The sequence below is a fragment of the Amborella trichopoda genome, chromosome 4 (assembly GCF_054954075.1).
Source record: "Amborella trichopoda isolate Santa Cruz 75 chromosome 4, AtrichopodaSantaCruz75HAP2 v2.0, whole genome shotgun sequence".
Lineage (NCBI taxonomy): Eukaryota > Viridiplantae > Streptophyta > Magnoliopsida > Amborellales > Amborellaceae > Amborella > Amborella trichopoda.
The window spans coordinates 10,474,955-10,547,043 of record NC_142339.1 but is presented as its reverse complement, the minus strand read 5'-3'; the positions used below and the strand labels follow the sequence as shown (position 1 = coordinate 10,547,043).

At 33.8% G+C, this 72,089-nt stretch overlaps 2 protein-coding genes and 2 pseudogenes across 2 annotated transcripts in view; all 4 read left to right on the top strand.

Annotated features, from left to right (window-relative positions):
* Window positions 1–13,126: 13,126 nt before the first annotated feature.
* On the top strand, window positions 13,127–19,261 carry LOC18442973 (7-deoxyloganetin glucosyltransferase pseudogene; annotated as a pseudogene).
* Window positions 19,262–31,175: 11,914 nt separating this feature from the next.
* LOC148782262 (UDP-glycosyltransferase 85A8-like) lies at window positions 31,176–45,245 on the top strand. The gene is made up of 5 exons (XM_088863806.1): window positions 31,176–31,421; window positions 31,633–31,699; window positions 36,817–36,953; window positions 37,230–37,674; window positions 45,142–45,245. The coding sequence occupies exons 1-5, from the start codon at window positions 31,176–31,178 to the stop codon at window positions 45,243–45,245; spliced, it is 999 nt and encodes a 332-aa protein (XP_088719932.1).
* An 8,581-nt stretch (window positions 45,246–53,826) lies between these two features.
* On the top strand, window positions 53,827–60,753 carry LOC148782261 (7-deoxyloganetin glucosyltransferase pseudogene; annotated as a pseudogene).
* Window positions 60,754–68,151: 7,398 nt separating this feature from the next.
* The window catches only part of LOC18442968 (7-deoxyloganetin glucosyltransferase), a 10,948-nt gene continuing 7,010 nt past the window's right edge, over window positions 68,152–72,089 (top strand). The window contains exon 1 of the mRNA XM_088863637.1: window positions 68,152–68,666. Within this exon, the coding sequence (XP_088719763.1) occupies window positions 68,168–68,666 (499 nt within the window). The 5' untranslated portion in view covers window positions 68,152–68,167. The remainder of the gene's footprint in view (window positions 68,667–72,089) is intronic.

Sequence of the window (72,089 nt, the reverse complement as noted above, 5' to 3'; positions counted from 1 at the left end):
TTGGGTCTAGTTCCATGACATGGCAGTTAAGTTTGGAGCCTAAAATTATGGACCTGAGTCAGGTCTAGCCAGAACCTAATCAAGTCAGGATTAAACTTGACCAGACCTAAACATTATTTTTAATCTATAAATGTGTATTAGATATTATAAAATATTTTTTCAGCTGACCAATCAAGCTGAAGCACGATTCCTTTACGCAAGTAACTAACAATGCAATTTGAACACTTCATCGAGAGTGACCAATCACAGTCACATGAAGTAGTTAGCAAAAAATTAAGAAAGTCAACTGGCATTAAAAATATTATTTATGAGAATATATTAATTAGTGATTAGTTGATCCGCTTGTTTTGAAGGGTATATAGTTTACATTATTTCCAACAACTTAATTGGTGAAGGCACGAGGGATATATTTTAGGGGAAGTAATTATAAAGATCAACGGAATGGGGATGGCGCTTGGCCTAAGGCTGGGTTGTTGTGGGGCGCACGAACCACGCCACCCAGCATTATTGATCTTCACTTGTGATAAATAAATAAATAAATAAAAATAAAATAAAAATCAAGCTCCATTCATGTTGACTTATAAAATCTAAAAAAAATAAAGAGATCATTTACTTTTCGTACAAAGATATCACAATTATTTTTGTCTATCAAATTTCAAATCGGATAGTCCTAAGTGTACTTGGGACTAAATACAAAGCCCAAAAACGATGGGCAAGCTTTCTATGCTTCCCCTACAGCATGAAACTTATATACTTCCCTTTGTCCAACCATCCATTTCGAATGGAAGGCTAAGATTGCCCCAATCACAATGTCACGTTTCTACACTATTTATTTTTAATATTTTTTCTATAAACTATTTTGACACTAAATTTTGCATGTCCAATCCTCTATTAAACTCACACTAGTGAAAAATATAAAAAAATATTTTCAATGAAATAAAATGTCCAAAATACTTCTGAAAGCTTCAACGGGTATTTTGGTCATTATTTTTTATCAAAAAATTATTTTAAATATTTTTTATAGATGTGCCCCAATGAGAAGATGGCACATGCCAAATTTCATATTCATACAATTTATATAAAAAAAGTAAAAATAAAATACTTAGAGACGTTGGATCTAAGATCAAACTGTGAGTGGCTCTCTTGATCACAATTGGACAGCTGGATGGTAGGGGGAGGATAGTTCCTCTATGTTGTAGGGGAAGTGTAGAAACCTTTCCCAAAAAATATTATCGAGAACTTCTCAATACACCCTAAACTATCCGATCAGACATTTAGGACTAGTTGTGAGCCTTGTACTAAAGATATATGGCCTCGTAGTTTATAATCACAAAATAAAAATAAAAATCATAACATCCCATCCTCTAATCCTATTGACTTCGACAATTAGTACAAAACTCTATGTCTACGATTGTCTCTTCATATTTCTTTGCTATGGGTTTGTCTGGTATGAATTCTCAAATATCCCGTAGTGTGAATGCCCTTTGGTTTATTGACTTCGATGCCTCTAATCATATAATTGGAGTGCACGCAAGTTCGTCATCCACTAAACCATACCATGGTAATAATTAGATTCTCATAGCTAATGGGGAGAAGCTGAATATTATTGGTATTGATAATCTCTCACTATGTGTTTCCCAGGTGCACCTTTTTATGACTTAATAATCTCCTGGTTCCTAAATTAGCTGCTAATCTATTCTCTTTGGGCCAACTTGTTGATAATGGTTACAATATTCAAGTTTCTCATGATGGTTATGTAATACAGGACCTACGCACTGGGACAATGAAAGGGAATGAGTGTAGAATTAGTCGTCTATATTTATCTTGGAGTTTGAGAAACCAAATATTGATATTTCTTTCTTTTCTCCACCGGATTCTGATTTTTCTACTTGTAATAAACAATGGCATATGTGGCATCACTTGGTCATCCGAATGCAAATAAATTAGGTGTTTTGTTCGTTTTGGTTCATTGGCCAATAGAGCATTGGATTTAAAATATGTCAATAAATATTACATTACTTGTTCTTTGAATAAAATCACTTGTTTGCCTTTTCCTACTAGAGCAGATAAAGCAATTGCACATTTTCATCTTATTCATAGTGACGTATGAAGTAATGCTCCAATTTTATCTAGAATGAGATATAAGTATTTTGTTTAGTTCATCAATGACTATACACGCTATACTTGGATATACATTATGTGCCATAAATCTGAAGTGTTTTCCCATTTTAAATTTTTTTTATCAATGGCTGCAACCCAATTTGGTATAAAAGTAAAAATCTTATAGTCAAACTGTAGGGGGGAATACTTATCACACTATTTTCAAGAATTTTTGAAAACTAAGGATATTCAATCAGATAAAACTTGTCCCTATACTCCACAATAGAATGTCATTGCTGAAACTATCGTACCCTAGAAGTTGTCAGGACCCTTATGCATGACTCGTGTATACCTCATAGTTTTTTAGTTGAAGCTGCATCGACAGCTGTTTATCTCATAAATTACCTCCCCTCCTTAGTTCTGCATAGAGAATCTCTATATTATTCATCATTTCATGTTCATCTTAATTATTCTCTCTTACATGTTTTTGGATGTATGTTTTTTGTTCATCTCCCTGTACATGAAAGAACAAAAAATTTTGTTCAAGCGACCGCTAGTGTTTTTATAGGTTACTATTCGGACCAAAAGGGATTTCTATGTTATAATCCAATAACTCGTCGTGTGTGTGTTTCTGGTAATGTCATCTTTATGAAAAGTCTCCTTTATTACTCTTCAATTTCCAAATCAATAGGGTCCTCTGCTCCTTTCTTACCAGATTTCTTAGTTGCCAACACCATTGATAACACAACGCAGCTTTTAGGGCATCAACAACATGGCAAACAATACCAATCCATGCCTCCTCCATCTGACCAACCAGAGTGAGGTCAAACTTCCGCCCCACCTGTAAGTTGTTATCTTCCCTCCTCCTTTTCTCCTAATCCTGTTTCTTTTGATAACTAAACCTAGTGATTATGTTCGTCACGTGTAACTCAACCACCTGACCGATATGGCTTTTCCCAATATGATTTTGACTTTTCACTACAACCGAGGGCTTTATTTACTTCTCTTGATGCTATTGAGATTCCTACAAAAAACCTAGATCTTTGTTTACTTCCTAGATCATTATTTACCTCATTAGATTCAGTTGATATTCCCTCCAGCTAATAGCAAGCCTTGACTATGCCATGTTGGAAAGAAGTCATGAATGCAGAGATAAGTGCTTTGTTGGAAAACGACACTTGGGATATTGTACTGAGCCCTCCTATCACATCTATTATTGGAAGTTAATTGTTTTTTCTAAGATTCTTAAATCTGATAGAGGGATTGAGCGAAATAAAGCACGACTAGTTGCTCAAGGTTACAAAAAAGAGTATGACATAGACCATGACGAAACATTAGCTCCAGCTGCTAAAATAACCATTGTACATATAATATTTTCCTCTCAGCTATTCATCAGTGGACTATCTCTCAGATGGATGTAAAGAATACATTTCTTCATGGATATTTGAAAAAGATGATATATATGCGACCTCCTCCCGGGTATTGCCATGACGAGTTTATGGTCTGTCATTTGAAAAAATCTTTGTATGGTTTAAAACAAGCTCCAAGAGCTTGGTTTGAACGGTTTCGATAGTTCGTTTTGAATGTTGGGTTAAAATAAGGTGCTTATGACTATTTGCTATTTATCCACCATTGCTCTTCAGGGACAACAATCATTCTTCTGTATGTTGACGATATTCTCATTACAAGAGACAACCTTGACAATATACAACACTTGAAAGACTTTCTTAGTCACTCATTCAAAATGTAATATTTGGGTCTGTTGACTTATTTTCTTGGCCTACAGATTCATTATTCCCCTAATGGATATATACTTAACCAAAAGAAGTACACCAAAGATTTGATCAAACTGACCAACTTATCCAATGATAAACCGGTGGATACACCAATGGAGGTGAATGTAAAATATAGAAAGGATGATGGGGACAAACTTCCAGATCCTACTCTTTATAGACAACTAGTTGACAGTCTATTTTACCTCACTATGCCTCGTCTTAATTTATCCCATGCAGTATAGGTCGTTCGTCAATTTGTCGCAAATTTCTGTTGTATCCACGTCTCGGCTATTCATCATGTCATTCATTATCTGCGGGGTACATGCCATAGAGGCCTATTCTTTGCCTCTAACTCTTCTCTCCAGTTACGAGCCAATGCTGATGCAGATTGGACAGGATGCCTAGATACTCGACGCTCAACCATTGGGTAGTGTATATTTCTTGGATATTCTCTCATATCATGAAAATATAAGAAACATCAAACTGTGTCGAAATCTTTTGTAGAAGTCGAATACCGAGCAATGTCCTTAGCTTGTAGTGTAATTACCTGGTTGAGAGGTCTTTTACATGACCTCAATATTCTTCATCACACTCTTATACCATTGTATGCTGATAATATGAGCGCCGTATGCATTCCATCAAATCCAATGTTCCATGATTGCACAAAGCATATAGAAGTTGATTGTCATTTAATTAGTGAAATTCCTGGCCGGAGAAGTTACACTTCCACATATTGCCTAACAGCTGCAACTTAGATATATTTTTACTAAGGTAAGGACTCGTGCTCGCCATGACTATCTCATTGACAAACTGATATTGTTTAACGAACCTCAGTTTGAGGGGGAGTGTAGAGATAGTTGAAGAATTTGTATTTGTTTTATATTATATCATGTATAGAAAGTTACTTATTGTAAATTATCTTGTTGTGCAAGTTACTTCTGGTTGTATCATATATACATGTTGGTAATAGTCAATAGAAACATATTTTTCCTCTGCCTTTTAATGTGTTTGACAATCAACACAAGAGCTTCAATCACATAAATTTAATACAGAAACTTGGTCACAACTACAAATATTACTTTATTCTTAATACACAGCATAAGATAAAATGATATTAAGAACATTAAATATCTAATTGTTCTCATAATTATTAAGAAGGACTTCCTTCACTAAAGCATCAAGATTCTCATAAGAGGAGGCTCCTGGTTTGATAGCCTTCTTTGCTATCTATTTCCACTTCATTATTTTGGTCCTCATCTCCTTTCCCTTTATCCTTTCCATCAACTCCCTCACTTTGTCTTCCACCTCATCCCTCTTGACAATGTAGTCTATTCCCATGCCAAAACCTCATTCAACACAAGCGTACCTACAATTGGTTTGTTATACAGGCGTACCTACAATTGGTTTGTTCCTTTCCGAAAAATGCCCAACATATGATAGGAACTCCATTGCAGATGACCTCAAACATGGAGTTCCATCTGCTATGCGTCAAAAAGCCACCCACTGAAGCGTGCGAGAGCACGTTTCCTTGGTCGTCAGCCCCTACCCTTAATTTCATCCATAAACTCTTGGCTCAAAACAGTAGCTTCACCCATCACGAGATCTCTTTGAATGATCCATATGAAGGGCTTATGGTTAATTACAAGGCCTCAAGCAAACTCATTGAGTTGATTGGGAGTTAGCACCGTGACGCTACCAAAATTCATGTATAAAACAGACTTAAGCTATTGTTTATAGAGCCAAGCCAAGCACTCATTCTTTTCTTTCCAAAAACTCGTCGGAATGGACTTATCCCTTTCTTTGGATCCATGTTTGCGAAAGGTTAGAAGAAGACCAATTGTGTAAAGTGGGCAAGCAATTCGAGATCTCATAGCTTCAATAACATCATTCTCTGATTCATAAAAAGTGTTAAGATGAGGGCCAAAGTCCTCAGTGCCATTTGAGATTTTGTTTTGCCATAGTTGAGGAAGTTATCTAAATTAGTGGTTCTAACAAAAGATATCATGTCCTTGAGACAAACATTGGGTATTCCTGGAACCCAGTCTAGAGTGGTTTCCAAAGACCCTTTCAAGAAGGATGCTTGAATCTGCACTCACACACAATAAAAAATTCAAACTAAAACAACCATTAAACATATTCCAATGTACAGATGATTAAGATCCGATTTGCTAACTAAAGTGCCTTATTTTTTAAACTTGATTTTTGAAAGTTCAACTCATGAAAAATAATTTCACTAAATACAATACAGTACAGGTCCATTTGATGTGAATTTTCTAACGCATTCCACTCTCTCAAGCACTCTTCACTCTAATACAGAATGGTAATGCATGCCCTTCAATTTATGAATAAGATAGTTTAGCATTAGAAAAAAAGAACTTATTGATAAGCAAACATGCTTCATTACATTTTTTGTGTTAGTTTGCAGTGCATCTCAAGAGAATGGAATGCATTTCTATAAAATACAAATTTGTTTATGTCAACAGGAAATATTTGCCCCTTGATCCATTTACTAGTATTAGCATAACAATGTGAATATACAAGATATTGATAAGGTGGCAGAAATTCATAATAGATAAGTGTTCCATAACTACTAAAAAATAAAAAGATTTAGAAATTTAGGAGATAGAGAGAGAGCGAGGGAGAGAGAGAGAGACAAACATTGTGATATGAGCAATCCTAGACGTCTATTCAGATCGAATGGCTGAGAAGTGAGATCACGTATAATTTATACATGGGTAGGATCACTTGGAAAGTATTCCCTTAAACATATTCCTTAGCCTTCATTTCAAACGTGATATTTCCTTTCCCTAGAATGAAAGAGCTGATGTCCATGCATTGGCTCACCTAAAGAAAAAAATTTTTTATTCCTTTCCCATATCTTCTTTTAAAATCTTCATTCGCCAGACCAAGATCTTGTGGCTACCAAATTTGGGGCGAAACAAATGCCATCATACCCCTAAAATGGAAGAGGAACAAAAACTATTTTGGTCCAAACTTGGGTAAACCAAATGTCCTTCTCTAATTTTTTACTTCTTTGTTAGAAACAAATTTGGACCATATGTATGTTGGATTTGATGCTATCCAAAATCACCAATATAAGAAAATCTTATATTTTATGGGATTGAAATGTTTTCATATTTTGTGGGATTGAGATTTATATTGATAAGTTTTCTAATAGAAATCTAAAAGATTAGGACTCTTGGATTTATCTTGTGGTTTTGAGATATATGTAGCATCAATAGGAATTGCAGAGATTTATATATGGGATGAAAGTGCAGAGAATTTGTGTGCCCTATTTGGGTCACCATATGGAAATAATGGTTCCTCTAAAGAGAGAGGCAGCTAGAGCTTCCTAATGAGAGAAACATTATGATGATGCCTCTTTTGGACTCACGAAAATTGAGAGGCTTGCTTCTTATAGGAAATGTTTCCCATGGAGATTTTGGGTGGTTGCTCTTTCAGTAAGAGAGAAAGTCAGTTTCTTGTTGCTCTCACGTCTTTATATTATGTTGTCAATATCTCTAAAAGTAAAGAGAAGGAATAGAGAGTTGTTTAAAAGGTTTTGCTTGACATGGTTTTTTGTCGAAGTTTGTTCCAAAATCTTTGATGTAACTTTCATTGGAGTAGTGGATTTCAGTTTGTCATACCTATGGATGAAGCCCTTTTGGAGTGAACTGTGTAAATCTTTGTATTCATGTGTTATGTGTTTCATGTTTTATTTCTCATACTTTATTTGCCAAAATATTAACCTATCGGGTTTAGAGCTTTCGTACACAACATGTGGTATCAGAGCACTAGTTTTGGGGTTTTCGGTGAGGCAATAAAGGTTTCGAATGCAAGGTTCGAGGTGGAAAATTTTGATTGAAACACTAATTTTCAGCAAGAATAATGAATAAAATTATTTGGCAAAAGATAAAGAATCCATGAAGTTATCCAATAGATATTGGCATGGGGAGCAGGTGATTTTGATATCAAGCTAGATATTGTTGGATTTAGTGCTATCCAAAATCACCAACATATGAAAATCCCATATTTTATGGGAATGAGATATTTCCATATTTTGTGAGATTGAGATTTATATTGATAAGTTTCCTAAAGGAAATAGAAATCCAAAAAGATTAGGACTTTTGGATTTATCTCATGGTTTTGAGATATATGTAGCATCAATAGGAAGTTTCCTATATACTATGGACTCCTAATCATATATATATGGGATGAAAGTACAGAGAATTTGTGTACCCTATTTGGGTCAACATATGGGAATGGTGGATCCTCTAGAGAGAGAGAGAGCTAGAGCCTCATGTGCATAAGATGCAATTTTCTCTTAGAGAAAAGAGAGCTCCTATGGAGAGATACATTGTGATGGTGCCTCTTTTGGACTCCCGAAAATTGGGAGGCTTGTTTCTTGTACAGAAGTGTTTCCTATTAAGATTTTGGGTGGTTTCCTTTTTAGTAAGAGAGAAAGTCAATTTCTCGTTGCTCTCGCATTCTATCTGGTAGTGTCGATATCTCTAAAAGTAAAGAGAAGAAATGAAGAGTTGTTGAAAACGGTTTTGCTCGACTTGGGTTTTTTGTAGAGGTTTGTTCCAAAATCTTTTATTTAACTTTCATTGGAGTAATGGATTTCAGTTTGTCGTGTTTGTCGATGTAGCCCTTTTGAGGTAAACCATGTAAATCTTTGTATTCTTGTGTTATATGTTTCATGCTTTATTTCTCATACTTTATTTACCAAATTATTAACCTATCAGGTTTAGAGCTTCCGCGCACAACAGTGTAGGCATGTGCACTTCATGTTTATTTCACATTGACTGCAATCTCATGATGGAGACAGAGAACGAAAAAAGTGCATTTATTCAAAGATAGTATCTTTAGTTGTCTACTATAAAGGATATATAACTTATGAAAAAATATACATAGACCACTTACCTTTGGTACAAGGTAGTCACAATTAATCTTGACCATTATTTTAAGGAAAGTTTATATCATTATTTTAAGGAAAGTTTATATAAGGTTGCAACCTTAAAATGTAGAACTACAAATGCACCTCAAAAATCCATCGAAAATATTATTTTAATGTTTATAAACCCTATAATTGAGCATCTCGACATCGAAATATATGATTATGAAAGAAAAAATGATTTTGAGTCTCAGAAATAGTGCATCTTACAACACATTATCTAGATCATCTATTTTTAAAATTTTCATATGTTTATAGATCTTCTTGATTTTAACCATTTTTGGGGCTTAAAATTTTATAATTAGATATGAAAATAGATTTTGAGATAATCCGAAGAATATTTTATATTAAAATTATATGTTATGATCAAATTTGAAGGTGCACCTTAATTGGATTGATTAAGGTTGCAACCTTATAGAAACCACACCTTTATTTTAAACTTCTACTAAACTAGACCTGATATGGATTGATGGTATTGGTCACATAACAACTCTTTCTCCACTGTCGCCTGAATAAACATCTAGAGGCGACTACAATTCAAATTTGTAAATGTAATTGATGTGAAGAGAAGCCGACAAAAATGACTCCACCATAAGAGCTACTAGATGATACTATTAAAATAAATAATTTTAAAGTTTGAGTTTTGTTTTAGATCTAGCTCTTCAGATAATGGGGCTAGGGCGATGGTGGTAGTGCCCCCTGTGACCCAGTTAAAGGCTTGCCTCCATTCTCACTAACATTAAAAAAAATTGACTCTTTTCAAAATTAGTAGGAGCTTATAATCTCCATTGATCTACCTAAAAAAAAAAAAGAAAAAAAAATCTAGCTTTTAAAAAATTGGAAAGTCTCTCATCATTTTTTAGGCATCACTTTTTTTTTTATTACATGGATAGTTTATTTTGGGATTTCTTATTTTTTTTTATGACAGGGAGAGTTTATTTTGGAATTTCTTATTTTTTTGTGACTCGTTTATGATATGTAATTACATACCAAAAATATAAAATCTAAAAAGTATTCCTAACATGTGTTATACTCAAGGGAGTAAAAAAATAGTATACTCAAGCAAGAGTAGACATCTTTTAGCTAAACTTTTGAGCAATTCATACGCACTCAAATGTGAGAAATAGAATCACTTTACCAGGATGAGCTCCTTTCACGCAATCATATGAGTGTTCCTATACAGAGAGAGAGAGGGTTGCAGACTTGCTATTAGTGTTTTTCTCCCCAGATAAAAAAATGCATGCCACTTGCAGTTAGTGTTTTACTCTCTAGACAAAAAACCATGCCCAATAAGTCAAAATCAAACTTTTAAGTTACGGTTGTCTACAAAGAGGCTATTTATTTTTTGTACTTGGAAGTTATAATCATTATTGTCCCTCAAATTTAAAAAAGGATGGTGTCATTAAATAAGTACATCAAATATTTTTTTTCGAACTTCGTGACTCACCTCAATCTATCCAATTTGACATTTAATGAGTGAAATGATTATGACCTCCATATAGAAAAGATAAATAGTTTCTTTATAAACAATAACGTAAGTTACATATAGGGCGTGTTTGATAATAGGAAGTGTCTTATTGGAAGTTTAGAACTTCTTAATACAATTCAAGTGTCGTGTTTGACAAAAAAATTGAACTTCAAACATACTTCAAAGAACTGTCCAAATTCCAATCTTGCTTTAAAAAAGCAGTTCCAACCCAAAGGTTGGAACTTAAACTTGGAACCTTATTTTTTTATGAACCACCCCCCCTCCCCCCCGCCCATATATAAAATGTATATATTTTATTGTATATTATACAATATAATTTATTGTAAAACAAATAATAAATTTTATTATATGTTATTTATATAATAGATATTTATAATATTATATAATAAAAATATATACAATGTATGTATAATATTACATATATATATATATATATATATATATATATTATAGTATGTTATAAATATTATAAAATATAATAGATTATTATAATATTATATAATAAATAAATATATTAATAGAATAAATATAAAAAACGATGTACAATATAGTATATTATTTTATACAAATATAATAATAAAATTAAAAAAATACATTATTTATTTATATATATTATAAATTTATGTAATATAATATATTTTATTATATAATATATTTTTTATATTATATAATAAAATAAATATAAAATACCCAATATTTTATATTATACTATGTTATATATATTATATGACAAATGTATTTGCATGTTATATATTTATGTAATATACAATATTTTCATATATATATATATATATATATATATATATATATATATATATATATATATATATATATATATATATATTTAAAGATAAATATAAAACACAATATATCATATATTATAGTATGTTATAAATATTATATATTTATATTTAATTATTATCAATGTAAATATAAATGTAAAATATTTACGATAGATCCCAAGAGTTATCTAACACAGAAACTATGAACTTCTTAACTTCCCAGGGAGGTTATCAAACACAAAAACTATGAATTTATTAAGTAACTTCTAGTTTACAGTTCTTCAGAAACTTCCAACTTACCGTTCATGAACTTACTTCTAGTTATCAAACAGGCCCATAAAGTAGACTACTCAAATGGTTAGATAGGGAAGCACCATACCTGTGAGGGGTGTGGATCATCTCTCTATGAGCTTAGGAATCTGAAGGTACGCCCAATATCCACAAGCACTCGTGGTCCAAAAGGTCACTATTGGGACCCCAAACTCCTCAGCAAACTCTTGAGTGAACTACATAAGCCCATCAGAGATCACACAAGTCACGCCATGCACACCTGGACAACACTTGAGCCTAGTCATGAGTTCCCTAAAGAGGTCCTTCATGTTCTTTCTAGTGGACTCACAAAGCTCAATCACATTTGTGGTCCTTCCATGACTCGGTAGCCCATAGGGTATTGATTATAGTCGAAAATCGTTGAATTTGGAGGCCGGAACCTGACCGTTTGCTTCAGTAATCCGATCTTTGATAAATGTTATGTAAAAGACTTTGGGATGCAGGATGCTGGCTACCTGCATCATGGGTTTTATGTGGCCTTGTACAGGGAAGAGGACGCATAGGGCGTGGGATTTACCAGCCACATGATATTCCATCTTTGATCTAAGGATGCCTACGATTTGTGTAGAAAGAGGGGGTTTGATTTATAGAGGCTAATACATCTTGATGGACGCATCCCGTGTTTATCAAATTTTGAGCTCAATTCTTTCATGAATGATAATGATAAAAGTACTTTCTAAGTTACGTTTTCAATTTTTTTTTTTTTTTTTATGATTGTTCATTATAATGAAAAGAATGTATATTTCAAATTTTTAATCAAACAAATCGCCCTAACATAGTTTTTGAAGGTTGTTGCATCATATTACTATACAACCGTCGCATGAAATCGCTCACCTAAAATTTATTACAAACGAAAAAGGCTTCTCAACGCAATTGTTTTAAAATTGAGGTATTCATATAATAGAACTAAAATAATCCTTGTACATCCTACTCCCCCAAAACTCGCCTCATCTAGTTACTCGACCAAGTCTGAGTGACCTCGGCTGAGTCTGAGTGACCTCGGCAGAGTCCGAGGGTAAGATCTATGTATTGAAAACTCAAATTTTAAATTTTGAAAATAATCATCTAATCATAATTAATTGATCTCAAAAATTTCAAATTGAAAAGATCCTCCTAAGTAGGTCTTTTTACAAAACGAATAAACTTATATTATACTCCAGCAGGAGTATGTCTCCATTTTTATTCAACCACTATGTATTTAAGGAGTGTGTGGAGTTCATCACCTGTTATTGCGGAATAAGAGGGCAATTTAGTAAAAAAAAAAAGCGACGCTGGGGTAGGGGTGCTCTTGGTAAACTTTTTTAATAAATAACATCAAATGATAATAAAAGAATACAAAAGTTGTCCGTATGTCGTTTAAAAAAAAAAAAAAAACTCCATTTTCAATTGTTGTAGTCAAGTCCCATGGGTCGGATGGCAATTGGGGAGGCTTGGGTGGGGCCAGCCTTGGCCTTGGCCTGGCCCTATTTGCCGTAGGGCTGGGCGGGGCCACAAAAGAAGAAAAATAGAAGTAAAAGCAAGAAAAAAAAGATGGTCGAGCTGGGCCAAATCAAGCCGGCACTGGATCCTAGTCCAGCCCTTGGGCCACAGTTTGTGGCCCAAGCCCCACTTTTTATAAGTTGAAGGTAAGGCCATGGCACAAGAAAGAGCAATAGATATATCCCATTGCTAGAGAGAGTGGGCGAGAGGAAGTATGGGTTCTAAAAGTGCAGAGAAACCTCATGCCCTGTGCATTCCATATCCAGCACAAGGCCACATTAACCCCATGATGGACCTTGGTAAGCTTTTCCATGCTAGAGGCTTTTCCATAACTTTTGTCAACACTGAATTTAACCATGAGCGTGTTACTAGTTCAGGAGGCGCCATCGAATTGAATCATTTAGAGGATTTTAACTTGGAATCGATCCCTGATGGCTTGCCACCCGACGATTGCCGGACCCAAGAAAGCCTTTTCGATGCAACAACGAAGTATTTCTTGAGTCCTTTCAAGGATCTGGCTTCTAAATCTGCAACCATTGAAGCAAAAACTAGACTGAATCTAGGCGCCTTCTCTCTCTCATATTTTTTTTCCATTGTTGCCTAGTTCACCAGAAGAGAGAAAGATAAAACTGTTGCCTCCTTATACACGTTTTCACACCCTGTGACGAAAATTCACAGGGTTTCGGCACGCACATGGGTTTGGTAATTTTTTTGAATTTTTTTGGTGAATTATGAGAACTCGGGCTTTAAAAACTATGATAATTGGGTTTAATTCTACTAAATAAATTTTAGACACTTATAGATCTTTGTTTTGTACGTGGAGCATTTTTTTTGTAAGGATATTTTTAGTCATTAAGAGTGGTGTGAATGATCTACATGGGATGTCCGATCATCTTTCATCATCCACCTCCTATGTGGATGATGCTACACCCATCCTAATAACAAAAAATACTCTTAATAAAAAAAATGATCCATATAAAAAACAATGATGTATAAGCTACTAGCTATAATGAAAAGAATAAGCGACTAACTCCCAACCGTCAGATCTTCATCGGGTGGTTCAAAATTCATATCACTATCCAAATTTTCTTATTTTTCTAAAAATTAGATCGTAATGAAATTTTGGACTTGTGTACTAAAAAATAGGGCACGTAATAAAAAAGTATACAAAACATATTTCCTAAAATACAAAATGACAGAAATACACCTGAAAATGATGGGGCTGATTTGGTCCTTTTAAATTACTGAAATTAAGTTTTCAATATTTTTATATGGTGCGCAATAGTGTTAGGTATATACACCTAAAATTTCATCTTAATTTGATTCATAGAAAAAATATTAAAATTACAAAACTGATATAAATTTTGAACCACGTAACGAAAGATATGACGTCATCCCTTCACATACTATATTTAAGTGAATAGATCCAAATACATATCACTAGTTTGGCACAAGCTTTCTAGCTTTGCCCATAAATCCACCATCGCCCTTTTAGCTATTATACTAAATGGTATATCATTCGCTAAGCTTAAGCGAATTGTGGGTAGCGCCTTCTCATGTTTTTCTTCCCAATCATCATCGTTCATTTTTATTTTTTTTTCTTGGATATTTTTTGTAGTGTTTTGTAAAAGCCTTGTTGTACCCATATATCATGAACTTTTATTTTCCAATATTCAAAATCATTCCTTCCATCGGATTTCTCTACTTCAAATTTGTAAGTTGCCATTTCTCACAAATTATTACACACTTTCCTTGAGCTATGATACCACTTATTAGGAACCAAAGCAATCTCAATTACCCCCTTGTTATGGTGAACCCCTTACTACACCAAATCTAACACCTCGAAATTAACTCACCCTTCACTTGCAAATTTATTCTAAGAAATCCAATACCCAATAATCAAATATATGGTGCAATGAATTTGATCAAAATATGATGAAATCAAGAGAAACTAAAATATAAACTCTAATGGCACAACCACACATTACAAACCATAATCAAAGTACCATAAACACATAATATACATACGTCACCCAAAATCAGGCTACTTCCATGGGCAACCGACAAGGAAATAATTCACTATCAATAGAAGAAGTTTACAACTTTATGGGTTCTGCAGTGATTACCTCATACATTGGTAAAGAAAGCTCAAATTGATTTTCCTACCATAATAACACCACCAATCGACTCCTTTTGTCTCAATCAACTAACCCTGTTACTGCAAAGAAATCCTAATGAAATCCTGCCAAATACAAGGCCACAATAGTTCTAAGGGTTGTGCAAGAATCCCCTGATGTCCACCTGCCAAAACATATATACATTTTTCTTATGTTTTCTCCCCCTAAAATTCGTTGTTATAGGCCTCCATAAAAGTTCATTTTTCTACCCCTCACGAAGAGGGAATGCCATATGGAAGTTATTTTGGCAACACATACCAACAAGCACATTTTTTATTTGAGGAAAATGGTTTTATAAAGTTGACGCTCTAAACGATCAAATTGAGCGTTCCTCAAAAATTCACTAGAAGAAGATGTTTTGATGCCGAAAACCACTCAAATACGATCGTCTGAACCTCGAGACACAAAAGAACAATAAAAAAACAGAACTTCAAGTCCTGAAAATGGTGCCTATTGTAATGCATTTTATAGACCGACAATTTTCAAGTGTTTGTAGTTCTACTTGATCTATATTATTTTTTTTGGGTTAAAATTTATAATTAGAGATTAAAATTAATTTCAGGCCACATAAAATTTTTTTATGCCAAAATGACATCTTTCAACAATATTTGATTTTGCACCCCTCTTTGATTAGGGCGTCAGCCTTATAAAATACACACCCTTTATTTGAAGCAATAATTTATTAACGACACGCAGTTTAGTGAAATTTTGAAAGTGCCTCAACATGGTTTACTTGTACAAAAAATTTAACTTCGCTATGTTGTCGATGCACGATAATGTAGGACGCCCCGATCAAATTTGTGTCCTATAAAATCATGAAAATTTTAGATTACGAATATGAATTGACACTTCGGATAGCTTCACTCATAATGCCATATGTTATATAGCCTTTGAGTTCTGATCTTGATTGGACAGTTCAGAATTTTTTATTTCTATTTATCTTTTACAAATAATTTTGAGATTGAATATGTGGCATCCCTTCCTTCCCTTGATGCACCTAATAAAAAGAGGGAAACAGTGTTTCTTTCAAGAACAAGAGCTCACAATACCCTTGTAACGATTACAGATATTTTGGTTATTTATGTTGACATAAATATTTATTTTTTTCTTTATTGGGTGTACCTTTGAAATGAGTAGTTGCCCCAATTCTGATATTTCAATGATTTGTCAATTATAAAAAAAAATACTAGGCCATACGAGATGGAAGTTATCATCTACATAAAAAAAATACTAGGCCACACGAGATGGCAGGTATCATCTAGATTGGATTACTGAGACATCAATGATATATGGCTATATGTATGCGGGCGGCGCCGATGTAAATGATTCATGATTAAAGCAATAAAACTTCAAAAGTAATTAACAAGAAATATGTTTTGTTACGGAAACTTACCATGTCCATTCCACTTGCTTTTTTTTTGTCCTTTTCAAGAACGGATCCATGGGGCGGATCGTTCTAGATCGCCAATCTAAAATTTTGTTTAGAAAAACATAGATAATATGATATATATTACAATGAGTGATTACATAACATTAATGGTGGAGGCTTTTGGGAGGCATCTTGTCCTTATACCGAGGGACTGCTGTAGGAGCCCCCTTGCTTTTTTAACCTAAAAAAACAAGGGAAAATTACTAATAACTTTAAGACTAGATTTTTTATGCAAGTTATCTCAACTAAATTTTTTCTCACTTTTTTCTCTAAAATACACTTTTATAGCAAGTACCTCAAGTTAAAAAAATACATTTTTGATCAAAATACCCTTTTTTTGTACATAAAAATTTAAATTTGGCAAGACATTCACGTGGGCTTACATAAGTTGCCGGACCGCTCTTTGACATTGCCGAATGCCGTTAAACTAAAAAAAGTGCCGAACTGCTCTTTGACATTTCCGGATCGCACTTTGGGCATGTTGCTAGTCTACATGGGCCTGTTGCTGGACCGCTTCGGCCTGTTGCTGGACCGCATTGGCCTATTGCTGGGCCACTTTTTGGCAGTGCCGGACCGCATGGGCCTATTGCAGGACTGTTCTTTTTTAGTGTTGGACCGCCACTTGTATTGCCAGAGCACCACTGTTGTTTATTGGACCGACATTACACTACCGGACTGCCTTTTTGTCGGAAAGAGAAGAGAGAGGTATGGGTAAAAATAAGGAAGGGTAGTTTAGACTTTTTTTCTTTTGGGTTGGGGGGCATTTGCTAAGAAAGTATATTTTGGGATAAAAAGTGAGAGAGATAGTTTGGTTGGGGGTAACGTGCATAAAAAATCTAGTCTTGGGGTTATATGTAATTTGCCCAAAAAACATTGCTTTTTGGGCGGTGCGGATGAACCTCAAATTTTGAAGAACTCTAGATTTATTTGTAATAAAGAACTATATGAATGTATAATATTAAATAAAAGACACGGTTTCTATGGTTGATCCTAATTTTTAGAGAATATATAATTTTAATATGGAGATCATGAATATTAAAAAAAAAAAAAAAAAATCGAATACTATAAATAATAACTATATGAAAAAAATATTTTGACTTTAATTACACTTGTGTTAGATGGACCACCTATTTGCATCCATCTTTAATATGGATGCTTCATATATTTGGATTGCATATTGTAGAAATGAGATCCAGCCCACATGAAACAAATTTTCTTAAATAAATCATTGACAGTGACTGACAACTAGCAAGGTTTTGAAGCTTCTCAATTTGGATTGGCAAATTTTAATATTGGGGATTTTTTTACCACTGCTTTTTGGATAACTTTTCCACGTTGTTTCATATTTTGAATGGTTTTTAAAGAGGTAGCTTTAGGAATTGGGCTTGGAGTAAGGTGTTCGTATGTAATTTTGTAAAAATAAAAATAAAATAAAAAAACAAAAAATAATAATACCAATAATTATAATACTAATTATTATTATTATTATTATTATTATTATTTAGCTTGAGCTTAGTGATAAACTTGGTTGGTTCACATTCCATAATGTAAACTATACATTTTTTGCATTTCTAGAAATTCGAAAACCTCATCATAGCTTTCTGGAGCTTACAACTCGTGGTGCGTGAATTCACCACTGGTAGTGCCCTAGACCGCCACCTAGAGTGTCAAATGCAATATTCAAGCATAAAACTAAAATCCAAACTGCTGATAAATATTTCAAAATTGCTTATGGTGATTTTGTAGAAGTAAAATTCAGATGAAGCACATTTTTGTATCAAAATTTAATGACATTTGGGGAATGCCGATGAGAACTTCTTGACCAACGGCGACCTCGAAACAGTTGTGGATTGGATACCTGGCATGCCGAATATCAGTCTAAGAGATTTACCCTCCTTTATTAGGACAACCATTCTTAGTGATATCGTGCTACAATTTTGCAAGGTTAAATGCCGTGATGCCCTCAAGGCTTCAGCTCTCATTCTTTAACACATTCGAAGATTTAGAGAAACCTGTTCTCGATGCCATGAGAGAAAGAATCTCATGCTCAATCTTTACAATTGGCCCTGTTGTAAGCTTTAGCCAAAGTGAATCCATGGTCCACTTAAACTCAGTTTCAATGAGTCTTTGGAAAGAAGAGGATGCTTGTCTAGAATGGCTCAATGACAAGGAACTTAAGTCAGTTCTCTATGTGAATTTTGGCAGTTTGGCAATTTTAACACCCAATCAAATCAATGAGTTTGCTTGCGGTCTTGCTAATAGCCAAAGACCATTCATATGGGTCATTCGCGACGATCTTGTAGCTGGCGAATCCGCAATGTTAGAAAAAGAATTTGTCGAAGCAACCAAAGAAAGAGGGTTAATCTTGAGTTGGTGTAACCAAATGAAAGTACTGTCACACCACGCAATTGGTGGCTTCCTAACTCACAATGGGTGGAATTCTACAATTGAGAGCATTAGCAATGGGATGCCGATGATATGTTGGCCGTATCTTGTCGAACAACAAACAAATTGCTGGTACGTTTGCAAGGAATTGGGCATTGGTATGGAGATAAACAATGATGTTAAGAGGGAGGATGTGGAAGAATTGGTGAGGGAATTGATGGGAGGAGAGAAGGGTAAAGAGATGCAGTTAAAGGCCAAGAAATGGAAGGAGAGCTCAAAAACTGCTCTTCAATTTGGAGGTAGCTCTTATAACAACTTAGAGAGGCTAATAAAGGAAGTACTTCTAGAGAAACACTAACCAGAGATCTACATGTTCTCACAAACTTTATTGGAATGATTTTAGAAACTTTTATAAGAATTCATTCTCCTGTAAATTGCATGGAAGTGTGAGATTTGTTTGTCCTTGTGTCGGTGTGTCCGTGCCGTCAAAAAATGTGTGCCGTTTATTTGGAGCGACGTTGTTGCATATATGTATGTAATTTGGAGAATTAGAAGCACTTTGGCGCATATTGCCTTCAAACTACTAAATATGAAAAGTGTCCATTCTCATATTATATTGAAACTTAGGCCCTATTATTAAGAACTATGGAAATGCGTATCCTTGGGAGATGTTAGGTATGTTTTGGAAAACACCATACAAATATTTAGATTTTTAGAAATCTGAATAAAGACTTTATGTTGTTTTTTTTTTTATATCTAGATTTTATATTATCTTCATTTTTTTTTATTTTTTATTTTTTTTGGATATTTTACTGTCTACGTGTAAATTAGGATTTTATTATAATTATTCTTTTATTTTGTGACAGAAAGTTAACTTAATTATTCATTTATTTTATACGATAATTTTCCATTTATTTTCTAGTTTTCATGCCCATCATCCAATTGAGAAAAAGTAAAAACAGGGACGGAGCCTCTACCAGCGAGAGAGGGTTTCCATGCCGCATCTAGTGGGTCACAATCTTGAAGATTCAGGCTATCTTTGCATTATTTAGAAAGAGAAAGACTTCGAGATATCACTACATAAGAGGCATTTTTCTCAGTTTTTGAATTGGGTCACTTCCAGTGTTGAAGTTTAGATTGTAAATTAGAGAGAGAAACCCATTTGTTAACCAAACGCATATGTATTTGTTAACCAAAGGCATATGTAAATTTTGTGTTGTGATTGTCATCTTAGGGTCCTCCTAAATTTAGTGCAAATGGACATGATGGGAAAAGAGAAGCTGCAAGAGTGGGCCTGCACCTTTGCCCTCTGTATCTTTTTGCCGTTTCATTGTTTTGGTTTTAATTCTTTATTGCATTTGTGTTAATTGAGAGGGATAGAGAGAGGGAGGGAGGGAGGGAGATTGGTTTAATGGGTTTTTCAGTTTTTGTCTTACTATATAGCGTACTTTAGAGCTAGAACTCAATGCAGCTCCGGTGTTGCTGCTCTTGCTGCAACAATGGAAGAAACAAGTTGGGAATTGTGGGTTCTTTGTCTCTTGTATAAATATAGAGAAAAAATGAAGTAGTTTAGAGAGAGGGGTCATTGGGAGTATTGCGGCAACAAGAAAGCAAAGGTTGACGTAAACTGGCTTGGAAATCTTGATAAGGAAAGAGAGATAGAGAAGAAGAGGAGGATTCAATTGAGGCGTGCAGTTCTTGGAAGGAGGAAAGAGAAATTATTGTCCCACATCGCGTCGCATGTCACATGGCACCTATGTACCCGACTATTACCTTTTTGTCTTAGGGCATATTTTGCCTATAAAAAGACATTTCCAGCCATTTTTATGGATCAAGACCCTAACCCTAATTCCAGTCATAGAAACCCTGCAGCCCTAAAACCCTAGTTACAGGAGTCTACTCCAGCCATCTTCAGACATCTTCAGAGATAAAGAATGACTCATTTCAGTGATCATAAGCACTAGATGTAGAATTCCTTGCATTTCTCTTCCCTCAGGTGTACTCTCATTCAATCAGGATCTTTAATTTTGGATATCAAGGAGTAAGGACTTCTCTCTGCCATCTAATCCGAGCCCAACTTCAGATGCCGGGCCAAGGGCCCGGCTTCTAAGTTATTCTTTTCCTCTTATTTTCTTTTATGATTTTATATGCTTTGTTTTCTTAAGTTATTTAGCTTTATTTTCTCAATAGACCTATTATTCCTATTTTAACTTATTTCTTTTATTATTCTTATTATTTATTTTAGTTTAATTAAAAAATTTCCTTTTATTTTCATTCTTCTTTATTTTCCTAAGTTATTAGATTTACATGCTTTGGATATCCCTATAGATTCACTATTCTTGTTTTTTCATTTCCTTTCTTTTGTTTTTGGTGTTTATTTCAAATTTCACATTATCTAAGCTGGGTCGGCCACATATTTGTGAGGAATAGGCCTTTTTGATGTTGATTTCTTAATAGATCAGAATTTGACGGGACGACTCTTTTAAATAACTAGTTGTGCAGACATTCTTAGACGGATTGGACTTCTCTTTGTCTGATTGGTGTCCTATTCGTGTATATACAACTTGGTGCCCACCATGAGGCCCATCAAGCTTGGGTTTGTGCAAGGTCCGGTTAAAAGCACATCATATTCTCCTTTGGAAAGTCTGGAGTTTTGTAGCTAGAGGCCTAACAGAGAACATATGAGTAACGAAGAAGCAATTTGGCACAACACAAACCCTTCCAGTGTTTGGAAATCTTTTGTACAGCAGACTGCGGGGCAAGGGACCCTGCCATTGACACAGGCACCCAAGACCTCTCTCGGACCTGTTCCTTGTCTCCTGTGCCTGTATTTTTACATTTTCTGCCCTATGTAAGCTCGTATTTCCTCAGTTTTGTCCATGTACTTGGCCTCTTAATTTTCATTGTTTAGACTTTCACTTTAAAATTGTTTTCTAGCATATTTTCCCCTACTTTCTTTCCATGTAGTTTTAATCTTGCATTACAAAAAAAATAAAAAATAAAATAATTAGTTTCTTTATAACTGCCATCATTGATTTCATTTTTTGTTTTATTGCTTGAAAAAATAAAAACCAAAAAGAAAACTTCTTTCTGATTTTCTTTAGTTAGTTTGCTATATTTCTTGCTCTCTTAAATAAAATAAAATAGAGATAAAACGAAATTTCTCCTTTTTGTTTTTTTCAATTGTTTCCTTTCTATGTTTTATTCTAGCTAAAAATAAAATAAAAATTTTCCATCTTTCTTTTCTTGTTCCCATAAAAAAATATATATTTATAAAAAATATTTTCTTTCTATTTTCTTCAATTAGTTCTTTGATTTTCTGTTATTAATTACCCTCTATTATTTTCTATTCTAATCTAAAACAAAACAAACAATAAAATAAAAATCTACCTTTTCTTAGGGACTTCTTACTTTATGTTCTTCATAATTGTAGATTATTTCCTATTTTATTTTTTGCTTATGTGTATAAAAAAAGGGAAGTTCATGTATACTATTGTTTTACAGTCTTAATAGCATTTGTTGGCCTCATGGTGAAAAAAAAAAAACAACATTAATGGCTTTACTTAAGATCAAATGGTGAGTGGCTCTCTTGATTAAAATTGGATGGCTGGATGGTAGGAGAATCACTCTTCTGTGCTGCAGGGGTAGTCTATAAACCTTTCCCATATATCTATATATCCAAGTAGAGTTATCTGTAACTATCTTGTATATCTATAAGTGTGACATTTTATCGATAATGAAAGATACACTTTCACGTCAAGGGGATCCTCTTTCCCCTTTCTTTTTTACTATATATGCGGAATGCTTCAGTTTGATGCTTACCAATGTAATGAGGAATGGTCACTTTGCAGGCTTTCAAATGGCCAAATGGGGGACCGTGTATTTCACACATCCAATATGCTGATGATACCCTTCTTTTTTGCGAGCACAGCAGGTGCAGGTTACAAATATTGCTATTTTTTTGAAGTGTTGTAAAGTTGCATTGGGTTTAAAGGTTAATTTTATGAAAAAAGGTAAGGTGGGTGTAAATTGCCCTGATGAAGAGGTTTCTTCTTTCGCACAGAAGTTTGATTGTAAGATTGAATTTTTCCCTATTACCTACTTGGGTATTTCAGATGGTCGTCTCCCTATTGCAGTTTGAGATAAAATTTTACAGCGTCTCCAAGTTAAGCTAGATTTGTGGAAATTGAAGTATTTATCTTTTGTGGGAGGATTACGCTCATTAAGGCATGCCTGTCAAACTTGCCTATTTATCAGATGTCTATTATACAAATCCCTGCTTCGATAGCAAAGAAAATAGAGATTATAATGAGGAACTTTCTGTGGGGGTCCTCTGTGGAGAAGAAAAACTTTCATCTCCTTCGTTGGGATAGAGTGTGTACATCTAAAAAGGAAGAGGGGCTTAGGATTAGGAAAATCAAACTAGTTAATCAAACTCTGCTCTGTAAATGGTGTTGGAGATGTCTTACTCTTAAAGACCACCTTTGGTACAAAGTTATTGCTTCAAAGTATAGAACAGATAGGTTTGGTATGTGGGTGGAGAATAAGAATGGAGTAAGGGGCATGTCAGCCAGCTAGAGGGCTATCCATTCGTGTAAAGGCTTTATTCATCGTGATATTTAGTGGTGTCTGGGTAATGAATGCAATATCTCCTTTTGGCATCATAAATGGTTGGGGGACTGCCCAATGAAATTAAGTTTTCCTTTGATTTATCATTTGATGACTAATCAAGAAGCCATTATTGCTGAGTTTTTTATTTACAGGGGTAGTAATGTTGAGTAGAATATTACTCTGCCTTATAATAGGGTTTCTAATTTGGTTTTCTCTCAGTTCGCTGATCTTCATAGACTATTGAAATATGTTTATATCCCACATAATACTTCTGATGAGGTAGTTTGGAACATTGACAAATATGAGATTTATTCAGTTAAATCTATGTATCATTTACTCTACCATAATAGGGTGCGATGGTCTAACAATCGTTCCAACAATCGTTTTTAACGTGCCCTTTTTTCTTGCAATAATTTCAATAAATATTTCTTTTTCTTGATTTGGATTTGGTTCTACACTAGTTCTATCTTTCATGTCTCTTTCCACTTCTCTTAATAGATCTCCCTCTAGTCACTAAACCATCTGCATGTGGCTGAGCATTTTCATGTCTCTTTCTCAAATTGTTAGAGAAAAGAGTCGAAGTCACATCCTCCATCTGTATGGTATCTTTTTCATAGAGCAATGTTGTGATTAGATGCTCATACGAATGAGAGAGTGAGGATAACAAAAGTATTGTCTTATCCTCATCACCCATATTAACACCAATATTCAATAATTCACAAATAATTTTATTAAAATAATCCAGGTGATCATGGATATCTGTACCTTCATTCATCCGCATGATGTACAATTTTTGCTTTAAAAATATTTGATTTGTGAGGTACTTCGTCATATACAAACTCTCAAGCTTCGACAAAGATTTGATGTCGAATCCTCATTGATGATATTAAATAGCACTTCACTCGATAAGCACAATCGAATAGTGCTCATAGCCCTCATATCTAAATCTTCCCAGTCCTCATCAGACATGGATTCTGGTTTCTTCGACTTTCATTTCAAAGCTTTATATAGACCTTGTTATACTAGCAATTCTCGAACATTGATTTGCCAAATTCCAAAATTATTTTCGCTATCAAATTTCTTTACCTCGAATTTTGCATTCGAAAATTTTATCGCCATTTCGACAACTCCAAACCTGGATCTGATACCACTTGTTGAGCGCGGAAACTCTAAAGCCGACGGGTTGATTTTTGGCAAATAAAGTACAAGAAAAATAATCGATAAAAAACAAGCAACAAGTAACAAAAATAAAGCAGAAACTAAATAACAAAAAAAATAACATCAGGATTTGCATGTTTCCTCACCACTGTGACTACACTCGCGGGCGAAGACGATCGATGTTTTTCACTAAATTAAAAAACTAAAATTACAAAGCAACTTACTTGAGAACCGGATACTCAATCTCTCACAAAGCTTTATTCTCTACAATTTTCTCTCTCTGCAAAACTCCCAAAAGTTTCCTTCTATTTTTCTCTATGCACTTTCTCTTGTAGAGAGAGAACAAACCCAAAAGTATACTTATGTATGACCTTCTTTTCCACACATGCTTTCTCTGTCTAGAAAAACATCTTTATATAGAGAGAATAAAGCCCAAAAACATGTACCAAACTTTATCCCTATCTAGGTGGAACTAACACTCTATTCTAATGCAAGTAGGACTTATCCATAAACTTAGATCGTAAATAATAGGTTCTACCAAAATAAATAGGAAACCTAAATTAGAAGAAATCAGTCCCATGAAATTAGAGAATCAAGAATTCAAGATAAATAACAACACCATAAACGGTCGGTCTCATAGAATATCCAAATGCACAATCCAAGTGGTTGTTATAATTTATGATATGAACAGCATGTGCTTGAGACATAATATCAGGATGGCCCCATATTCAAAAGGGATAATCTTTTTGAATTCCAAGAAAAAATTAGGGCAGCATTCATCGTCTTTGTGTAAAAAAATTTCTGAAAATCTTAGGGTAAGATCTAGTCAATGCCGAAGGAAAACAAATGCCTGGGATCGAAAGAGGGGTTTGAATCCTTCATGGGTAGGGTCTAGGTCTACATGTTTGGACGTAAAAGTCGAGTCTGCATCTAGCCAAGACTTAAGAGTTGAGTCCGGATCTAACTTGGGCCGACCTGAACTATTATTTTTATATATAAATCCATGTTTGATATTACATAGTTTTAATGTTATGTTTAGGTCGGACTTGGAACCTAAAGAGCCCATCAGGTTTGAGTCCGAGTTTGACTGACCTAGACTGAACCAGGTGTGGTGAGACCGGAGAGGGTTTGGGTCACGTCCGAGTCTGGAACTTGGACTTCACTAGTTTGAGCCGCCCGGGCCCCAACTGAACCGTTTACACCCCTACGTGATGTATGTGTCCAATATTAAAAGGGCAGATGGTGGGGAAGATGTTTGTTTCTTAGTGTAGAGTGACAACGAAATGGAAGGTGTACTATCAAACTAAACTATCATATTGTGGGTGTTGTAATATTTAATTCTTAAAGGGATACTTATCACATGGCTAATCTATGTTTCATTATTAAATTTAGTTTGGTTTTCTCCTCCGCATCGATTTAGCCAAAAGATAAAAATAGTAATAAAAAGACTAGAATGACTGCAAAAAAAACAAGGGCATCTTCTACACATCTGACAAAACAACGTGGAGAGAGAGGGGGCGTAGACAGAGACCAATCTTTTGGGTTCCTGTCAGCGCTACACTCATAAGCCCAACTTCTGATTCGCATAAAAGTTAGACCCCCTCAGGTCTCACCACACCCGCTCCAGGCTTGATTAATGAGACTCAAACTCAACCTGTTGGGTTTGGCTCATAGTCTAGGGCCAGCTTTATATGCTTCTCCGATAGCATAAAACTTATATATTTCCACTTATCCAACTGTCCAATCTGAATGGAGGGTTAAGATTGCCCCAATCACAATGTCATGTCTCTATACGATTTTATTTTAAATTTTTTTCTACAAATGAGAGTATTTGGTGGCTTCCTAACACACAATGGATGGAATTCTACAATTGAGGGCATTAGCAGTGGGCTGCCGATGATGTGTTGGCCCTTTTTTTGCCGATCAACAAACAAACTGCTGGTACGTTTGCTAGGAATTGGGCATTGGTATGGAGATAAACAATGATGTTAAGAAGGAGGATGTGGAAGAATTGGTGAGGGAATTAATGGGAGGAGAGAAGGGTAAAGAGATGCAGTTAAACGGCAAGAAATTGAAGAAGAGCTCAAAAAGTGCTCTTCAATTTGAAGTTAGCTCTTATAACAACTTAGAGAGGTTAATTAGGGGAGTACTTCTAAAGAAACACTAATCAGATCTACATGTTCTCACAAAATTTACTGGAATGATTTTAGAAGCTTTTAAAAGAATTCATCCTCCTGTTAATTGCATGGAAGGGTGAGATTTGTTTGTGCTTGTATCGGTGAGTCCGTGCGGTAAAAATAATGTGTGACGTTTAGTTGGAGCTTAAAAAGACGTTGCTGCATGTATGTAAGTAATTTGGAGAATTAGATACACTTTGGCACATATTGCCTTCAAACTACTAAACATGAAAAGTCTTCATTCTCATGTTACAATGATACTTTGAGAGATGTTAGGTCTGTTTTAGAAAACACAACACAAATATTTAGATTTTTAGAAATCTGAATAAAGACTTTGCCTTGTTTTTTTTTATATAGATTTTATATTATTTTGATATCTCTTTTTTTATTTTTTTTTTGCATATTTGACTGTCTACTTGTAAATTAAGATTTTAATGTAATTATTTTATTTTTATTTTTATTTTTTTTATGACAGAAAGTTAACTTAATTATTCATTTATTTTATACGATAATTCTCCATTTATTTTCTAGTTTTCATGCCCATCATCCAATTGAGAAAAAGGAAAACAGGGAGGGAGCCTCTACTAGCAGAAGAGGTTCTCTATTCAGCATCTAAGGCAGGTGGGTCACAATCTTGAAGATTCGGGCTATCTTTACATTTTTGTAGAGAGAGAAAGTATTCAAGATATCACTACCTAAGGGGCATTTTTTGTAGTTGTTGAATTTGTTGTGCTCTTCTAAACCCGACACGTTGATTTTTGGCAAATAAAGTAGGAGAAATAAATCATAAAACATATAACATAAGAATACAAATATTTACGTAGTTCACCCCAAAAAGGCTATATATTCATTTATTTTATACGATAATTCTTCATTTATTTTCTAGTTTTCATGCCCATCTTCCAATTGAGAAAAAGGAAAACAGGGAGGGAGCCTCTACTAGCAGAAGAGGTTCTCTATTCAGCATCTAAGGCAGGTGGGTCACAATCTTGAAGATTCGGGCTATCTTTACATTTTTGTAGAGAGAGAAAGTATTCAAGATATCACTACCTAAGAGGCATTTTTTGTAGTTGTTGAATTTGTTGTGCTTTTCTAAACCCGACACGTTGATTTTTGGCAAATAAAGTAGGAGAAATAAATCATAAAACATATAACATAAGAATACAAATATTTACGTAGTTCACTCCAAAAGGGCTATATCTACGAGCACAACAAACAGAAATCTACTATACTAATAAAAATTATATCAAAGATTTTGAAACAAATCTCGACAAAAATCTCAAGTCGAGAAAACCCTTTTAAGGAAGAGTGGAGAGGAACAAAATGTAGTCCCACTAGGAGAAGGGTTTAAAAGGAACAAGCAGCTTCGGGGAAGGGGAACGAGGGTTAATGGCAGGAGAAGAGGAACAAGAGGCAGAGGGTGGAATAGGTCGGTGGACAAATGGAGGCAGAAGAGACCGGAAAGAATGAGCAAAAGTCTCCGCCTCTGTAGAAGTTTCGAAAGAAGGAGACAAAAAAGAAAGGTCAGAAACTGAGACTCAAATTGATGAGTACCAACACAAACTTCAACAAAATGGGCAAAATCAAAGGAAAAAATTAGCTTCCCCTTATCCGTAGAATTGGCCAAAAGCCCAAAAAATATTCTAAAAAATAGCGGCCAGTTGGCCTCCATTTTTTTTTAAGGGGTTTTGAAATTGAGGAGGAAGAATTGGCAGATGAAGATCCTGAAGATCAGTTCAAAAAGGAAATTGACTTGCCATGTTCCTTGCCTGATCTGGGAGCAGCAGCAGGGAACCCTCGTTTCACCAGTGAAGGAGCATCCCAAGCTGGTTGATCCGAACGAATGGAAAGGATAATTTTCGTAGGAAGTTTGAATAGGGCAGCTCTAAAAATATTGACACGGACAAAAGAGAGGTTGGGCCTAACCTTTGAATCCCTGTCAACGTCTATAAAGACACCAACATAATTACCAAGATAATGAAAGACCCCCATGTTCCAGGCATGAAAAGGAATCCCCCAAAAACGGATCCAAATTGAGATTTTAAGAGACAAAGAGACATGGATACTAGATTCCAAGGATCAATTAATTGAAGTTTATATCGGATATACCAATGTTTGCAAATACCAAGAACACAACGAGCATCATCAGCAAAGGAAAGCAAAAAAGCACTTCTATTAGCACCGAAGAAACAAAGCACCGAGGGATAAAGAAGATTCCAGGCCCTCTTGGCCCAGTTGCTAAGGCCCCAGGTTTCAGAGGAGGGAGGGGAGAAGGATCCCACAATAATAAGAGAAGTCGCCTTACGAGATTCGAAAAGCAAGGAAGGATCAAGAGATACAAGAGCAGTAACATTGTCCATGGGGGACATTACCATCTCTAATTCGCTCACCTTCTTTGCCGATTCTTCAAACGTGAGGAGAGTATCAAATTTGGTGGAGCCATTCTAGTGGCAAAATTCCGCTTAAACCAAACACATCACCTGGTACTCCGGTACTTGTATTTCTACTGTCCAGATATCAAAATTGGATATATCTGGTTTTCTTCCTACTTCTAGTCGCCAAACGCCATCTAAGTGGGGGAGAAATGACTATAACATAAAGAAAAAAGTTCAAATAAGGTTGCAACCTTAAATTGTAGAATTACAGATGCACCTCAAAATCCAGTGAAAAAAAGTTGTTTTAATATTGGAAAAACCTTTAATTGATCTTCTTGATGTACATCAAGATGTATGTATATAAAAAAAATAAGATTTTGAGTCCCAAAAATAGTGCATCATGCATATAGATTTTGAGGTAATCCTAAGAATTATTTTTGCCAACATTATTGCATTTTGTAATAAATTATTTAAACAGTCCATTTTCAAGATTTTCTTAGGTTTATAGATCTACTTCATTTAAACCATTTTTGGAGTTTAAAATTTTATAATTAGATATGAAAATAGATTTTGAGATAATCCTAGGAATTTTTTTTACCAAAATTATATGTTATGATAAAATTTGGAGGTGCGCCTTAATTGGATTGTTTAAAGTTGCAATCTTATAGAAACCAAACCCTAACATAAAACCTTAACTCCATTATATTTAGCAAGGCTCTTAAAAACTTCAAAATATCTCTAAAATAAACAAGGTTGAAAAACAATAACATTATTAAGTATGCAGGGAGAAATAATAACAGAAAAATAAAAATAAAAAGGATTTTGAGATCAAACTCTTTACTCAATCATCATTGTCTGTAAGGAGTTTATTAGAGGATCTTTTATCAAGATCAAACTCTTTACTCAATCACCAATAATCTTTGTTTATAAACAAGGACCTAAAAAATAAATAAATTAAGAATCTCTATATATAGAAAAAGGACATCTTCCCTTTACATAAACTTTCAAAAAAATAAATAAATAAAAAGCTACAAATAAAAAAAACTTTATCTTTCTTTCTGGCTCTCCCTCTACTCATGAATATCTATTTCTCATCTCTACCAAATAATATATTTAGGAAATAATCAACTGAGATTCTTCTGATCATTACCCACCTTCTCCTCCCATATCTCTAACAATAGGATAACTTTCTCAAAAACAAAAGAAGTAACTTAAAATTCTAAATTAAATATCCTTTATACCTCTAAAGTCTCTACAACAAAAAAAATGCAAAAATAACCCTAAAAAAAATAAAACTAAACCTAAATCTAAAAATCCAACAATAGTAAAATCAAGTAAAATAAAAATTAAATAACCCATTGCATCACATTAGAATAAAATATTAATTTTTTGGATAAATAAATAAAATATTAGTGGGCTAAAAAGAAAAGAGTGATACGTCCAATTGACTTGGCTGAGTAGTATTCCCGACTCTCGCAGCCATCCATTTGTCAATCCTCCGAACACTTAAAACAAGGAGTCTAAAAGTAAGATGCAGTGATTGCAACACTTTGGGTTTGCACTAATTTGATTATTATTGTCGTTATTTTCAATTATTTTAGTCTGGTCGTAAGGGGTGGCAGGACCGGCCTCGGCGTGGCCTGCCGTACAAGTTACTAACAAATAAAAATAGAAATAAAACCAAGAAAAAGAGAGAAAAAGATGGCCGAGCCGTGCCAAATCGAGCTGGCACTGGCCCTAGCCCTAGCCCGGCCCTTAAAAAGGGCCACAATTTGTGGCCCAAGCCCCACTTTTTTTAAGGGTCGGGTCGTCCAGCCTATTGCTAGGCCCATCCAAGGGGTGGGTGCTTGATGTCCCTAGGTCCCTCTCTCTCTATAAACTGAAGATAAGGCACTGGCACAAGACTGAGCAATAGATGTATCTCATTGCTATAGAGAGAGAGGGGGGAAGTATGGGTTCTACAAGTTCCGAAATACCTCATGCCCTGTGTATCCCTTATCCAGCACAGGGCCACATTAACCCGATGATGCACCGTGCTAAGCTTCTTCATGCTAGAGGCTTTTACATTACTTTTGTGAACACTGAATCTGACCATGAGCGAGTGACTATATCAGGAGGAGCCCTGGAATTGAAACATTTAGAGGATTTTAACTTGGAATCGATTCCTTATGGATTGCATGGGGGGACCAGAGATCCTGCAAGCCTTCTCACAGCAACAATGAAGAATTTCTTAGAGTCCTTTCAAGGATTTGGCTTCGAAACTCTATGGCTCCATAGAAATCCCTCGGCTTACATGCATAATTTCGGATAGCCTTCTCAACTTTACCCAGCAGGTTGCAGAAGAGCATGGGATCCCACGGATTTCTATGTGCATGAAAAGTACTTGTGCTTACTGGGGATTCTTGCAGTGCCCGGAGATCCTCGAAAGAGGAATCCTGCCTTTCAAAGCTCAATCCTTCTCTCTTCCTCATACACGTACACAACACTCTCTATTTCTAACACTTATTACTCGGTTCTCCGTTTAAAGAAAAGCACTTGTGAACGTTTAGCCAAAACAGCAACTGTAAGTAGGCAATCTCTGTGTGTGTGAACGAATGAGAGAGAGAGAATCTCAATCTAGGCGCCCACTTTTCTCTCTTTCTCATATTTCTCCTTTCTTGCCATTCTTGTGCATTCACTGCAAGGGAAAAGATAAAACTGTAGCCTCTTTTTACAAGTCTTTTGAAGATTCATGATCCCCTCCGAATTAGGAAAGTATTGATTAGGGATTGGTGTTTTTTTTGTTTTATTTATTTATTTTGGGTGAATCAGGGATGAGAATCCCTACCGATTTTATTGAAAAATCATAAAACCTAGATGGGTTTTTATTCTTACACACACAACTGCATTCTCTCTCTTAAACTATTTGCAAAAGCCGGTAACAGCCTTTCATCCCATCCAATTATCCAAAAAAATAAAACTGCCATATGGATTTATAATACAACAAGAAATTGTTTGGACATCCCTACAGCCCCATCTCGATCTTATCTTTCCCAGCTTTTATGAGTAATCATGATAAATAGTCCCCTGTTGTTGCGTCTAAATTCTTGAAATAATTAACTATATTTTTCAGTAGCAGAAAAAGTGGTATTTTTCAATGTCGGAAAGAACGATTTGGGCCTACCTCGAAGTTTGAGTATCGCGACCCGAGTTGGGGGATGTTTGGTTCATATGCCCATGCCAAAAAAAAAGTTGGGGGTTGTTTGGTTCATATGAAATTAATCCCAAATATTTTTTTTCATTCGGATACAGAGATTACACATGTTTGGTTCGTACTTATAAATATGTGAAAATGTATTCCATGTGTAAGTTGTTTACTATAAAATAATCGGTTTCATATGAAAAGAAGTCCCTACCTCATGAGGTGGGGAGAAAATTACATGGTGTTCCCATGGGCTACTAATTACAATGATAAAAGTCCAATCATGATTTGATACGTCAAAAATGCATGAACTTCCTCGAGCCCTAGTTTCTCTCCTACCCAAACCAATCTCTCTCCAACCCTTGTCCAGGTCCAAAAATTTTTAGTTTGAGAACCTATATTAAATTTTAAGTTTTAAAGCGGGAAACCATATCAAAATTTTTAAAGAGAAATACAATCGTACATTTTTTTCGAGAGAAAAACTGTCATGAAATTTATTTTTTATTGAAAAAAACAGTTCAAAATTTTTTAGACAAAAAGTATATCGAATTTTAAGTTTTAGAGAGAGAAACAATTGTAAAATTCTAAAAGAGAGAAACTATGTCCATGTTTTTACAGAGAACCTATCCTTAATTTTAATTTGTAGAGAGATAAACTTTCTCAAATGTTTCAATAGAAACTACCTCAAGTTTTAATTTTTAGATAAATTATCAAAAAAAATTAAAAAGAGAAATTATATCAAATTTCAAATTTAGTAAGAGAAACTATCTCAAAACTTAAAAAACAAGCTATCTTAAAACTTTTAAAGAGAGAAACAATCTCAGAGACTTTTGAGAGATAAGCTTTCTATCTCAAGAGAGATAAACTATCTCAAAAATTTTAGAAAAAAACAATGACATTTTAGGTTTTAGCGAGAGCATCTCAAAATTTTTGGAGAGAGAAAATATATCAAAAATCAACTTTTAGAGAGAGAACCAATCTCAAAAATTTTAGAGAGAAAATAATTTAAATTGATTTGACAAAAAAACTATATCAAAGTGTTTGGAAAGGGAAACTATTTTTAATTTCAAATTTTTAGAGAGGGAAATTATGTCAAAATATTTGATGAGAGAGTTTCCTAAGTTTTAGGAATTGAAAAGAGAAACTATCTTAGAATTTTTAAAGACAAACTGTATAGAATTTCAAGTTTTAGATGAAGAAACTATCTACAATTTTTAGAGAGAGTAGCTATAGTAAAAGTTTTAGAGAGAAAAAATATCTCAAATTTTAAATTTTCAAGCAGAGAGACTATCTCAAATTGCTTAGAGGGAAAACATTTCAAATTTTTTGAGTGAAACTATCTCAAATGTTAAGTTTAAGAGTGAGAAACTATCTCAAAATCTTTAGAGAGAGAAATAAACTGAAAATCTTTATAGAGAGAAACTCTCTCTTACTTTTAAGACAGAGAAGCCATCTCGAATTTAAAATATTTGGAGTGAGAATCTATCTCAAATTTTTTTAAGAGATATATTATCTCAATTTTACGTTTTAGAGGAAACTACCTTGAAAAGTATTTGGGAAGCATGACTAAGAAGTATAACCTAGAAAGATATCTATAATTTCCTCTTATTGTTTTTCTAATAAATTCGGTGAAATATGAATAATTGATTATATTTTATTAAATCTAAGCATCCATGTGATCTTTTTTAGATTTTTTATTGTTCATTATGCTCTCTCTCTCTCTCTTTCTCTCTCTCTCGTGTGTGTCTTTTCGTTTCAACACGTTTCTAAATATTTTCACCGAACAATGGAAAAAGCAGGCTTGAGTAATTCTTTCCCTATTGATGGTGGGCCAGTGTAAATATTTTTACTCTAAATATTTTCATGTCAAACATTTAATGCAATCCAAACAACACCTAAAAGTAAATCCCAACTTTTTTTTTTTTAACTAAATTACTGTGGAAGAGTTCTCTTGCACAGGACCAAATTTATAGTGTGGTCCCACAAGAGCATATATTATGCACTCTGTTATTTTTGAGAACGAAAACTGTGCACTCTATTATTCATTCTTATCGTCACTTTATTTTAATATTTATTTTACAATTGTCATCCTACCGAATTTTTCAAAGTTGAAGCATTGTGTAAGGACCCGTCAAACGTACCAAGAAGCCACTAAACGCGAACCAAGAGGTCGTCTTAACTTTATGTCGCAGAGTTCAGCTATCCTATTTTATGCCTGCGGGTTTAGATCCTGCCCTTACCAACAAATGTATAAATGTCGGTTAGAACTGGCAAGCGGCCAGCCGGCCTCGGACTAGCATAGTGTTGGTCCCTTTTGGTGCCGTCTCGGCTGGTGCTGCCACGGTAACCTTACTTTGTAGAATTGGAAATCTCAAATATTGAGATCCCACTCAAGATCGTGTACATGATTGGCTAAATACGAAATAGATGAATTCAATTATAAATCGAGTGCAAGAAATAAAACAAACATAAAAAAACATACCACAACAACATATGATATACGTGGTTCACTTTGTAAGGCTACATCCACAGCTTCGGCAAGTAGAAATCCACTATCACAATAAAATTGCAATTTTGGGTTACAAGAGATAACATAGTAAAAGTCCATTACCGATCTTCCTTTTTAAACTTGCTCTCCTGACCAAGCGACACCGTCGATCAATACTTTCTTTCCCACCGTAATACCACGATCGAAAAGATAACATTGAGAGAAAACGACAGATTTTCTCATTATAGAAGTGGAAGTCTTACCAACCCAAAACTCATGGGAATACCGCCTCTCTCGGAGACCATGTATATCTCTGTTGGAGACCAACCAATCTCCATCTTTAAAGTTCCATTCCCATAACTCCTAAATAGGTGACCCTCAAAAAGATAAGATATTATGTCGTTATTGATTCTCTTGTATGGATATCACTTTCTTGTTTCTCAAGAAAATCCATTTTCATTTTATCATGATACTTTTAATCTTTAAAAAAAAATATATAAGTATAGTGATTTGGCAATCACCAAACCCAACAGTCGGGACTTTCCTTGCATAAGCTTGGCCGAATAGGCCAGGCCTAGGTGGGGCTATGGATTTTCAGGGCTTATCTGCTGCATGCCGGGCAAGGCAACATACAATCCATTAAATAAAGGAAAAAAAAGTAAGGAAGGAAAGGTTGGGTTAGGCCAAATCAGTCCTACTGTGGGCTCGCTTCTTAAGGCCGTAGCACAAGACAAAATTTTTTAGGGGCCGTCAATTGGGCCAGCCGGGCTGCCAGGCCCATTGGAAGGCCTAATGTCGAGATATCATTTTTACGAGTCAATCGCCATTTGGCACCGTATAAAACAAACGAAAGGTAAGCGTGCAATGGAGGTTATCATCTAGATTAGATGACTGGGATAACCAGGATATATAGCTACAAGTATGTGGGCGGTTCCGCATGCTTTTTAGTTGCTCTTTTACCCTAAAAAACATTGCTTTTTGAGTCACGTGGGTTTTAAGGTGAGAGGCTCATGCTTGTTGACTTATTTGTTATAAAAACTAAATAAACCTATGATATTAAATAAATTATTGATATTGACCGATAACTAGCATGAATTTCGATGATTTTTAATTTGAATTGATAAATTTCAATTTTGGAAAATTTTTTACATATTATTTTTGGATAGCTCTTCCGTGTTTTTTGTTTTGGGGGGATGGTAACGAATGAAGTAGCTTTAGGAATCGAGCTTCAACTCTACATCCCAAGTTTCATTTCTATATAACCTTGCCAAAAAATAATAGTTATATTAGTAATTAAGGACAGTTCCTATGCATCCATGTAGAATGAGTTACCTCTTAAAAATATTTTTTTAAGATGGTTTTTAGGCCATAATTTTTAAGAACATGAAATTTTTAACATGGACATTATGAATATGAAAATAAAAGTGAATTTCGAAAATTAGAAATTATAATCTATTAAGAATTAGAAATTATAATTCTATTAAAAAGACATTTGGGCTCTTAGTTTCAATTGTTTTTAAATGGATTGTACGCATTTTAAAATAGGTTTTTTATACCTCAGGGACCACAAATGTAGAAATGCGGTGCCCACAGCATGAAACAATTTTTTCCAATAATTAATAATGAAGTAGCATGAGCCTGGCGATAAACTTGGTTCACATTCCATCGTGAACAAAATTGGACTTTTTCTATTTGTAGAAGTTCGAAGAACTCATCATAGCTTTTTGGAGCTTACAACTCATGGTGCATGGATCCTGCGTTGGTAGTGCCCTAGACCGTCACTTAGAGTTTCAAATGAATATACAAGCACAGAACTAAAATCCAAACTAAAATAGTTCAAAATTTCTTATGATATTTTTTACAAGTAAAATTCAGATGAAGCACATTTTAGTTTCAAAATTTAACGTCATTTGGCTAATGCAGATGAGAATTTCTTGACTAACGGCGACCTCGAAACAGTTGTGGATTGGATACCTGGCATGCTGAATATCTGTCTAAGAGATCTACTTTCCTTAATTAGGACAACGAATCTTAATGATCTCATGTTTCAATTTTTCACCGTTTAATGCCGCGATGCTCTCAAGGCTTCAGCTCTCATTCTCAACACATTCGAAGATTTAGAGAAACCTGTTCTCGATGCCATGAGAGACAGAATCCCTTGCCCAGTTGTAAGCTTTAGCCAAACTGAAACCAATGACCACTTAAAGTCGGTTTCCATGAGCCTTTGGAAAGAAGAAGATGCGTTTTTAGAATGGCGCGATGACACGCAACCTAAGTAGGTTCTTTATGTGAATTTTGGGAGTGCCGCATTTTTAACACCCTATTAACTCAATGAGTTTGCCTGGGGTCTTGCCAATAGCCAAAGGCCTTTCATATGGGTCATTCACGAGGATCTTGTAGTTGGCGAATCCGTATTATTAGAAAAAAAAATTGTCGAAGCAACCAAAAAAAGAGGGCTAATCTTGAGTTGGTGTAACCAGATGAAAGTACTGTCACACCATGCAATTGGTGGCTTCTTAACTCACAGTGGGTGGAATTCTACAGTTGAGAGTATTTGCAATGGCATGCCCATGATATGTTGGCCCTTCTTTTGCGATCAACAAGAAAATTGCAGGTACGTTTGCAGAGAATGGGGCATTGGGATGGAGATAAACAATGATGTTAAGAGGGAGGATGTGGGAGCATCGGTGAGAGAGTTGATGGACGGAGAGAAGGGTAAAAAGATGCAGTTAAAGGCCAAGAAGTGCAAGGAGAGCTCACAAAGTGCCCTTCAATTTGGAGGTTGCTCTTATAATAACTTAGAGAGGCTAATAAAAGGAAGTGCTTCTACAGAAACACTAATCAAATCTAAATGTTTTCACAAATTTTACTGGAATGATTTTAGAAGCTCGTATGAAAACTCTATCCTCCTGTAAATTCCATGGATGTGTGGAGTTTATTTGGAGCATTGAAACATGTTGCTGCATATATGTAAGCAAGGTGGAGAATGAGAAGCAATTTCGAAGCATATTGTCTAGTATGAAAAACGTACATTCTTATGTAACATTATTTTTTAGGTTCTATTTAGCTCGTTGTAAATGTGTATCTTTCGGGGATGTCGAATATGTTTGACAAATCAGGAATCAAATACTCAAATTTTTAGAACTTTGAATAAAGACCTTGCCTTTTGTTTTTTTTATTTCTTCATTTTATATTATCTTGATATCAATTTTTTTTATGCATATTTAATTGTCTACTTGTATTTTAGGATTCTAATGTAATTATTCAATTAATTGTTTTGAGAGAAACTTAACTTGATTATTCATTTATTTTCTATGATAATTCTTCATTTATTTTTTAGTTTTCATGCCCATAATCCAATTAAGCAAAAACAAAAAAAAAACAAAAAAAGGGAGGAAGCAAGGTTCTCCATTCAACATCGTGGGTCACAATCCTGAAGATTCAGGCTATTTGCATTCCTTTAGAGAAAGAGAGAGATCGATACATCACTACGTTCATCAGAGGCTTTTTCTTAGCTGTACGAATTGGGCCAGTTCTAGTGTTGACGTTTGGATTTTAAATTTGAGAAAAAATCCCATTTGTTGACTATTAAAAAGAAAGAAACCCATTTCAAAATGGAGGTGAAAGTGCTTTAGGTGGGAAGGGGGAGAAATCTCAACCGAGTGAACTGTAGGCAACCGAGTGACCCAGGGTGTTTCCTAGGTTTAGGGCCCGTTTTCAGATGGTTGTAGGTTTGAGGCGATATTAGGTCTCAGACATATGGTACCTCTTGCGTCTTATTCCCCAATTAGAATTAAGGCAGTCTTTTGTGTGATCAAATTATCATTACCTGGTGCAGATCTGACTCTTTTATTTTTAAAAACAGTTTTTTAGAGGATTTTGAAATCAAGGAGAGGTTTAAAAACAGCAACTGATGGTGCTTCGGCTCCGAAACCCAGCTCCGGCGCTCTGTAACGGGGATCTCGATCGGAATTCGTTTCTTACTTTTTGGGAGCTCGCTCCTACTTTTAGGATTTTTGGACCCGTTCACAATGGAGCTCGCTCCCAATACTGTACGGAACACATTCCTTAAATTGTGGGATCTCATGTTTTAATAAATTGGATCCCCGCTCCAAGAGGTTTAGGAGAGCAATCCCTACATTTTTGAAGTTCCATCCCTATTTTCTTGAAACATCCTAAAAGAAACTTCTTAAATAAAATTAATTTTTAAAATAAAATAATTATATTTTAAACCAAATTTTCATAAAAATGGAGTTCTGCGATGGGAGCGTGGACTAATCATGCACAGAATGCGATCCTTCCTTGAATGGAGCTCGATCCTTTCCAAATAGGAATACGATCATTCCTAGATGGGGGCACAATTCTGTTGTCGATGGGAGCACGATCCTAATGAATTTATGAACACGATCCCATTTGACATGAAAAGCGTTCCCATTAAATAGGGATCTCGATCCCAATGTATTGGGAACGCGCTCCATGTTCATACAGGATCTTGATCCGCTATTTTTACCCTCATCGAAAATCACTCCCCGAGCTCCGATGCTTTAGGTAGATGTCGCTCCCGCTTCCAAAACCAAAGCCATTCCCGCTCCCGCTCCCAGTAGCTATGATTTAAACTAGAGAGATTAAGGTTTAGTCACAGACGCAAAATGTTGAGATTATCCAAATGCAAAATCCAAATTGATGACATTTACATCAAGAAATAGGACACAGCTCCCATAAACGAGCGGCCTTATTGATCATCCAAATGCAAAATCCGAGTGGTTGTCATACTTTATCACATGAACAGCATGTGCTTGACACATAATATCAGGATGGTCCCCTATTCAAAAGTTATAATCTTTTTGAATTCCAAGAAAAATTAGGGGCAGGATTCGTTGTCGTAGTGTAAATACATCTCTAAAAATCTTAGGGTAAATAATTTATATATAAATTCATGTTTGATATTAAGTAATATTTATTTTATTTTTATCTCTTGACCTGGACCTTAAAGATCCCATCTTGAATCCAAGTCTGATTGACCAAGATTGGACAAGGTGGGGTGAGACCCGATCGGGTCTAGGTCATGTCCGAGTGTGAACTTGGACTTCACGGGTTAGATCCGATCCGGACCCAACCCGAACCATTTACACCCCTACGTAATGTATGTGTCTAGTACTTCAAGGGCGGATGGTGGGGAAGAAGTTAGTCTCTTAGTGTGGAGTGAACGAAATGGAAGGTGTACTATCAACCTAAGATGTTGTAATATTTAATTCTTAAAGGGATACTTATCACATGGCTAATTTATTTTTTATTATTAATTTTTTTTCTCCTCCCCATCGATTTAGCCAAAAGATAAAAACAGTAATAAAAAGACGAGAATGACTCCAAACAAGAAGAACTCGTGCTTCTTGTTTTGGCATCTTCAGCACAATGTGGACAATTATAAGAGAGAGAGAGAGAGGGGCCGAAGAGAGACCAATCTCTAACATCTGAAGAATAGGGTTGTAAATGGTCCGGTTGGGCGCGAGTTGGCGCTACACTCGAAGCCCAATATCTGATTCGGACACAAGCTAGACCCACTCAAGTCTCAATGCGCCCTCTCTAGGCTTGATTAATGAGACTCAGACAACCTGTTGAGTTTGAGCCCATGTCAAATTATAGACATTTTTTAAGGGCTTATTTGATAACGAGAAGCAAGTTCTTGAACTGTAAGTTGGAAATTCCTGAATAACAGTAAATTAGAAGTTACTTAAGAAGTTGATGGTTTCTGTGTTTGATAACCTCCTGGGAAGTTAAAAAATTAATAGTGTCTGTGTCTGATAACTCCTGGGATATATGGTAAATATCTTATATTTATATTTACATTGATAATAATTTAAATATAAATATATAATATTTATAACATACTATAATATATGATATACTATATTTTATATATATATATATATATATATATATATATATATATGAAAATTTCTTATATTACATAAATATATAATATATAAATATATATTTTATATAATGTATATAACATAATAATGTACTTTTTAGGTATCTTATTATTATATATGGTATTTTATATTTATTCTATTAATATATATTTTATTATGTAATATTATAAATATCTATTAAATTTTATAATACTTATAACATACTATAATATATAATATACTGTATTTTATATTGATTTTTAAAATATATATTTTTTATATAATATATAACATAATATAATATATAATATAGTGTATTTTATATTTATGTTATTATATAATATATAATATATATTATATAATAAAATATATTATATTACATAAATTTAGAATATATATATATATATATATATATATATATATATATATATATAATAATGTACTTTTTATTTTTTTTATTTAATATATATTTATATAAAATAATATAGTATATTAGACATTGTATTTTTTCTTATTCTATTAATATATATATTTATTATATAATATTGTAAATATCTATTATATAAATAAAATATGATATATAATAAAATATATTATATATTATACAAAATAGTATATTATAAATTATACAATAAAATATATACATATATCATATATAACGTAATATAAAATATAATATAATGTATTTTATATTTATTTTCTTGATATATATTTGTATTATATAAGATATATTATATAGTGAAATATTTTATTAATCTTTTTTTTGGTATATATATATATATATATTATATTTTTATTATATAATATTATAACTATCTATTATATAAATAAAATATATTATATATTATATATTATATAATAAATTATATTGTATATTATACAATAAAATATATACATTTTATATATAGGAGGGGAGGGGTTCTAAACTTCCAGGCAGACACTTCTTATTACCAAATTTAGATATCACAAATTTTACTTGAATAATTTTAGAAGGTTGTATGAGAACTTATCCTCCTATTAATTGCATGGAAGCTTGAGACTTGTCTGTGCATTTGTTTGCCTGCCCGAGCAGAAAAAATAATGTGTGGCGTTTATTTGGAGCTTTGAAAGATGTTGCTGCATATATGTAAGTAATGTGGAGAATGAGAAGCCCTTTTGCACAAGTTATCTTGAGACTACTAAATATACAAAGCACACATTGATTCTTAGGACTTATTTAGCTCCCTGGAAATGGGTATCCCAGAGAGATGTCTTTCTTAGAATTGTTTTCTTCTAAAATTACCATCTCCTAATACAGGTGTCCGCTATTTGGATAGCATCTGTCAAGAGACTCAAAAGACGCTTGTCCACTATTGAAATTTCCTCGAAGACGTGCCTCCCTAGAATTATATTGTGGTAGTATATTATATTATGATACTATAATATATTCAGCATCATAGCCTTTTCCAAGTATGTGGGGTCCGCTATTAAATATTCATTGAAATTTTTGTCAAAGTATTATGCTGGTTGCCAAAGATATGGGACAGATTAAGTGAAAATTTAAGATCTTCATCGTTGTTAGACATATTATATTATAATTAAAAAATTATTATATATAGTTAATGTTAATTAGGCATTATTATATATGATTATTTTATATATTAAAATATTATAAGATAATATCATATATAATTATAATATACGTAAATTACTTACTTATAGTAATATATAGTTAAATAAAAGTATAACATATAATTAATATAATTAACATAATTATATAAGGAAAAAGTTTATATAAGGTTGCAACCTTAAAATTTTGAATGACAGAAGCATGTCAAAACTCCATCGAAAAAAGTTGTTTTAATGTTGAAAAACCTGTAGTGCTTTGATACCACTTGTTGTGTGCAGAAGTTCTAAATCCGATGGGTTGATGTTTGGCAAATAAAGAATGAGAAAGAAAGTGTGAAACACATACAACAAGAACATGAAGACTTACGTGGTTCACCTTAGAAGGGCTATCTCAATGAGCACGACAAACTGAAATCCACGATACCAATGAAAGTTACATAAAAGATTTTGGAACAAACCTTGATAAAAACTCAAGTCGAGAAAACTTTTTTAAACCACTCTTCCTTCTTTTACTTTACTTCTGGCAACCATTACCAACAACACCAGATACAGACGCAAGAGCAACGACAAACTTACTTTCTCTCAAATTAAAAGGGGAACAACTTAAAATCTCTATGGGAACCGTTTCCCTACAAGAAACAAACAAGCACCTCAATCTTCGGGAGTTTAAAAGAGGCAACATCACAATTTTTTTATCCAAATGAAGCTTTCTTATCTCTAAGAGGAAAATTGCATCTTATACTAAGAGGCTCTAGCTCCCTCTGTCTCTAGAGGAACCACCATTCCCATATGGTGACCCAAATAAGGCATACGAATTCTCTACACTTTTATCATATATATATTTAGGAATCTACACAAAATAGTAAACTTCTTATTGATATAACATATATCTCAAAAGATCAAGAGATAATTCCAAGAGTCTTAATCTTTTTGGATTTTCATTTCTTTTAGGAAACATATCAATATTAATCTCAATCTTTAAGGGAATATCTCAATCCCACATAATATGGGAATATCTCATAATTTGAGAATATCTCAATGTTGGTGATTTTGGATAGCACCAAATCCAACAATCTCTACCTTGATATCAAAATCAACTTCTCACCATGCCAACATCCATTGGATAGCTTAATGGATTATTCATCTTTTGCCAAATATATTCTTTCATCATTCTTGTTGAAATATACTATTTGCCATTAAATTTCTCCACCTCGAACCTTGCATTTGAAACTTTTACTGCCATACCGAAAAACCCAAACCGGGCTCTGATACCACTTGTTGTGTGCGGAAGCTCTAAACCTCATGGTCTGATGTTTGACAAATAAAGAATGAGAAATAAAGCATGGCAAAACTATAACAAGAACACAAAGATTTATGTGGTTCACCCTAGAAGGGCTACATCTACGAGCACGAGAAACTGAAATCCACTGTACCAATGAAAGTTATATAAAATATTTTGGGACAATCCTCGACAAAAACCCAAGTTGAGCAAACTCTTTTAAACCACTCTCCCTTCTTTCTCTTTACTTTTGACAACCATTACCAACAACACCAAATAGAGACGTGAGAGCAGTGAGAAACTTAATTTCTCTCTAACTAAAAGGGGAACAACCCAAAATCTCTATGGGAACCGCTTCTCTACAAGAAACAAACAAGCTTCTTAATCTTCGGGAGTCTAAAAGAGGCACCATCACAATATTTCTGTCCCAATGAAGCTTTCTTCTCTCTAAGAGGAAATTGCATATGCATAGGAGGCTCTAGCTCCCTCTCTCTCCCGATGAACCACCATTCACATATGGTGACCCAAATAGGACACACGAATTCCCATATAGTGACCCTAGGGTTTGAGGTCCTTTTTTGGGTGGGCATGATTCCACTTTATAAAATATAACTTATTGGATATTTTTGGGGCTTCTGGCTCTCTTTCAATTCTGAAAAATGTGAAAATGTGGAAATCAATCTCCTAGCATAAATGAGGCTCTTGCATTGGGAGGGCATCAAACCTTTTCAGGGAGCCAAACTGGACCTTGTGATTAATTTTTGGAAATTTACTTAATAAACCCTCCCCCCATAAAATATGGGTAAAATAAAAGCCTCACATTAAAAAGAAATTCCACATATATTTCTAAATAAGGTCTATTTTTCATCTAAACTGCCATCCCTTTTCCCCCCTTCACACCCCAAGTCCCTAACCGTAAAATACAGTATACCACCCCACCCGCCCTTCTCTCTCTTTTAACTTCCTTGCACTCACTCTCTCTATCTATCTATGCTCGTCTTAAGCATTTTTCAAGAGATTTCTCTTGCATATTATTAATTATCTCGGGAATATATATCTATATCCAACGAATGGTAAGAATTGAAAAAACTCATGAACACATATACAATGCTAATTCCTATCTTAAAATATAGGATTATACCCCCAACTTTCTCATACATGTTGATTATAGTATACACTTTCCATGGTAATCCTACAGGCAACATGTACTTAACAGCCCCCTCAAATTCAATATGCCTTAAGAAAGAGCAACTAGAGATTGGACCTTAACCAACAAAGACAACCGGTTGGGTGAGCCTTTGTGAGAACTTCGAAGTAACAAAGGGCAGAGTAAGGGTACCTTGAAGAAAATGACAGCGAACAAAGTGACAAAAAATTTCAATATGTTTCATCCTTGCCTTGGCACGTTCCTATAATCAATCTTAAATTGCACTCTTATTATCTCAAAAGCATGGACTAGGGGCAAATTGAACAAAGCCCATGCCCTCGAAGAAGTCATCGCATCCAAAGAATTTCCATCACAGTATGTGCAAGAGCCTGATACTCAGCTTTAATACTGAAATGATCAAGCACATATTGTTTCTTAGTTTTCCATGAGATAAGAGAATCACCTAGGAAACATAAAGAAACAAGTAATAGAATGACAATCGGTAACATCTCGTGCCCAATACATATAACAATAAGCATAAAGTTCAAGAGCAGATGCATTGGAGACAAACAAGCGTTGAAACATTGTACTTTGAACATAGCACAAGCTTTGAAGCACATCGGCATAATGAGTAGAATGGAGCATAAACATAAACTGACTAACACATGAATGGAATGACTAATATCACGGTGATTAATGGTTAAATATTTAAGATTACCAACAATCTATCAGTATTGATTAGGATAAAAAAGCAGCTCTTCATCTGTAGGATTAAGTTTCATATTCAATTAAAGAGTAGGATCAACAATATTATCGTCTATTAAGGTAGCCCGCTTTGGACATCTTATACATACTTGATTTGGGAGAGAATATACCTGCAACCTGATGAATCCACAAAATACCAAAGTTGGTCAAGGTATTTCCTTTCGAAAGACTTAGATGAAGTTGGAAGAAAACATCAAAGTTGGCCAAGGTATTTCTTTTCAAAACACTTAGGTGAAGTTGAGTATCGTGGCCTACAGAATAATTACTGGTGATCACCATATGAACAACATAAAGGGGCAAACGAAATATTCCCTCAAGGAGATCCTCAAACAAAGAGGGCAAAATAATGGGCATTTTGAATGAATCGAGAACAAGGATGACAAAGTAAAACTTCTCAAAACAAGTACAAGGTACCTATTTAATTCCATAAAAGCATTGTGAAACTAACAGACTTGATAGGGCTGATGGGGCAGATCGGGATGAGGTTTCATGTATGCTTCTTCAACAAAACCAACATGAAAAAAGTCATTTTTCACATCCATATGAAAAAAGAGCCATTGGCAATCAGAAGCAACAATTAAGGTCTTGACAGATGTTAGACGAGAAACTGATGCAAAGGTCTTGTCATAGCCAACTCCTTATTCTTGAGTGAACCTTTTGGCAACTAACTGAGATACTAAATGGTCAGAGTTGGTCGTAGTTTTATCAACCCACTGACAACCTACTACAAACTTACTAGGAGGTTGATCACTAAGATCCCAAGTATGGGTTTTGTGAAAGGTTTATTTACATAATTTGTTTCCAATTTGGATCAAAGGCTCTTTATATATATATATATATATATATATATATATATATATATATAGGATATTGGCACTTGAAGAGAAAGAACAGTAGTCAAGAAATAATTATAATCTAAAAAACATTGAGGTGCAGATTGCACCCATATAGGATAGTAATATTCACTAAGTATGGGCCACAGCTTGTCATGAGGCACATAATTAGGATGGGGCCCATCAGATACCAAATTAGCAGGATTGGAATCAGGAAGGGGCCCTTCAAGTACATAATCAATAGGGTTAGTCATCTGAATGTCCTTTGGAGGAGGTACACTACTTGTGACAGGGTCAACATTGGATGGACTAGGTTCACTATGAATTGAATCCGTGAACAGATAAAGAAACTGAAAGAGCATAGAAGATGAATCAGAAAAGATCCAATATTTTTGAAGAGTAAAAAGGTATTTGTTCCTAGAAGGTCACATGACGGGAAATACGAAATTGGAACATAACATCAAAATCCTTTCTATTGAACATCATAACCAAAAAACACACAGATGGTAGATTTCTTAGCCAACTTATTTCTTTCAACATTAGGTTAGAGAAGAAAACATATTGATCCAATGATATGAAGTTAGATTTATCAAAACTTGATAAATATTGTCGTTCAAAGGAAGATATTCCACTAATAACAGAGGATGGGGACATAGTTGATGGCATAAACTAGTGTTCTAAAAATCGATGATCCGAAACGAAACTAGCCGATCCAAAAATTACTGGTTTTATCAAAGAACTAGGTTACCTCACTAATTTAAAAAATAATATTTATTTATTTATTTATTTATTTTCAAAACTTATATTTGTATTTACTTATGGCTCTAGCCCACTGCCGCATGTCACATGCATGGGAGAGATTTTAGCCGCCTTGCTGATTTGATATTCAAGATTGCAATGTGTTTTTAAGTCTTTTAGGCTCCCCTTATCTACCCATACTTACAATTTGGGACCAAATCATGGTGCTTTTTAAAATTTAAAGCATGATACTTTTTAAAAAGTTATTGCTGAGCCCCATGATGAGGTCTGGACTACATTCTCATCAAAGGGTAGCGGCCCAAATGTCACGTTTATAGAGGGGCCAATATGGCTTCAGACTCCTTGGCTGAAGCAACGGTCTCTTTGAATGAAGCAACTGTGTGGCATGCTCGCCCCCTTGATTTTGTAATAATTTTCATTGTATCTAATGTTGCTAGTGTTCCCTTGCCAAAGGTTGTATAAGAACTGTTCATCTAATATCTCTTTTGATTCTTCGATAAAACGAGTAGGGGCCCGATATCTCACTGATTCACCCTAAAAAAAGCCGTTCAATGATACCACTCGCTATTTAAAAAATGTGTGCCTTTTTCCTTTGCAACGTGAAAATAAGAGAATTTTATGTTTTTTATAAAAAATGGAGAAACAACACTTACCACAGTTGCATAGTATGATAGTACTAATGCTCCATAGGAAACGAGGAAAGTGTTGCTAAATGAGCATTTTACAATAAAAAAAAAGAAAAAATAAAAAGAAATCACACATAAAAATAGAAAATTTTTTGTGCGCATGTGAGAGAGAGGGGTCCAATGTGTGCGTGAGACAAAAATCACATATACAAGTAATACTCAGTATTACAAAGTTGGAATAAAAGTGAAAACAAATTATAGTGCTCTATATCTTGTTGTAGTGGTCCATTTGTACACAAGATGGTATTTTATTTTTTTGTTTCCTTATATCGAGAGGACAAATTTGCCTGAAGAAGTTAGATGCATTGATTCTTGACCCGATGTTGCCTTGTAGCGAAGAAGTTAGATGCATTGATTCTTGCCCGATGTTGCCTTGTAACGAAGTTTTGAAAATAGGCAAACCGTTGGTTCCTCTTGTTACCCTCGTGTCTAAGAACTTCAATCTTTTGCCCTTTCGAAGATTGAATTTCAAACATGCGTTAGTGAACGTTGCGTCTCTACTATTTTTATGGAACATTTTTTGTCACGCGACATGAGGGAGTATGTTGAATTATATAACAATTCATAGCTTCTAAAGATTTGAGTTATAAAGGTCACTTAGGTTTTCTGGACTTGCTGAATGATAAATTAATGGGTGTGGTTTCTATGAGGTTGCAACGTTAAACAATCCAATTAAGGTGCACCTCGAAATTTTATCATAACATATAATTTTGGTGTAAAAAATTACAAGGATTATCTGAAAATCTATTTTCATATCCAATTACAACATTTTAAAGTCCAAAAAATGGTTAAAATCAAATTGATCTATAAACATATGAAAATCTTGAAAATGGACGGTCTAAATAATGTGTTGAAAAATGCATTATTTCTAGGATTCAAAGTTTTATTATTATTATCATCATCATCATCATCATCATCATCTTCATTATTATTATTCACACATCTCCATGTGGAGATGATCAATTAGAGGGTTTTCCAACATTAAAACCACTTTTTCTGATGGATTTTTGAAACACATCTTTAAGTATATATTTCATTAATTAATTTATGTACCAAAGGCTTTATAATATACTTTTTGTGAGTCATAGGACCCACATAGAGCTAGCATCGATCTTTTATATATTTTTTTGATATAGATTTTGGAACTAATTTTTTTAGGTACATGTAATCTATAACATGTAGATCACCAATATGTAAATAATTTTTTTTAAAAAAAGTTAAAAATTATTTTTTTTTGAAAAATAATTTGAATCTTTACATTCTATGTTCCCAAGAGGACCACAACTTACATCCATCTTAAAGATGGATGTTTGCTGAATGTAAATGTAGAATTGCATACCGCTTTTCGATAAAAAGTCACCACTTTATGAATAGGCCAAAAAAACCGTTTTGTCGATTTGGACATAGTTAACATGATCTACTTCGAAGCCTCTCAGCATGAGCCTAGGGTGCAAGATGTTAGCACCCTGGCATTTTAGTAATCACCTTATGGTTTTCATTTCTACTAGTAGGGTCCGTCTTTCCCACTAAAGTACTAAAAAAATAAAAAAAATTAACTATTTCCCCTACGCATTTTAATTGGTTATTTTTTATTTTTTTTTTAACATTTCAACTAGCTGTCATAATTTATCATGTGAACCTCGGACCCAACCAATCAAACTAACTTAGATCTGGGTTTGGGTCCAGTTCCATGACATGGCAGTTAAGTTTGGGGCCTAAAATTATGGACCTTAGTCAGGTCTAGCCAAGACCTAATCAAGTCAGGATTAAACCGGACCAGACCTAAACTTTCTTTTTTATCTATAAATGTATATTTGATATTATAAAATATTTTTTCAGCTAAAGATTCCTTTACGCAAGTAACTAACAATGCAATTTGAACACTTTATAGAGAGTCACCAATCACCGTCACATGAAGTAGTTAGCAAAACACTAGGAAAGTCAACTGGCATTAAAAATGTTATTTATGAGAAAATATTAATTAGTGATTGTTGATCCGCTTGTTTTGAAGGGTATATAGTTTATATTATTTCCAACTACTTAATTAGTGAAGGCACGAGGGATATATTTTAGGGGAAGTAATTATAAAGATCAGTGGAATAGGGCTGGCGCTGGGCCAAAGGCTGGGTTGTTGTGGGGCGCACGAGCCACGACGTAACGTCCCACCCACCATTATTGATGTTCACTTGTAATAAATAAACAAATAAATAAAAATAAAATAAAAATCAAGCTCCATTCATGTTGACTTGTAAAATCTAAAAAAAATAAAGAGATCATTTACGTACAAAGATATCACAATTATTTTTATCTACCAAATTTCAAATCGGATAGTTCTAAGCAAACTAGAGACTAAATACAAAGCCCAAAAAAGATGGGCATGCTTTCTATGCTTCCCCTAGAGCATAAAACTTATATACTTCCCTTTATCCAACCGTCCATTTTGAATGGAAGGCTAAGATTGCCCCCATCACAATGTCATGTCTCTACACTATTTTATTTTTAATATTTTTTCTATAAACTATTTTGACACTAAATTTTGGACGTCCAATCCTCTATTAAACTCACACTAGTGAAAAATATAAACAAATATTTCCAATAAAATAAAATGATCAAAATACTCTTGAAAGCTTCAAGGGGTATTTTGGTCATTATATTTTATCAAAAAATTATTTTTAATATTTTTTATAAGTGTGCCCCAATGAGAAGATGGCACATTCCAAATTTTATATTCATACAATTTATATAAAAAAAGTAAAAATAAAATACTTTGAGACGTTGGATCTAAGACCAAACTGTGAGTGGCTCTTTTGATCAAAATTGGACAGCTCGATGGTAGGGGGAAGATAGTTCCTCTATGTTGTAGGGCAAGTATAGAAACCTTTCCCAAAAAAGATTATCTAGAACTTCTCGATACACCTTAAACTATCCAATCAGACATTTAATTGCTAGGACTGGTTGTGAGCTTTGTACTAAAGATATATGGTCTCGTAGTATACAATCACAAAAAAAAAAAAAAAAAAATCATAACATCCCATCCTCCAATCCTAATGACTTCAAAAAAAAGAAAAAAAAACAAGTAAGAAAAAAAGCAACCGTATAGATACAATCGATGGAGCCTAGGCAGCAAGATAGCGTTATATGATGGGTGTAGTGTGTATAAAGCCGAGGCTCTAAACATTCAAAGTAAAGCACCCCTTCAAACTTATGCCCATAATTTCAATCATTTCAATTTCGATAGATTTGTATTTTTTTCAATTATTTTAGAGGTGCACGAGTTTAAATGTTGACGCCCATAATTTCAGCACAAAACTAAATCATGCTGCTGCCTGGCCGAGATCTGAAGATTGAGATCGACATTGTTTTAGGTGAGCTATAATCTTTTGACATTTACGGGTGTTTTAGATATGGAAAAGTATATAATAAGATCATTTATTTGTATAATGTGGTCATAATTAATCTTGACATTTGAATATGAAATTGGGTGGTTGCATTTATTCCATTGACCAAACACAAAATTAAAAAATTTATTTTTTGAACTTTGTGGCATACTCATGTTATCAAATTTCACATCCCATTATCACCTCCTTGTACAATCCGTAAAAGATCTCATTGTATACAATCCCTTTACAGATTGTACTTTCCAAAGTATATTTTGAATATTTTTTAAGAGTAACTAAGGCACGAAGCATAGACAACCAATTTTTCTCTCCAAATTGCTTTTTCTATTTATTGTTTTGGAGGTGTGTTAGGGTAGGAAGTGTACAAGCCTCATTCAACAACTTTTTTGTTCTTTATGTGATCTACATTGCCCATTTTGTTAGAACTACCATGAATCAGAAATGATTTCAAAATCTCATTTCTCTAACAAACATCAATATCTCGTTTTGAAAGCCTTGATGAATAGTAAAAACCAGGGGTTTAAAAAATGGATCGGTGATCCGGATTGGGCATCCCAAAAACCGATCTGGATTGGCGAATCGACGATCCATATCGGGAATCGGGTCGAATCGCTAGGATTAAGCTTTAAAAAAATTCAAAAAAATTATTAAAATTCATTATAAATGTTGTTTTTTAGGAATCCAATAAAAAATAAGGGTACTATATTATTAACTTTCATTGTTTTCATCAATTTATGAATATTGAGATATTCTTTCCCTATATGAACTTATGTTGACTATTAAATTTACATCACACAAAAGAAATCATAGAATTATTATGGATTAAGTATATAATCATATATGGACTACAATAAAGAGTTGACTAAATCGATGAAAAATTGGCCACAAAAATCTCGAATTGGCGGAAAACCCTAATCTGCTATAAAAACCCAAATTATTACAACCTAAATAACTATAATATTATATACCAACAATATTTTATAATTATTTTATTATATAAATAATAACAAATCCAAAATAATTCATAATCTCATCTAATTTATTATTGACAACTGTAAGAAAAATAGTACACTACATGATTTATTATACAAAAATTAATAAATGAAATAAAAGATTTGGTTATCAATATAAAAATTATTAGAATGCGTATCAATTTTATTTAAATTTTGGGTTTCTAGAATAAATTTGTGGAAGAGACTGTTAGTAGAAAGAGAGAGATTTCAAATGGCCTCATTGTATGAATTCTATTTTTAAATTAATATTTTTAACTTTATGTTAAAGACCATCATGTTATAAAAATAAAAAATATAATTAGACCATTTATTCCTAGGTTGTATTAAGAAATACCTTTTATTTTTTTGACACTAAATACTTATTGTGTTTTTTTTTTACAAGAAAAATATGATACTTGTTGATTATCTTCTTCTTCTTTTTTTGACAAAAGAAGAAGATGTTGTACTACTTTTTTTTTTGCTTGTTGTATTACCTTTTATTTTTTTTTACAAGAAAAATAAAAAAATGATTCTGCCAAAGTATATTTTATTTTTTTATGCCTTTTGTTTTATTTTTTTGCAAGAAATACTTGTTATATTACTTTGTATTTTTTTTACAAAAAAAATAAAAAAATGTTGTATAATCTTTTTTATCTTTATCTTGAAAAGCTTTTTATTTTTTATTTTTTCTATTTTTTTAAAATAATATTTTCTGCCTTTGTTTATTTTTTTGACAACAAAAATATAAACGATGATGCATGCTAAAAGGTTCGAACTCTAGACAGCCACCAAAAAATTGGAGATGTCAATCAACACCGCCATGTCGCCTAATGTGATTTTATTAGCTTCTATAATAATATATATTCAATCATCATACTTTAATGATTTTTTGTGGGAATTATCGCACATCGAAGGATGAACGTCGCTTTGTTCTCTACAAATTCATGTGCAATAGATGTTGCATTGCGCGTGTAGAAAAGCGAGGGGGCAGACATGTGAGGTGAATTATCACATGTGGAGGATTTTTAGGTGCCACGTGTTGCTCCCGAGAGGCGGCCACGTGTAAACCCAAAAAATTATTAGAATGCCCAGGTTTTTTCGGGGAGACTCGCGATTCACTTTTGGGAATTGCCCGGTTCTCTCTTGACACGGGCGATTCCCGGTTTTTTTGTGGAATCGGCTCGGTTGCCGGCGATTCTCTAGTCGAACCGGACGAGTCCGGCTCGACTCGATGAGTATTCAAACCCTGATCAAAACTGATAAATTCAAGGATTTTCTAATTACAAAATTCCAGCGTAAATCAAACACATGAGCGGGTACTCTAGTACTCATATTTCAGTCATCCAGATTTCAAAATTGGATAAGTTTTTTGCTTCCTTGTTTTAGTCTCCAAAGACCAACTAATTTTTTTTTGGGTTTCCCTAATTTGATTATTATTATTATTATTAGTTGAAATTATTGCAGGTGGTCCCAAGGGGTACTTGATGTCCCTTGGCCTCTATCTCTTTCTATAAATTGAAGGCAAGGCCCTGGCCCAAGCCAGAGAGCAATACATCTCATTGCTTTTGAGAGAGAGAGAATGGAGTCTACAAGGGTAGAGAAACCTCATGCCCTGTGTTTCCCACTTCCCGCTCAAGGCCATATTAACCCCATGATGCACCTTGCTAAGCTTCTCCATGCCAGAGGCTTTTACATTACTTTTGTCAACACTGAATTTAACCATGAGCGTATTACTAGATCAGGAGGAGCCATGGAATTGAACAATTTGGAGGATTTTAAGTTGGAATCGATCCCTGATGGCTTGCCGCCAAACCATGGCCGGACCCAAGATGCCGCAGGCCTCATTGATGCAACGATGAAGAATTTCTTCAGTCCTTTCAGGGATTTGGTTTCAAAACTCAATGACTCCATACAAGTCCCTCCGCTTACATGCATAATTTCGGATCTCAACTTTACGCAGGTTGTTGCAGAAGAGCTCGGGATCCCAAGGATTTGTTTGTGGGTGACAAGTAGTGCTGCTTTTTGGGGTTTCTTGCACTACTCCGAACTTATCAAAAGAGGAATTGTGCCATTCAAAGGTCTCTCTCCCTCTCTCTCACACACATTCTCTCAATATAACACTAATTACTCGATCTTAGTTACAAGAAATGCCCTTCAGAACCCTTATCCAAAACAAAACCGTAAGTAGGCAACATCTATTATGTGTGTGTGTGAGCTTGAGAGAGAGATTCTCAAATCTTGGTGCCCTCGTTCTCTTGTTTTCTTGTCATTCTCGTGTAGTTCACTTCAAAAGAAAAGATAAAACTATACCTTCCCCCTATAGGTCCTCACAGTGACAGAGAATGTGTTGGGTTGATAGTACCATCCGGCCTTATGAATTCAGTCTCGTACTCCATTCTTCATTTTCACCAAATGGTATGAGACCAAATCCTTACTACCAGACCAAAAAGAAAAAAAAACCAAAAAAAAAAATTCGTCACAAGAGCCATGGGCCACTTCTTTAGGGGAAGTATTAAACAGGGCACAATAGAGGTTGGGCTTTATTTTTTGTTTTTTTGGGGTAATTCTGTGGGGAAAGAAGGCATGCCCCCTTTCCATTTCTCCAAGTAGATTAGAAATTAGTCTTTTAAAGGTATTAGCGGGGTAATGTTAGCGGTGAGAATGGAAACACCCTTTCCATTTCTCTAAATAGATTAGGAATTATCTTTTCGAAAGTATTAGTGAAGTGATGTTAGTGGTAGAAATAAAAATCACAACGTGGTTTCTAAGGTGAATGATTTACCATGTAAAAAAATGGTTACTCATAATTTAATTCTGCCAAGTAATTATGACGAAGTATAAAAAGCAGTCGTAGATTTATATTACAACTAGAACTTCTTTGGACGTCCCAATGGCCACCTCCCATTTTTATCTTTCCTAGCTTTGAGGGTACTCATGAAAATAGTCGCGCAACATTCGATTTGAACACTCGAAATAATAACTATTTTTACTGTCTACTTTTATGATTTCGGGGATCTGGTGTTGCGCCTCCGTATAATGGTGCACCAAGCAACCTGCCACCTATTTAGGTGTAACTATTGAAAACTTAGGGTTGTATACAATGAGATCATTTACTTTTTGTATAGGGATGTCATAGTTATTTACAATCATCTGATGTGAAATCTGATAGCTTGGGTGTATCACAATATTAAAAAAAAAAATATCTTGAACTTTAAATTTGATCAATGAAATAAATACAACCACCCAATTTCCCATCTAATGGGCAATATTAATTGTGACTACCTTGTACCAAAGGTAAATGGTCTCTTCATATACTTTCCCTAAAGAATTTTCTTGGTGGTAATGGGCTGGGACCTCGGTATAATGGGTTAGGTCAACCCAACTTGAGTCTATGTTTTTGGACCCGGATATGATCCAATGGGTCCAAAATTTGGTCTCAGAACCGACCCGGTTCGGGTTTGGGTCAGTTTGGTTTCTGATCTAGAACCTAAATGAAAATATTAAAAAAAAAAAAAAATAGCTAAAAGTGATTGTGACCTCCTTGTACTATGATTAAATGGTATGTGATCCCTCTATGAGATCGTATACTATGAGACTGCTTATTTTTAGTACAAGTAGGTCACAATCATTTTTAGCCATTGGATGTGAAATCTAATTAATGAAAGTGCGTCATAATATTAAGAAATTTTGATTTTGGACTTTGTGCCCAATCAATGAACATCCTCAACCACTTGATTTCGAATCTAACGGTCAACGATGATTGTGACCTCAATGTATCAAACATAAATACTCTCATTATATGCATTTCCTACATATATAGGCAAAGTATTACACTTGAAAAAAAAACAAAAAAAAGGGTTTATAAAAGGTTGTAGCCTTATTTGTAGAAGTAAAGTTGCAGTAATCTATATTATCGATTTTATTTGGACGATGCAGATTGGATATTATTATAAAAAACATGTCATGTGTTTATATTTTATTAAAAAACGTGTTATATTTTATTAAAAAACGTGTCAAATCTACATCTTCAAGTATATTAAATAGTATAGAGTATTACAACCTTATTTCTATAAATACCGTTACAACCGAACAAAAGCCGCACCATTCCAAAAAAGGTGTGGTTTGTATAAGGTTGCTACCTAAAATAATCAAATTAAGGTGCACCTCCAAATTTTATCATAAACATATAATTTTGGGTTTAAAAATTCTTAGCATAGCTTGAAAATCTATTTTTATCTCTAAATATAAATTCATAAAACACCAAAAATGGTTCAAATCAAATAGATCTATAAACACTTGAAAATCTTGAAAATTGATGGTCTAGATAATTTGTTTCAAGATACACATTTATTGGGACTCAATTTTTTTTTTCTTTTCGTATTCATGTATCTCGATGTCGAGATGATCAATTAGAGGTTTTCCAATAACAAATCAACCTTCTACGATGGATTTTTGAGGTGCACTTTAATTCCATATTTTAAGGTTGCAATCTTATATAAACGTTTCCCTTTATATATATATTTATATATGTGTGTGTACATGTATACATATCTTCAATCGGGTCCAGGTCGATACAGACCCGACCCAAATCTGACTTAGGTCTAGAAGTTTGAACATGAACCCGACCCAAGTCCAAAACATGAACTCAGACTCGAACCTAGACTTGGATCGCGTCGGCTCGACCTGTTTGTCATTCGTACTAAGAGCAAAAAACATGGACTTCCAAACAAGACCTAGAAATATTTTCGTGACCTAAAAAATTTGGGTATGTAACGTCCTTATATCACCCTCAGAGAACGTGGAGAAGTCGGTGCACTTTGTACATCCCTGAAAAGTTAAAATCCCAAGAATGACTACTAACCATCCAGTTTTTCGAGACTGCTAGACCGAAAATTTTTATAAATTCATTTTTTTTTTTTTTTTCAATATTCAACTAGTGATTTTAAAGTAAATCCAAAAAATTTTTATAAGAAAATACACTAAAAGAGTTATTTTGCTTGAGGAAGCAATTCTTTAACATGCTCATATGGGAGGAAACTCGATGAACATCATTTTTTATTTTTTCTTTTTGATGACAAGGAGGCGGCATTTCTTTTAGAAAAATATACAATGACATTATTTATTTTTGATACAAAGTGGTCCCAATTTTTCATGACCATTGGATATAATATTAGATGGTTGCATTTATTTCATTGACCAAGCTCAAACTTTAAAAGAAATTTTTTCAAACATTGTTACACATCGAAGCTGTGAGATTTTGCATTATATGGTTGTAAGTAATTGTGACCTCCTCATATCAAAAGTAAATTGTCTCATTGTATACAATCCTATTTCTTTTTAGTAAGAAAAGGGTCACGTTTATCTTACTTGCTAACTTTAGGATTTGTAATGACTCCGTCAATCCCAGTATAGGGTCCCTTTAGGCGAATTAAGCAGTTCTCTTAAATTTTATTTTTCAGGTAGAGGTTTGCTATCGTACTCATCTAGACGAGGCTAGTCCGTGATCAAGAAGGCCAATGGCCTACTGAGGCTTTCTTGTATGAAGAGGGTGGTTCAGCTTAACATCTCACCGCGATGTCATATCATCATCATCATTATCAAAGCACCCAATTATTTAAAGTCAAGTAAAAAAAAAAGAAAAAACTATCTCATTTTAACTCTTCAGGTTTTATTCCTGCCCATATAACCCATATATATATATATATATATATATATATGGAAAAGGGCCAGGCTAGTCTTGGGCTAGCCCAGCTCTTGTCCCTATGGGGCTGGTTTGAGTCCGGCTTGGTCTTCCCGACCCTAACTCGGCCAAAGAGTAATTGATGAAGTAGAATGAGCATGGTGATGAACTTATTTATTATTTTGATATGTCAACCATTCGAATGGAAGGCGGGATATTATGTTGAGGCATCCACCGGCCTAACAACCCATGCACCACTTCCACCCCCATTTTAGATATTATGTTGAGGCATCCACCGGCCTAACAACCCATGCACCACTTCCACCCCCATTTTAACTTTTTAAAATGAACATAGTTCTTGGACCATTATGCTAATAAAAGTTAAATAAATAAACAAATAAATAAACTTGGTTCGCATTTCTTCGTAAGCAATTATGAATTTTTAATATTTCTAATAGTTCGAAAAACTCGTCGCAGCTTTTTGGAGCTTACAACTCTTAGGTGTATGGACTCATCCTTGGTAGGGTCCGAGACCGCCACTAAGAGTTTCAAATAGAAAACACAAGCTTAGGACTAAAATACAAACTATGTGAAAATAATTCAAAATTGGTTATGATGATTTTTTACAAAACAAATTTAGATGAAGCACATTTCAGTTTCAAAATTTGACGATATTTGGGAAATTCTTAAGGTTCTAACAGATCTAGCAAATCTGGCGACCCATCAAACTGTTTACATAGCCTAGATCTTGACCTGACTGGACCCAACTCGAGTTCAAGGTTTTTGTGCTGGATTTGACCCATCGGATTCAAAACAACCTGGTTTAGACCCGGGTGACGTATAAGAACCTAACAAACATTTTTTGAAAAATATTCAAAAAAAAATATTTCAAATATATAAGTCATCCAAACACACACACACACACACACACACACACACACACACACACACACACATATATATATATATATATATATATATATATCTATATATTATTTTATACTAATATAATGAGACAATCTTCAAAAACCATATTAGGGGCATTTATTTTACTCCAATTTTTAAATATACATTTTTTTTATTCTAATTAACAACCCCAAAAGATCTAAAATTAAAAATACACCCTAAAAGGATTTGTTTTAGCCATATTCCATGGGCCATTGATTTAGTGAGATGCTAAGATCTAGGCCTTAAAATGAAAAATTTTCCTTTCTAATTTTTTTAAATAGCTTTACTATCGTTAGATTATAAATGACTAGACATTGAAATTTACCAAATCCATAGTTTTGATTTATTATTGGAGGGGACTCATTTTGACCATATTTTGTAGAAGTTTGGTTTCATTATATTGCAATGACATGGTGGCATAAGATCAAACACATACATTATAATTATATTGATGTATGTACTATGTGTATGTGCGTATATAGATAGGTTTGGGTCCGATCCAGCTGGGGTCGACCTAGACCCAAATCCGAGCTAGATCCGATTCGAATTCAAGGCTATGGGCATGGATCCTTTGAGCCAATCCGAAACTTGGACCTTGATTCAGACTCAGATCGGGGCGACTGCCCAGGCCGTCAGGTCGGCCCTAACCGATTGCCACCCCTAGAGAAAACTCATATTGTAGATGTTGTGGTATTGGCAAATGCCAATGAGAATTTCATGACCAACGGTGACCTAGAAGCAATTGTGGATTGGATACCCGGCATGCCCGATATCCGTCTAAGGGACTTACCCTCCTTCATCAGGACAACCAATCTTAATGATCCCATGTTACAGGTTTGTACAATCGAAAGCCCTAATACTCTCAAGTCTTGGGCTATCATTCTCAACACATTCGAAGATTTAGATAAACCTGTTCTTGATGCCATGAGAGAAAGAATCGGTCGCCCAATCTACACAATTGGCCCGGTTGTAAGCTTTAGCCAATTTGAATCCAATGACCGTTTAAAGTCGGTTTCAATGAGTCTTTGGAATGAGGAGGATACTTGTGTAGGATGGCTCAATGACAAGGAACCTAAGTCAGTTGTGTATGTGAATTTTGGCAGTGCGACAGTTGCAACACCCATTCAACTCAACGAATTCGCTTGGGGTCTTGCAAATAGCCAAAGGCCTTTCATATGGGTCATTCGTGAAGATCTCGTATTCGGCAAATCGGCAACGTTAGAAAAAACATTTGTCGAAGAAACCAAAGAAAGAAGGCTAATCCTGAGTTGGTGTAACCAGATTAAAGTACTGTCACACCCTGCAGTTGGGTGCTTCCTAACTCACAGTGGATGGAATTCGACAATTGAGAGCATTAGCAATGGTGTGCCGATGTTATGTTGGCCCTTCTTTGCTGATCATCCAACAATTTGCAGGTACGTTTGCAAGGAATGGGGCATTGGGATGGAAATAAACAATGATGTTAAGAGGGAGGAGGTGGAAGCATTGGTGAGGGAGTTGATGGAAGGAGAGAAGGGTAAAGAGATGCAGTTAAAGGCCAAGAAATGGAAAGAGATCTCAAAAACTGTTGTTCAATTAGGAGGCAGCTCTTACAATAACTTAGAGAGGCTTATAAAGCAAGTGCTTCCAGAGAAACGCTGATCAAATCTACTTGTTCACACAAATACTTGTTTAATGTATAACCAGTCATTTGCTTATGTAGATTGCACACAAGTGTGAGCCTTGTTTGTGTATGTGTCGATGTGCACGTGTGCTACAAACAGTAGGCAGGGCTTAATTGGTTCTCTCACAGATGTTGATGCAAGTATGTGAATAATGTTGAGAGTTAGATGTCTTGTGAGTACTATTTATAAAAAGCCACATCTATTATTGTGTAATTTAATTTTGGAAAATTTACTTTAGGGTGCACTTAGCATACGGATCCATCTATCTCAAAATCTATTTTTATATCTAATTATAAAATTTTAAATCTTAAAAATGGTTAAAATCAAGTAGATCTATAAACATAGGAAAATCTTGAAAATAAATGGTGTAGATAATATGTTGTAAAATATACTATTTTTGAAAAAAACTCTTTTTATTTTTATAGTCATACATCTCGATGTCGAGATGATCAATCAAACAGTTGTTCAACATTAAAACTACATTTTCCAATGGATTTTTGAGGGACATCCGTAGTTCTACGTTATATGGTTGCATCCTTTTATAAACTTTTTCCTTTACTTTAAAAAACCTTACACTTATCAAGCTTGCAAAGTTTTTTGAAAGTCCTACCTCCAACTACACATATATTTCCAAATATACTGAGATTTTCACAATTTCCACATTCAAGACTTCAACCCCTCAAAGAAAACAAAAAAACACAACTCCAATCCCTAAGATAAAGTGTACGTGCGGCCCCCCTCTCTTTTTCAACTTTTCGTCTCTCTCTCCCTTCCGCCGCTCATCTTTATTGATGGAGTCCAATTTTTCTAAGGGTTCGTTTGGATAGGAAGAAATTAAGAATCTTAGATATTTGAAATCCTAAAGAAATCTTTGATAGTTCCCCTCTTTGATAATTTTGAGATAGTTTTTCTCTCTAAACATTAAATAGTCTTACTCTCTAAAATATGATATAGTTGTTCTCCCAAATTTTAAGATACTTTCTCTTTTTAAAGGTTAAAATTTGAGATAATTTCTCTCTAAAAATATTGCGATAGTTTTTTTCTAAATCTTTTTATGTACTCTCTCTCTCTAAAATTTGATATAGTTATTCTCGTAAGTTATACGATACTTTCTCTCTCTAAAACGTCAGGTTTGAGAAAGCTTCTCTATCCAAAATTTTGAAATAGTTTCTCCCTTAAAAATTTGATATAGTGTCTCTCTAAAATTTGAGATACTTTCTCTCTCTAAAGTTTAAAAAAATTGAGATACTTTCTCTCTCTAAAGTTTAAAATTTGAGATACTTTCTCTCTCTAATACTTAACTTTTGAGATAGTTTCTCTCTAAAAATTTTTGAGATAGTTTCTCTCTCAAAAAATTTCATGTGCTTTCTCTAAGTAAAATATAATTTAGTCTCTCTCCAAAATTTTAAAATACTTTTTCTCTCTAAAACATAAATTTTGCGATAGTTTCTTTCTCCAAAAATTTTGAGATAATTTTTATCTCTAAAATTTTCTAGGTAGTTTTTCTCTCTAAAATTTGATATAATTTTTATCTTTAAAATTTTAATATATTTTCTCTTTCTAAACTTTCAAATTCGAGATAGTTTCTCTCTAAAACTCAAAATTCGAGATAGTTTCTCTATCTAAGAAATGTGAAATTTCTCTCTCTAAATTTTTTTGGAAGTTTCTCTTTCTAGAATTTATAATAATTTCTCTCTAAAAGTTTAAGAATACTTTCTCTCTCTAAAATTTTAAGAATACTTTCTCTCGCTAAAACTTAAGATTTGATATAGTTTCTCTCTCTAAATTAAAATATGAAATTGTTTCTCTCTAAAAGTTTTGAAATAGTTTCTCTATCTAAAAAATTGAGATAGTTTATTTCTCTAAAATTTTTGTATGTACTTTCTCTCTCTAAAATATAATAGTTTCTCTCTAAAACTTAAATTTAAAATAGTTTCTCTCCTAAAATTTTGAGATAGTTTATCTCTCTAAAAAAAAATTGTACTTTCTCTCTTTAAAATTTTAACATACTTTCTCTCTTTTAAAATTTTAACATACTTTTTATCTTTAAAAGTTAAAATTTGAAATAGTTTCTCTCTATAAAATTTTGAGTTAGTTCATCTCTCTAAACAAAATTGGTACTTTCTCACTCTAAAATTTTAACATATTTTCTCTTTCTAAAAGTTAAAATTTGAGATATTTTCTCTCTCTAAAATTTTGAGATAGTTCATCCCTCTAAAAAAATTTGGTACTTTTTCCCTCTAAAATTTTAGCATACTCTCTATCTTTAATAGTTTAAATTTGAGATAGTTTTTTTCTCTAAAAATGTTGAGATATTTTATCTCTTTAAAAAAATTTAGGTATTTTTTCTCTCTAAAATTATCGTAACCACCCAATGCTCCCTATATTTCGGGTCTGAGGGAGCCAATGAGTGAAATCCATGGGTCTTGGAAATGCCAAAAAACAGGTTTTGGTGTGGAGAGAGTGGGAGTGAGAGAGATAGAGAGGGGGCCTCTAGATATCTAATAAATAACGATTTACTAGTAAGATGAGCGCCCGCAAAGGCACATACAAACCGCGTATTTTTTACGTTTTAAAATTTTACGCTACATCTACCCAGACAATAAATAACCAAAAAAAAAACATTTATCATGATTTACACTGCATAATTTCATGCTTCCTTTACATAATTAACGTTTTTTAATTAATTAGAAGAGTAGGAAAAAAGGAAAAAATATAAATATAGAATTATTTCTTTTAGTGAGAGAGACACCCAATACTAGGGCACCATGTTTTTGAGAGGAAAAGATTATTTACCAATTTAACCAAAAATAAATAAAGATTATTTACCTGTAGAGAGATGGACTGGCGTCTCATCCTATTTCCTTGAGCTGAAGTAGGAAAGAAGAAGTAGTTTTTAGGTTTTTGGATTAGGTTTTTGTACTTGTAACAGGACAGATGAGAAAGGAAGAGGAAGCAGAACATGAAGGAAGAGGAAGGAGGAACAAGAACAGTAGTAGATGAGATGAAACCATGAAATGAGAAAGTAAAAGTGAATCGTAAAATCCTATTAAGTATTTCCCTTTCCGTTCAAATAAAATGGCTTTATTTTTTTAATTTGAAATTCTGTATGTAAAATGTCATTGCTTAATGCCATTGGATAGATTTCAATGGATTAATTTGGCAAGAGTAACATCTTTCTTTCCAACACATTAGATAAGTTAATGAATTTTTGAGTATTTTGAATTTGGCTAAAAAAAATGGAGTGAAAATCAGATATATAAAGATAATATAAGTTGAAAATAGAAATTGTAGTTATTTTAGGCTACATTAAATTTTATTTTGCTATAATATTTTGTCCATACCTGAAAACATTTACGATCCTGTCCTACTTGACAAATTTTTCAAATTTTTTATCTAATATGCAACAATAATCTTCCTTCATTTTCACGATAAAAAAAGATATTATTTTATTTGGGGTGTAGAATGAAACAAAAACAACAATACTCTAATAGAACAATTACATTAACAAATAACAATAACTATAACCTATGGTATTGCATTATTAGTATAAAGGGAAAAATACGACCTTTCATTATAGGATAATAGTTAACTTAAACTTAAAACACCCCAAAAACGTGAAAAAATGTTTCATCCATATGATTGCATTTTATAACCGATGAAATAACAAAAAAATAAAAAAAGGTCAATTACTCGAACTTTTGCAGATAAAGAGGAAGTAACAAAATTATTTCTTTTACTAAAAAATCCCTAAAAGTAAACCGAATATTTATATCATGCCCTAATTCCTAGTTACCTAAATCTTTAGTTGTGACTAAATATCTCTCTCGTTTAAATTTTTTTTTTTGTAATGATTCTCATGATTTAGATAAAACAAGATTTTTTGTTGAGTTACTCTTCCACTAACTTTTGCCTATTATTTTGAGACATATTGATGTTTTCGGAAAATATTTTTTTTTTTAGGAATACTTTGGTGGTATTGTATTTTAGTACAATTTTTAATGGGAATATATTGATGAAATCCTTTTTTTTTTTTTGAAATTCTTTGTTAAGGTCAAGGATCTTAGTTTAATCCCACTTTTAATCTGTTTATCTCAATAACAAAATTCAAGTATATCAAATCACTAAAGATAAGGGAAGTTTAAAGAAAATTATAGGTAAGAAGTTTTTTTTATGAAAAACTTATTTTGAAAAAATAATTATGTATTTATATTGGTTCAATAAAAAGCTACATCTCTTGTGGGTCTTTTAATGAACTCAAAGTCTTTAATAGATTTCAAAAAACCCAAAAGTTTTTTTCTAAAAGATCTTCTTTTGTTAAAAGGCTTGCTAAGTATGACATATACCAGTAAATTGTCGTAGAATAGAGTTGGGGAAAGAGATTATTTGAAATTAAAAATTTGTTGGTACTGTGTTTAAGAATACTCTGAATACTCGTTTTACATATGGAATCACTATATACCTGGTAATTTATTATAATACTAAGCCATTTATAGTTAAAAAAAAAAAAAAGCATCTCAGAGCAAGGTTCTCTGGAAAACTTTACTGAATTCCTACTCGTTACTTCCTTGAGGATTGTCCTCATGAGAAACCTTTATGCATAGTGTCAACGATACATAAATCATGTAAAACTGGTTTTAGCCTTTAATTTGAATAGACAGATGGAATAGCTTCAACAATAGTGTCCAATATGGTTTCTGACTCAAAATTTTTTTTTGTAGTAAAATCATTTTTCCTGTGAAATTTTCGCAAACAAGGGCACCACACCTTTTTTTTATAGATCCAAAAAGTGTGCTTTTGAATATAATTGTACTCCAAAGGTGAGATAAGTTAGGATATATCCAGTATGCCCCTACTCCACGTTGGATGAAGGTGAAAGGATATTGTCTCATTCTATAAATGGGACATGAATTTCACTTTTTGCGAAGTAAGTTTTTATGGAACTTCCTCTTGAGAAAAGATGTCACTATAGTACTCTAGATCTTGTTATCCTTAATACATTTATATATGTAATATCGTATTTCATTCTTCTATTTCTTTATATCTGGAAGACAAATTTGCCTCTAGAATTTACTATCATTATTTCGTTATATTGGTCTGTGTGGTTTAATAACTGCTACTCAAGTTGAATTGGAGGGATTGTTACCGTGGTTAAGGATTTGGATGGAGAAACAAACGGGAGATCTTTGATTATTGAAGGGGATTCTCTTAATGATATTAACTGGTATTCTGTTATCTCAAAACCTCCTTTGCGATTTAGGTTATGGTTGAAGGTTATGGTGATTAACTGTTATCTCTATGGTTGAAGGTTATGGATATTCTCTCTTTTCTCGAGTGGTTACTTTTCAACAAGTCTTAAAAGAAGCAAACAGGGTTGTAGATGGCTTGGCTAAGAAAGGAGTGTCTTAATTCTCTAGTTAGTTCCTCTGATTTGCTGTAACTGTTGTATTGTTCTCTTATTTCTTCTAATAAAAGTTATATGGTCTTGTCACAATAAAACAAAAAAAAAAAAACTTAATATCAGTAAGCGACATATATTATTTTGTTTTAGCTAATTTTTTTGGGTGAGTCACTTACGGGTGATAATTGACCCGACCGAACCATGAGCATTTTTTTAAAACTCAAATTTTTTATCTGTTATTCTCATGTGAGAGAGCCACGTCATAGCCATCTAACATTTATTGCCACCCAACATGAGGGATTTTGTTAAAGGGAAAAGTTTATATAGAGCCGAAGCTCTAAACAATCAAATTTGATCCTACCCTAAAAATTTCACTAGAAGAGGCTGTTTTGACATCCAAATATCTTCAAATGGACCATCTCGACATCAAGATGCTTGGACATGAGAAAAAAATGGATTTCAAGCTTAAGAAATAGTGTATTTTTAACACATTTTGGACCGTCAATTTCTAAGATTTTCAAGTTTTCATTGATATGTCAATCTATACTATTTTTTAAGCTTTAAATTTTATAAATAAATATAAAAATATATTTTAAGGCTATCACAAAGATTTCCAATATGAAATTTCTCGACACTATTTGAATGTAGGCTGTAATTTGATTGTTTAGAGCCTAGGCTCTATACAAACTGCACCCTTTGTTAAATGATATAATAACTGGGAAAATATAGAATGAGATCATTTATTACCTTTTATACAAGGTGGCCATAATAATCTTGACTATTAGATGTAAAGTTGGGTGGCTGCAATTATGCGATTGATCAATCTCAAACTTCACAAGAAATTTGTTCGAACTTTGTGATATATCCAAACTATCATATTTCACAGCAAATGGTTGTAAGTAATTGTGACTACCTTGTATAAAAGGTAAATGTTCTATTATATACAATCCCGCAACTTATATACAACATAGGTCTTAAAGATGTGGGTTAAATGTCACTTAGATTTGCAGGGAATTCGTTGAACGTATAAAGAATTTATTTACTATTTATTGATATTATTCAAAGGTTTTGCAATAAATATAAAAATTTTGAGACATTTACATTAACAAAATGGGCATAACTCCCATAAACGGGCGCCTTATAGACCCATCCAAATGCACAATCCAAGTGGTGGTCATAATTTATCATATGAACAGCATGCGCTTGACACAGTGTATCAGGATGGTCCCATAATCAAAGATGTAAGTTTATGAATTCCAAGAAAAATTAAGGGCAGGATTCGTCATCTCAGCGCTAGTTTGGTTTGTATGAAAACTTGCGTCATAAAATATTTTTCATATGATGAAAACTATTGTCTGAGCTCCTAGAAGGAGCAAATCGTGTAAAAAGAAATCCCCACCGCACAAAGTGGGGAGTAAGTTCCCTAGGATCCTTAACTCTTGCGGGCTCGAAAAATATATTTCATTCGAGTTTACTGCAGGGGGTTGAAAGTTTAAACCACAAAAAATTAAAAAAATAAAATCTCTCTCTTTCCCTGCCATAAAAAAAAAAAAAAAAAAAATTGCCTCAAGATTGTAGAGAGACTGTCCAATTTTTAGAAGGTAAGATCTATGATTGAAAAACTCGAATTTTAAAATTTGAAAATAATCATCTAATCATAATTAGTTGATCTCAAAAATTTCAAATTGAAAAGATCCTCCTAAGTAGGTCTTTTTACTAAAAGAATAAACTTATATTATACTCCCACAGGAGTATGTCTCCATTTTTATTCAATCACTATTTATTTAAGAAGTGTGTGGAACAAGAAGGCAATTTAGAAAGAAAAAATAAAGCGACGCTGGGGGAGGGTTGCTCTTGGTAAACTTTTTTATAAATAACATCAAATGATAATAAAAGAATACAAAAGTTGTCCGCATGTTGTTAAAAAAAAAAAAAAACTCTATTTTCAATTGTTGTAGTCAGGTCCCATGGTCGGATGACAATTGGGGAGGCTTGGGTGGGGCCAGCCTTGGCCTTGGCCTGGCCCTTATTGCCGTAGGGCTGGGCGGGGCCACAAATGAAGAAAAATAGAAGTAAAAACAAGAAAAAAAAGATGGTGGAGCTGGGCTAAATCAAGCCGGCACTGGATCCTAATCTGGCCCTTGGGCCCAAGACAGAGCAATAGATATATCCCATTGCTAGAGAGAGTGGGCGAGAGGAAGTATGGGTTCTAAAAGTGCAGAGAAACCTCATGCCCTGTGCATTCCATATCCAGCACAAGGCCACATTAACCCCATGATGCACCTTGCCAAGCTTCTCCTTGCTAGAGGCTTTTACATAACTTTTGTCAACACTGAATTTAACCATGAGCGTGTTACTAGTTCAGCAGGAGCTATCGAATTGAAGCATTTAGAGGATTTTAACTTGGAATCGATCACTGATGGCTTGCCACCGGACGATTGCCGGACCCAAGAAAGCCTTTTCGATGCAACAACGAAGTATTTCTTGAGTCCTTTCAAGGATCTGGTTTCAAAACTCAATGGTTCCATGGAAGTCCCTCGGGTTCCATGCATAATTTCCGATGGCCTTCGGAACTTTACACAGCAAGTTGTAGAAGAGAATGGGATCCCAAGGATTTCTCTGTGGACGACGAGTACTTGTGGTTACTGGGGATTCTTGCAGTACCCGGAGATCATCGAAAGAGGAATCCTGCCTTTCAAAGGTCTCTCTCTCTCCCTTCCTCATACAAATACACAGCTTTCTCTATCTCAAACACTTATTACTTGGTTCGTAGTTCAAAGAAAAGCACTTGAAAACGTTTACCCAATAAACAGCAACTGTAAATAGCCAATTTCTATGTGCGTGTGGGCACGCATACATGCAAGAGAGACAGAGAGAAAGAGGGGGAGGGCGAGATGTCTAAATCTGCAACCATCGAATCAAAAACTAGACTGAATCTAGGCGCCTTCTCTCTCTCTCATATTTTTTTTCCATTGTTGCCTAGTTCACCAGAAGAGAGACAGATAAAACTGTTGCCTCCTTAAACACGTTTTCACACACTGTGACGAGGGTTTGGGCGCGCACATGTGTCTGGTAATTTTTTTGATTTTTTTGGGTGAATTATGGGAACTAGGGGCACTAAAAAACTATGATAATTGGATTTAATTGTACTAAATAAATTTTGGACACTCATATATCTTTGTTTTGTACATGGAGCACTTTTTTAGTAAAGATATTTTTAGTCATTAAGAGATATGCGACTGATCCACATGGGATGTCCGATCACCCTTCATCATGCCACATCCTATGTGGATGATGTTATACCCATCCTAATAACAAAAAATACTCTTAATAAAAAAAATGATCCACATAGAAAACAATGATGTATAAGCTACAAGCTATAATGAATAGTATAAGCTACTAACTTCGAGCCGTCAGATCTTCATCGGGAGGTTCAAAATTCATATCACTATCTGAATTTTCATATTTTTCTAGAAATTAGATCGTAATGAAATTTTGGAAGTGTGTACTAAAAAAAAGGAAACATAATAAAAAAGTATATAAAACATATTTCCTAAAATACAAAATGACCGAAATACACCTGAAAATGATGGGGCTAATTTGATCCTTTTAAATTATTGAAATTAAGTTTTCAATATTTTTATATGGTGCGCAATAGTGTTAGGTATGTACACTTAAAATTTCATCTTAATTTGATTTATGGAAAAAATATTTAAATTACAATACTGATATAAATTTTGAACCACGCGACCCCTTCACATACTATACTTCAATGAGTGGTTCCAAATACATATCACTAGTTTGGCACAAGCTTTCTAGCTTTGCCCATAAATCTACCATCACCCTTTCAACTACTATACTAAATGGTATTTCATTCGCTAAGCATAAGCGAATTGTGGTAGCGCCTTCCTATGTTTTTCTTCCCAATCATCATCCTTCATTTTTTTTTTTTTTTTCTTGGATATTTTATGTAGTGTTTTATAAAAGCCTTGTTGTACCCATATATCATGAGTTTTTGTTTTCCAATGTTCAAAATCATTCCATCCATCGGACTTCTCTACTTCAAATTTGTAAGTTGCCATTTCTCACAAATTATTACACACTTTCTATGATACCACTTATTAGGAACCAAAGCTATCTCGATTACCCCCTTGTTACGGTGAAACCCCTTACTACACCAAATCTAACACCTTGAAATTAACTCACCCTTCACTTGCAAATTTATTCAAAGAAATCCAATACCCAATAATCAAATATATGGTGCAATGAATTTGGTCAAAATATGATGAAATCAAGAGAAACTAAAATATGAACTCTAATGGCACAACCACACATTACAAACCATAATCAAAGTACCATAAACACATAATATACATACGTCACCCAAAATCAGGCTGCTTCCATGGGCAACCGACAAGGAAATAATTCATTATCAATAGAAGAAATTTAAAACTTTAGGGGTTCTGCAGTGATTACCTCATACATTGATAAAGAAAGCTCAAATTGATTTTCCTACCATAATAACACCACCAATCGACTCCTTTTGTCTCAATCAACTGACACCGTTACTGCAAAGAAATCCTAATGAAATCCGGCTTAATAGAAGGCCACAATAGTTCTAAGGGTTGTGTAAGAATCCCCTGATGTCCACCTACCAAAATATATATACATTTTTCTTATGTTTTCTCCCCCTAAAATTTGTTGTTATGGGCGTCCATAAAAGTTCATTTTTCTATCCCTCACAAAAGAGGGAACGCCATATGGAAGTTATTTTGGCAACACATACCAACAAGCACATATTTTTTATTTGAGGAAAACGGTTTTATAAAGTTGACTCTATACAGCCAAATTGAGCGTTCCTCAAAAAATTCACTAGAAGAAGATGTTTTGATGCCGAAAACCACTCAAATCCGATCGTCTCAACTTTAATATACATGAACACCAAAAAATAAATGAACAAAAAAAACAGAACTTCAAGTCTTGAAAATAGTGCCTATTGTAATGCATTTTCTAAATTGGCAATTTTCAAGTGTTTGTAGTTTCTATTTGATCTATATTATTTTTTAAGCCTTAAAATTTATAATTAGAGATTAAAATTAATTTCAGGCCACATAAAAAGATTTTATACGAAAATGACATCTTTCAACAATATTTGATTTTGCACCCCTCTTCGATTAGGGCGTCAGCCTTATAAAATCCAAACCCTTTATTTGAAGCAATAATTTATTAACGACAAGCAGTTTACTGTAATTTTGAAAGTACCTCAACATGGTTCACTTGTACAAAAAATGTAACTTCGCTATGTTGTCAAAGCACGATGATGTAGGACGCCCCGATCAAATTTGTGTTCTATAAAATGAGTAAAATTTTAAATTACGAATATGAATTAGACACTTTGGATAGCTTCACTCGTAATGTCAAATGTTAGAGCTTTTGAACGTCTAATCTTGATTGGACCGTTCAGAATTTTTTATTTTTATTTATCTTTTACAAATAATTTTGAGATTGAATTTGTGCCATCCCTTCCTTCCCTTGATGCACCTAATAAAAAGAGGGAAAAAGTCTTTCTTTCAAGAGCAAGAGCTCACAATACCCTTGTAACGTTTACAGGTATTTTGGTTATTTATGTTGTCATAAATATTTCTTTTTCTCTTTATTGGGTGCACCTTTAAAATGAGTAGTTGCCCCAATTCTGATATCTCAATGATTTGTCAATTATAAAAAAAAATACTAGGTAAAAAAAAATACTAGGCCATACGAGATGGAAGTTATCATCTAGATTGGATGACTAAGATATCAATGATATATGGCTATATGTATGTGGGTGGCGCCGATGTAAAGGATACATGATTAAAACAGTAGAACTTCAAAAGTAATTTACAAGAAATATGTTTTGTTATGGAAACTTACCATGTCCATTCCACTTGCTTTTTTTTTTGTCCTTTTCAAGAACGGATCCATGGGGTGGATCGTTCTAGATCGCCAATCTAAAATTTTGTTTAGAAAAACATAGATAATATGATATATATTACAATGAGTGATTACATAACATTAAATGTGGAGGCTTTTGGGAGGCATCTTGTCCTTATACCGAGGGCCTGTTGTAGGAGCCCCATTGCTTTTT

Excerpts from the sequence above, each read along its gene's own strand:
- LOC148782262 (XM_088863806.1), top strand. The coding sequence starts at position 31,176 with ATGGGTTCTACAAGTTCCGAAATACCTCATGCCCTGTGTATCCCTTAT. Across the intron at positions 31,422-31,632 it reads ATGGGGGGACCAGAGATCCT|TGCCCGGAGATCCTCGAAAG; the intron begins GCAAGCCTTCTC and ends GGATTCTTGCAG. Across the intron at positions 31,700-36,816 it reads CTTCTCTCTTCCTCATACAC|ATGAGAATTTCTTGACTAAC; the intron begins GTACACAACACT and ends TGGCTAATGCAG.